Genomic DNA, 72,089 nt, shown 5'->3' on the forward strand with positions numbered 1-72,089 from the left:
ATATGACATTTTGGAAGGATTTAACCTATTTGAAAAAAGTTGAAAGGCAACGTGGATCTACTGCGGTGTAGTTCTTCCCAGCATTGCAACCAAATCAGATTTGTATTACATATTGCCTGGAGTGATTTAAAAAAGGAAAGAAAGCTCTAATCTTTACCCAAATGGTCTCAAATTATAGGCCTGATCACCCTGGACCAATGCCTGTTGGTAATTTCAGTAGAACCAAGCAACTCAAGTAGCTATTCAACCTCAAAACTACCTGGTTTTGCTATACATTCAAAACAGCAGTATAATGTGAATTTTTTTGTGGGCATTTAAAAATGACAGAAAATCTTTTCCAAAATGGTCTCAAATGAGCTGTACTCTCAGGCCCATGGGAGAAAGGGTTTTACTAGGCAGGGAGTGTAGAACAAGATGCATGGAGCTCCAGAGGTCACAAGGTCAATGTGGGCCTGCATGGATGTCAGCAGGGCATGAGGGAGAAGGCCCAAGTGAATAGGTGTGTCTGTGTGAGTGTGTGTGTGAGTGATGTATGTTGTTAAGCTATGGAATTAATTGTACAGCATTGGATTGGTGTTGGCATGGGGTAGAGGGAGTTTACATATACCAGTCATTTCCTTTTAAATCCATGAAGGGAAGTGGACAAGTTCACACTTAGAAAGGAGATAATAGTTCCACACCTCATGTGTCCTGATAACTACAGGAATGGAACCATATTGAGGTTGGCTGCTTTCTATACGGTTTGATGGGAGAGAGAGAGAGAGAGAGAGAGAGACAGAGACAGAGACAGAGACAGAGAGAGAGAGAGAGAGAGAGAGAGAGAGAGAGAGAGAGAGAGAGAGAGAGAGAGAGAGAGAGAGAGAGAGAGAGAGAGAGAGAGAAGAGAGAGCGCAGAGAGAGAGAGAGAGAGAGGCAGAGAGAGAGAGAGACAGAGACAGAAGAGAGAGAGAGAGAGAGAGAGAGAGAGAGAGACAGAGAGAGAGAGAGAGCGAGAGAGAGAGAGGACATCAGGTAAAGTTCTGGAGATGAGGGAATATGTGTGCAGAAAGAAACCCTCCAGTATGGTTAACCCCAGTTAGGCCCAGTATGGACTATCAATACAAGTGACCATTTAGAATGTGACCCAGTTCAATGGGTCTTAACAGAACTGGGGGATGTCAGCCATGAAGTTGTCTAAACACAACTGGAATATAATTTGTTTGTGATTCATTGTTAATGGATTTTCCATTAGGAACACAGGGGGAAAACCTAACACAACAACACACATAAAACACAACCAATAAAAACAAAGGGGGAGGACACCACTAAAGTCATTACCATATTGTCATTTTCTAACGACAGGGAGAAAACATGTAAAATCTAGAAGACTACTTTAGATCTGGTCAGAAGAAGCCTAGTGCACTACGTAGGGAACAGGGAGAGATTTGGGACAGAGACAGTAACTCCTGTATGGAAATCTTCATTCTAATGACAGTGAGCAAATCTCCACCCTATTCCCTATGTAGTGCACTACTTTAGATCTGATCAGAAGTAGCCTAGTGCACTACGTAGGGAACAGGGTGTCATTTGGGCCAGAGTCAGTAACTCCCCTGGGTAATGAATTGTCTCTCTATCTTATCTGTCTATGCTTGGTTGACCTAGCAACTGGGTCTGTTTTAATGTCCAGACAGCATGTACCCAACAGTGAGGTCAGTGGGATTGGAGAGAGTCCCCTCTCCCCTCTCTCTGTCTCCTCCCGAGTATCATTTCTTACTCGGCAGGATCCGTCCACGCACTAAACTCCAGGACTTGTCATTCTCTCCAAATCCACCATCTGTCCCTGTTCTGCTGATGTCTTTATATGAGACTGCTGTATAAACCCACACCCTACTCCACTCCACCTCCCAGTAACAGCGTCCAGACAGACCCTCTCTACACAGAACCTGCCAGTAGTTGGTGAATCTGTCTGGATGATCAGGAAATGGTTGTTCTTGGTCTGTATAGGTCACCTTTCTGTTCCCTTCAGACAGAGAGAGGAGTGTCTGTGCTGTGTTTGGGTCCAGTGTGAGCTGACAGGAATCTGGGAGAAGAGCAGAGCAGAGACCAATGAGGGAGTTAGAACAATAAGTGAAGTCAGATACTGTATCTACCCTGTCTTTGATTAGAGCACAGTAGAGATCAAATCAGAGAAATATGAGGAGTCAGATAGATGCCCAGTCTTTAATTAGATCTACTATTGCTATATATTTCTAGAGGGATTGTTAGGAGTGTCAGTAAAAGAGACTGTTAGTTACTTCAGAATAAAGAGACTCACATTGTAAGAACTGTTCTCTGGTCTTGGGCTCTGGAGGCAGTACAACATCCACTATATTCACTACAGACACACAAACACATTCACAGAGAGAGGGAATGTTATCATCATACCATATTCCACATGTATATGACTAGTAGGGAACTTTCAATGGTCTAAAGTTGATGTTCTTATTATTTTCAACACACCTGTAGTGGAGATCTTGGTCCATTCTCCTTTAAGGACGTCTTCTAGTTTCTGTCTCAGTTCAGACACAGTCTTACTCACATCTCCAAAGTACTGAAGAGGACGGCCAACGATGCTGGGTAAGTCTGAAGATACACTGGTACTGGAGAGAGACTGATAACTCTGGAGAGAGAGAGAGAGAGAGGGGAGAGAGAGAGAGAGAGAGAGAGAGAGAGAGAACAGAACCAAATGATTGAAAGTTTCACATTGAGTTTTAATTTCATATCACATGTATCAAGGCAGTTGAGTTACCTGGAGGAAATGGATGTGATCCTCTATGTATGAGAGCTGCTCCAGCTCAGTGCTTCTCTTACTCAGCTCAGCTATCTCCTGCTCCAGTTGCTCCAGGAGTCCTTCAGCTTGACTCACTTGAGCCTTCTCTTGGGCTCTGATCAGCTCCTTCACCTCAGAGCGCCTTCTCTCAATGGAGCGGATCAGCTCAGTAAAGATCTTATCACTGTCCTCCACTGCTGCCTGTGCAGAGCTCTGTTAAGAGAGAGAGAGAGAGACTGACTTGTCTTACTTTAATGAGCCATCCTCATTACACTAACACCCCCACCCCCTAAAAAACACATTGCGTGACACCACAACCTCTACACAATCACATTATCCAGTACCCAACACCACAGTACAATACACCATCCAGCACCACAATCAAACCGTCCATCCAACCCCTCCTCTCCAGCCGTACAGACAGCCCCCTGAGCCCCCATACCTCCTGAAACATCTCCACACTGTTGATCATTTTGTACAACTCAAACTCAACCCTAAGGCGTCAACAGTAATGGCATTACCCTGAATTGGAGAATGGCCAATTTAAGCCATAGAGAGGATGCCACCAAGTTGTTGATGATCAGCACCCTCCCTCTGTATGCCACTTGGGAGATGAGCCACCTCCACTTCGTCAGCCTCGACACCACCGCTTGTGACACTCCTTCCCAGTTCTTCCTATCCCAACCCTCCGAGCCCAGATACACCCCAAGCATCTTGAGCCACTCACAGCCCCACTGCAACCCCACTGAAAGCTGCGGAGGTGCCCTGTCCCTCCATGCCCCACATAACAGAGCCTCACTCTTGCCCCAGTTTCCCCTAAGCAGAAGACGCCCCCTCGTACACCCTCAAACTATTCTCCAGGGCCTGTAGGTTCTGCTCATCCCTAACCAACACAGACGTCATCAGCGTATGCTGACACTGCTATGCCTGTCCCCAACCCTATGCCTGGCTCCCACACTCCCTGTAGCCTCCTGCGTAGCAGGCCCAGAAAGGGCTCAATAACAAGAGTGTATAGCTGCCCTGACAGAGGGCATCCCTGGTGAATGCCCCTCCCTACCCAGACTGGCCTACTGAGCCCTCCCCACACCTTGACCAAACATGAAGCCCCAGCGTACAGCATTTGAACACAGGCCACAAAATTCTCCCCACAACCAAAACAACACATTGAACAGATATTCATGGTCCACCCTATCAAAGGCTTTCTCCTGATTATGAACAGATTGTCTGTGTTTGAGCGTCCTGGTACACAGTACGTTTGGTCCTTCTGTACAATAGAGTCCAGGTGGGACTTCAGTCTGTTAGCAAGGACCTTGGTAAAGACCTTATAGTCCAAACAGAGCAATGATACAGGCCTCCAGTTCTTTAAGTCGCTCAAATCTACATGTTTGGGCAGGAGAGTCAAAGCCTCCCGTCTACAGCTTAGCGACAGCTCCCCCACCCCTACGCACTCACGCAACACACGTCCTGTAAAATAATTCCCCAGAACTTTTTTATAAAAATCCACAGGCAGACCGTATGAGAGACAGCAGCTGAGAGTTTGTGAAAGGCCAGGGAAATGTCTATTTGATTTATCTGTGACAGAGAGAGTTTGGAAAGGTCTGTGAGCAGAACCTGAGAAAACCCAGGATAATAATAATGATAATAAGCCATTTAGCAGACGCTTTTATCAGCGACTTACAGTCATGTGCATACATTTTTACATATGGGTGGTCACGGGGATCGAACCCACTACCCTGGCATTACAAGCGCCATGCTCTACCAATTGAGCTACAGAGGACCACAGAGTTCTGCCCTCTATAAATCAGAGTACAACTCCACAGCCTCATCTCCCCACAACAGAAGTTACCCACCCATCAGGCTCCCTCATCTCCCCACAACAGAAGTTACCCACCCATCAGGCTCCCTCATCTCCCCCACAACAGAAGTTACCCACCCATCAGGCTCCCTCATCTCCCCAACAACAGAAGTTACCCACCCATCAGGCTCCCTCATCTCCCCAACAACAGAAGTTACCCACCCATCAGGCTCCCTCATCTCCCCCACAACAGAAGTTACCCACCCATCAGGCTCCCTCATCTCCCCCACAACAGAAGTTACCCACCCATCAGGCTCCCTCATCTCCCCCACAACAGAAGTTACCCACCCATCAGGCTCCTTATCTCCCCCCACAACAGAAGTTACCCGCCCATCAGGCTCCTCATCTCCCCACAACAGAAGTTACCCACCCATCAGGCTTCCTCCTCTCCCCCCACAACAGAAGTTACCCACCCATCAGGCTCCCTCATCTCCCCACAACAGAAGTTACCCACCCATCAGGCTCCCTCATCTCCCCACAACAGAAGTTACCCACCCATCAGGCTCCCTCCTCTCCCCCACAACAGAAGTTACCCACCCATCAGGCTCCCTCATCTCCCCACAACAGAAGTTACCCACCCATCAGGCTCCCTCATCTCCCCCACAACAGAAGTTACCCACCCATCAGGCTCCCTCATCTCCCCACAACAGAAGTTACCCACCCATCAGGCTCCCTCATCTCCCCACAACAGAAGTTACTCCCCCTTCTGCTGTCCCCACCTCTCCCAAAAGCCTTGGAAGCTTGAGCAAAAAGTGACATCTTGGAAGAGCTTTACATGGAATTTCCAATAGGACACCTGCCTGGGCCCTGGTGAAACAGAGAACTGAGCCCTGTACTAGGTGCAGACACATTTTGGAAAGCAAAGACAAGGTCATTGATTTTGGCTCTAACCACTAACAACCTACCCTTACACACCTCTTTTGCTACCCCTGCACTAAGATTTGTGCCATGGCTCAGCACCTGCGCCCCCTTCCACCAGACCCCAATACACTTCATTAATCACATCACTGTGTGAAAAATCACGTTTAAATGTTTTTGTTTGACTTATTCCCCCAGTCTTCTGCCGTTCATGTTAAGGAAGTCTAACCGTGAAATCTCCATAAGAGGTGGGAGGAAATCACCACAATCAGAAACCAGTAGAGAAGCCCATAAAGCCGCAATGCCAGAAAAAACCATCCATTTAAGCAGATTCTGAAGACATGCCCTTAAGAACCCATGACCCATTTTCTCAGCCTATACCGCTTCCTGGGTGAGAGGACACTAAACACCTCATTCTTCATCACGTGTTGTACTGACCTTACAAACCTTCCAGGATCAATCAAATAAGACTCCAGCAGAACCTTATTTTTCCCCTTTAGTCTCCATCAGGAACCTAGAAAGTTCTCTCACCGTATATACTGGGCCCTCAGCCTGACTGTCTGTCAGCTCTGGATCCAATGAGCCGTCTGAAAACGAGACCGCCTTGTCCTCCGCTCCCGCAGACTCACCTCCCCCCTCTTCCTCTTCCTCCTCCTCCATTGGCAAGGTACTGTCCTCCTCCTCCCCAGTCTCTGCCCCCTGCACTTCCCCCTGATCAGAGCCTCTTCCCCAATGACAGGCAATATTTCCTGGGATGAGCCCACCAAGCCTTCTGTTACTACAGAAACCTGCCTCAGCTCTGTAGCCCAGCTGCAACCCTCCCCACCACCGCTTTCTCCACGGCCTCGCACCACCACTTGACCCTGCACTACTCTCCTCCTTCCTGGTACCACCACCACTTGGCCATTGACTACTCTCCTCCCTCCTGGTACCACCACCACTTGACCCTGCTCTACTCTCCTCCTTCCTGGTACCACCACCACTTGACCCTGCTCTACTCTCCTCCTTCCTGGTACCACCACCACTTGACCCTGCTCTACTCTCCTCCCTCCTGGTACCACCACCACCACTTGACCCTGCTCTACTCTCCTCCCTCCTGGTACCACCACCACTTGACCCTGCTCTACTCTCCTCCCTCCTGGTACCACCACCACCACTTGACCCTGCTCTACTCTCCTCCCTCCTTGTACCACCACCACTTGACAACTTTCATGTTTTGAAATTATACTTCATTACTATAATGATTATCAATACGCCTGAACATTAATTCAGTCACCTTTGGTCGACAAAAACGTTTTTTCCTAGTACATTAATTGTAAAATTCATCAACCAGCATCGAGCACTCTGCCTTCTCAGGCAAGCGAGGGGCATGTTGAGGTAAATATGCTAACCGCAACGGTTGCATTATGTAATTTATTGGTGGGCTGGAAGATGCAGTGTTTTTTCTTTTCTATTCAGAGGCTATTTACTCCCAATATGAGATAATTTTATATAGAAGGTTTTTTATAATGCATGTTTACTAGGGGTTGAGGTTAGCGCATCTGAGTAGGGATTATTTGGGTTCAATACCTGTCCTACCTATCAATCATATTGCTGCTTGTAGCCTATAACTGATGATCCCCACACTAGAAACACCCAAAACTATCTGTGCTAGCAAACCCTGTGTTTACATTTACATTACATTTTAGTCATTTAGCAGACGCTCTTATCCAGAGCGACTTACAGGAGCAATTAGGTTAAGTGCCTTGCTCAAGGGCACATTAACGTCATTTAGCAGACGCTCTCACTCACAAATTGGTGCGTTCACCCTATAGCCAGTGGGATAACCACTTTACAATTGGGGGGGTAGAAGGATTCCCCTATCCCAGGTATTCCTTAAAGAGGGTGGGGTTACACCCTCCCCCTGTGTAACCTTGAAGTTTGTTAAGAAACAAACACTTGTCTATGAAAAGAGACATGTTTAACGGATTCCGCTTGGCACCCAGCCGAGAGCACGGAAACCACTTGAAAATTTACCAAAACTAACCAACTACTTGGGGTCTGTTCAGTAAGCAATAAACGGAGGCAGATTAGCCACCACAACTCTTATCGAAAGAGGCGACATCTGCACCAACACACCCCTCACAAAAATCCCACTCACAACAAGACAAACCTTTTTCATTAACACAACCACCGCCTTGTTCATTCTGGATGCAGAGAGAGCAGATGTTCCGGCTCCAACCTGTTCGCCGACCATGAGCAAAACTTCCTCCACACCTTTCTCCGGAACGGACCCGAAGCGACAGCGTTTCTTCTCCACTCGGTTGAGGCCATCACGCCGCCCTAACAAACTACCCCTACTCCCCCCTCAACTCTAAACGATAAACAGTGGAAACCAATAAACAAACCCTCCACCATGAGAAAATACATTCAGAAAAAACGCAAGAACCAAAAGAAAAAAGAATAGTAGCCCTCCTCACGAACCACAAATCTCTCACACAACCAACTTCTTCTTCTATGATATAATGGCGGTCCACAAACCAACGTTAAAGGTGCATGCCGCCACCTACTGTGCTGGAGTGTGTGGTCAATCACGGTTTCCAACATTTCTAAATCCTCCTACCTAACTCAGTACTTCTGAGAAAATAAAGAAGAGCCCTACTAACTTCTAATAGACCCTCCCCCATCCCCAAAATCCCTTCCAACCCCCCCCAACCCCGTCCAACCTCAATGACCCTACACTTCAATCTTTCCCTCTCTTCAACATACTTACAACAATATAACAACACATGCTCCACCGTCTTTGGAGGACATATAAATATCGGCCCTTGTGCTCAGAGTACCATCTCTTCTGCCACACATCTATCAAAACGGCTCTGATCTTACATTTGGCCTCAACTCTACCCAAGTGGAACATTAATATCAATGATATCTAGTTGCAACGCTCTTTTAGCTAACTGGTCTACAATTTCATTCCCTTCCACACCCGAATGTGCTGGGACCCAGCAGAATCTCACTACTAAACCCATTCTCTCAATTCTCCATAATAACATTAATACCTCCAATAGCAGGTCACTCCTATTAGATTTACCAGATGATAAACTATTCAATACAGACAGAGAATCTGACCATGCTATAATTCTAACAGGTTGTACGTCCTCCACCCACTGGAGGGCAACTATTATCACCAACAGTTCAACTGAGTATACTGACAGTTCATCTGTTAGTCTTCTACATATCTGCACATCAAATTCAGGAACGTAAACGCCTGCTCCTGTGAGCCCACTATCTGGGTCCTTGGATCCGTCTGTGAAAAGCATTAAAAAAGCAAACCAATGTAATTAAAAACTTCTACCAATGTAATTGTCAACCAGTTTCTCTATATCACTGACTTCTGACCAATCTTTCCTTTTCTCTACCAAGGTTAGATCAACAACAGGGTCTGGGAGTAACCATGGAGGAACATCCCCTATCACCACAGAAGGGCCAACCTCCAACTCCCTCAAACCACTCTCATCAGCAAGCTTTCCAACTGTCCAACCAAAACCACTGCCTTGTCTACTAGTATATTCCCAACAGTCATCTAGAACAGTAGCAGTGGGATGCTCAACCTCACAGCCTTTCAACCCAATAAGATAATGACCATTTTTACGCCGTACATACAAAGGCATCTCTCCTGCCTCCACCAGTAAGGCACATACAGATGTTGATTTAAATGCACCAATACATATCCTTAAAGTTATATACTGTATTCTGTCCAGCTTCGAAGCCAAGTTTTGCCTTGTTCGATAAACTATACACCCGTAATCAATTGTCGTCCTGATCAGAGCTCTATAAATATCCATCAACAATTGTCTGTCAGCACCCTATTCATAACCAGAGACCCACACAACCAACTACCATGAAAGTTAATGAATGAGAGAGACATGAACATCGTTACAATACTGTACATAGACATAATGTAACGGTTCTTCTTCTTTGGAGTTTAACGGCGGTTGGCATCCAATATGTTGCATTACCGCTCCAACTGGACTATAATATAAATCTATATACTTTGTGACACAAAATGGGAAAATGGGAAATTATAATAATACAAAAAACACCCTTCCAACTAACCCTACACTCATTAAATACCCACTACCCCATTCCACTACTTTGACCCTATCTGCTCCTGCACCATGCCAACGGCCTGGGAGGTCAGGGAAAACACAACTCAACACACCCTGAAACTCTTCCAAGTCTAATCTTGTATGCCCAAATAGTTCTCTGCAGCTGCCACCACAACATCTATTTTCTGTGATTTATGTTCCATTTCTGCTGTACAGTTGATAACCATTGCTATGAACTCTAAGAAGCTAACTTTACTAAAGCATATATCACTCGTTGGCCTATCCCTCTGTGCTGGCACAGATCTACTACTCACAGGGGATCCTCTCAGGATCTCTCACCCCTTGACCCATCTCCTCTACTTTCTTCACTGTCTCAGCATACGACACCTTCTGCACTACTCTGACTCTAGCCACCTCAACCTGCCTCTCTCGCACCGGACACTTCCGATCCCCAGCAACATGGGCATCCCAACAGTTGACACACACAACTTTATCCACCGAAGCTACACAATCCTCTATCCCATGCCCTCCTGCACACTTCCCACATCTTGGAATCTCCCTCCCACAAACTGCTGCAACATCAATCATAAACGTTGCACCTGAATCAGCACAGTGGATTCGCCACAAAAGCTCTAACAGTATAACTGATATATCCTACCATGACTTTGTCGGGTCAAAACTCAAAAGGACTGACAGTGACTCCTCTGTTTCACCACGCTCACCACCGGGTCTGTGTTGCACCAAACGGCGGGCATCACAAACACCAGGAATCTTCAACTTTAATTGCTCCACCTCCACGCTTAACGCTACCCCAGAAATCACTCCTTTCAATGGTGTCCTGTTCCTAAGAGAAAAGCAAGAAACAGATCTTGACCCAAGTTGCATGACACGGAGCGCCCACTCCCTCTGGTCAGAAGAAACAGAAACAAATATCACAAGTCCACTACAGGTAACCTTCACTCATTATATTGCACCCAACTCCATTCCCACCCACCCTGAAACCAAAAATGTAACTCCTACTGGGCCAGATTCTTCTTTATCATGTCCATTGATGCCAGGCTCTGGTTCTGAGCTCTTCACCACACCTTCTACCTCACTTAACTCTCCCTCATTCATTTCCATTTCACCTCCAGAACTCAGTCTGGCGAATGGCTCACTCTGTTTGCACTTGAATTATAACATTTGAAATGTCTATTCCTTTAAAACTTTTGTGAGTGAAATGATTGTTTATTTCACTTTTGTTTATTATCTATTTCACTTGCTTTGGCAATGTAAACATATGTTTCCCATGCCAATAAAGCCCTTTGAATTGAATTGAATTGAGAAAGAGAGCGAGAGAGTGCCTTGCAAAAGTATTCATCCCCCTTGGCGTTGTTCCTATTTTGTTGCATTACAACCTGTAACTTAAATTGTTTTTTATTTGGATTTCATGAAATGGACATACACAAAATAGTCCAAATTGGTGAAGTGAAATGACAAAAATAACTTGTTTCAAAAAAATTCAAAAACATTAATAACGGAAAAGTGGTGCGTGCATATGCATTCAACCCCTTTGCTATGAAGCCCCTAAATAAGATCTGGTGCAACCAATTACATTCAGAAGTCACATAATTAGTTAAATAAATTCATTAAAAATCCTACAATGTGATTTTCTGGATTTTTTCTCTCATTTTATCTGTCATAGTTGACGTGTACCTATGATGAAAATTACAGGCCTCTCTCATCTTTTTAAGTGGGAGAACTTTGCACAATTGGTGGCTGACTAAATACTTTTTTCCCCCACTGTACACCTGTTCTGAAAGGCCCAAGAGTCTGCAACACCACTAAGCAAGGGGCACCATCAAGCAAGTGGCACCATGAAGACCAAGGAGCTCTCCAAACAGGTCAGGGACAATGTTGTGGAGAAGTACAGATCAGGGTTGGGTTATAAAAAAAGATCAGAAACTTTCAACATCCCACGGAGCACCATTAAATCCATTATTAAAAATTGAAAGAATATGGCACCACAACAAACCCTGCCAAGAGAAGCCGCCACCAAAACTCATGGACCAGGCAAGGAGGGCATTAATCAGAGAGGCAACAAAGAGACCAAAGATAACCCTGAAGGAGCTGCAAAGCTCCACAGCGAGAGATTGGAGTATCTGTCCATAGGACCACTTTAAGCCATACACTCCACAGAGCTGGGCTTCATGGAAGAGTGGCCAGAAAAAAAGCCTTTGCTTAAAGAAATATAAGCAAACACGTTTGGTGTTTGCCAAAAGGCATGTTGGAGACTCCCCAAACATTTGGAAGAAGGTACTCTGGTCAGATGAGACTAAAATTGAGCTTTTTGGCCATCAAGGAAAACGCTCTGTCTGGCGCAAACCAAACACCTCTCATCACCCCGAGAACACCATCCCCACAGTGAAGCATGGTGGTGGCAGCATCATTCTGTGGGGATGTTTTTCATCGGCAGGGACTGGGAAACTGGTCAGAATTGAAGGAATGATGGATGGCGCTAAATACAGGGACATTCTGGAGGGAAACCTGTAAGTATTGACTTTGGGGGGGGGGGGGTGAATAGTTATGCACGCTCAAGTGTTGTGTTATTTTGTCTTATTTCTTGTTTGTTTCACAATAAAAAATATTTTGCATCTACAAAGTGGTAGGCATGTTGTGTAAATCAAATGATACAAACCCCCCCAAAAATCCATTTTAATTCCAGGTTGTAAGGCAAGAAAATAGGAAAAATGCCAAGGGGGAGAATACTTTCGCAAGCCGCTGTATGTATAGGGGACATGAGTCAGTCATGGTTACTTAAAGTTATGTGATGAGGTAGCCCTGCCTGCAACTTCAAAATCAGTGTCGGCCCACGGCCCAATGGGGAATGTCCTCTTGGTGTAATGATCAAGACCCAGGTTCATATCCCATCAGTTACATTAAGCAGTCTATTCTCTGAAAGGGTCCAGACATAGTGGGGTCAGTGGGATTGGAGAGGGTCCTATCTCTCTCTCTGACTGGAGGAGACAGGTAAAATCCGCTGGTCAACAATACTCACCTTGAGAGACTTCACAGCTTTTTGGAGCTTCTTCAGGTCCTTCTCTCTCTCCTGGAATCTCTGCTGGACCTTCTGCTGACTCATCCCCAGCTGCCTCTGTGGAGAATCACTCTTCAATGAGCTATCAAGCTTTATTTGTCCAGTAGATCAGTAGTATAGTAATGGGACATAGGGCCCATAGAGAGGAAGGTCTAAAATCTTGAGGTAGTCCCTTTACCATATGACATTTTCTATGTTGCTATGTTAATGATTATAGTTTTTATGGTAGGTGTACATGTATCAAGGGGTTGAAACTCAACTTTGGACTCATAACAGGGCATTCAGAATGATAATAGTGTTTGACTTTAGAAAAATTGTGATACATTTGGAGCAAACTCAATATACACCAAAGTTTGTGTTCATATTTCTTCTGCTGTGGATATATTTCATTTGAATTATCTCATATTCAAACAGCCTCAGATCCTACTGTATCTTTAATTCTTTGTTTATCAGACAGTCACCAACAAGTAGTTCTGGTCTTACCTGTTTCTCAGTCCTCTCTGCTGCAGCTGACACTGTATTATGGCCTTTATGTTCATCCATTGTACACAGATAACAGATACACTGCTGATCGGTAAGACAGTAAACCTCCAGCAGTTTGTCGTGATCAGAGCAGATCTTCTGCTGTAGTTGTGTGGTGGCTTTGACCAGCTTGTGCTTCTTGAAACCAGGAAATTCATAGTGAGGTTGGAGGTGAGTCTCACAGTAAGAGGCCAGACACACCAGACAGGACATGAGGGCTTTCTGCTTTCTGGTCCCAGTGCAGAAATCACACGCCACATCTCCAGGTCCAGCATAGCACAGAGCAGGAGGGGGAGCAGCCTGGAGTCCTGTCTTCTTCAGTTTCTCCACCATCTCAGCCAAAATGGTATTTTTCCTCAGATTAGGCCTTGGAGTGAAGGTCTCTCTGCACTGAGGACAGCTATAGACCCCTTTCAGAACATCCTGATCCCAGCAGCCCTCAATACAGCGCCTACAGTAACTGTGTCCACAGGCAGTAGTGACCGGCTCCTTCAGTAGATCCAGACAGACAGAACAACAGAACTGGTCCTGGTCCAGCAGATCTCCGTGCTGAGCCATTTTGGACGGTTGTTCACTCTCACACAGACAGACGACACAGAGACTCAGATCAGTTTCGTTTCTCACATAAGTTAGTTTTTGGGAGCGTGGACTTTCTGGATCTGCCAGATAGGTGAGGTTAGAGGGAGGGAGGGAGGGGGAGGGATAGAGAGAGAACTCGCGTTCAACATGGAGAGGGGAGACAAATATTTTAGTTTCTAGGTTAGGGCCCTTCATTTGGAATAAATCTAACAAATATGAGTTGTTAGAATATATAAAGGGTAACAGTTCCTATGAAGTACATATTATAATTATTTTAATAAGCTTCATAATGCCTTATAATACACTTATGTGTTATAACACTGATTATAAGTGTCTATAATAATTAATAAGTGGTTGTAATGGGGGGGCTTGATATTGATGCAATATACTGTAGTTTAAATGAATACTGTATGTATTGACTGATCATTGAGAATGAGGTAATACTTTACATTACAGTGTGGTTATTACTGTTAGGCTAGGGTCAGGGTTAGAGTTACTACATTCAGCAGTAACCCTAACCCTAGCCATATCTAGGACTAAAAAGAGAAGACGTTTTATAATTAGAGTTCTTTGTATCTCTTCTTAGTCAGACAGAAACCCCCCACATCTTATAGGTGGCCGGGGTTATGAACATATCCAATGAATTGTTTTCTGCAACCAGATGAAATGAAACTGCCTTTCAGCAGGAAAAGCTTCTCTAATAATCCTAACCATTGCTGGGTGTCTTCAGAGACTGGGGTATAGAGACACACTGTCAAGTCAAATCATCTGGCTGTGCTTTCATGTCAAAACATTTATTATTTTCTATTCATAGAATTATATTGTATTATATTCTTTGATAACATATTATATCCATAGGCTCCACTCTGTATAGTGTTAATGATGACTGTTTGTTCTGTACATTGATTGAATGGTTAGGACTATCTCACTGTATTCACTGTTTAAATCCCAAGAGACCAGGAGACCTAAAGGAAGCCTTCAACACTGTATCCCTTCATCCAGTCATAGTAAACAACCTCTGTCTGTCTGTCTGTACGTCTGTCTGTCTGTAAACACAGCCAACTTTTCTGCGGTGGTTGTTGTTGCTATCAGTGCTGCACAGCTATTTTCAGGTCTCTCCAGAGATGGTCGATCGGGTTCAACTCCAGGATCTGGCTGGACCACTCAAGGACATTCAGAGACTTGTCCCGAAGCCACTCCTGCGTCTTGGCTGTGTGCTTAGGGTTGTTGTCTTGTTGGAAGTTGAACCTTTGCCCCAGTCTGAGATCCTGAGCGCTCTGAAGCAGGTTTTCATCAAGGATCTCTCTGTACTTTGCTCTGTTCATTTTTCCCTCGATCCTGGCTATTCTCCCAGTCCGTGCCTCTGAAAAACATCCCCACAGCCTGATGCTGCCACCACCATGCTTCACCATAGGGATGGTGCCATGTTTTCTACAGACGTGACGCTTGGCATTCAGGCCAAAGAGTTCAATCTTGGTTTCATCAGACCAGAGAATCTTCTTTCTCATGGTCTGAGAGTACTTTAGGATCCTTTTGGCAAACTCCAAGCGGGCTGTCATGTGTCTTTTACTGAGGAGTGGCTTCCGTCTGGCCACTCTACCATAAAGGCCTAATTGGTGGAGTGCTGCAGAGGTGGTTTTCCTTCTGGAAGTTTCTCCCATCTCCACAGAGGAACTCTGGAGCTCTGTCAGAGTTACCATCGGGTTCTTGGTCACTTCCCTGACCAAGGCCCTTCTCCCCCGATGCTCAGTTTGGCCAGGCGGCCAGCTCTAGGAAGAGTCTTGGTGGTTACAAACTTCTTCCATTTAAGAATGATGGAGGCCATTGTGATCTTGGGGACCTTCAATGTTGCAGAATTGTTTTTGGGACCCTTCCCCAGATCTGTGCCTCAACACAATCCTGTCTCAGAGCTCTACGGACAATTCCTTCACCCTCATGGCTTGGTTTTTGCTCTGACATGCACTGTCAACTGTTGGACCTTATATAGACAGCTGTGTGCCTTTACAAATCATGTCCAATCAATTGAATTTACCACAGGTGGACTCCAATCAAGTTGAGAAACATCTCAAGGATGATCAATGGAAACAGGATGCACCTGAGCTCAATTTTGAGTCTCATAGCAAGGGTCTGAATACTTATGGTAATAAGGTATTTCTGTCTTGTATTTTCCAATAAGTGTGTAAAAATAAAAACCTGTTTTGCTTTGTCATTATGTGGTATTGTGGGTATCGTGATGAGGAAAATGTTTTATTTAATCAATTTTAGAATAAGGCTGTAACGTAATAAAATGTTGAAAAAGTCAAAGGGTGACCTAGCAACTGGGTCTGTTTTAATGTCATGCTCGGGTTGACCTAGCAACTGGGTCTGTTCTAATGTCATGCTTGGTTGACCTAGCAACTGGGTCTGTTCTAATGTCATGCTTGGTTGACCTAGCAACTGGGTCTGTTTTAATGTCATGCTTGGTTGACCTAGCAACTGGGTCTGTTTTTAATGTCATACTTGGTTGACCTAGCAACTGGGTCTGTTTTAATGTCATGCTTGGTTGACCTAGCAACTGGGTCTGTTTTAATGTCATGCTTGGTTGACCTAGCAACTGGGTCTGTTTTAATGTCATGCTTGGTTGCCCTAGCAACTGGGTCTGTTTAATGTCATGCTTGGTTGACCTAGCAACTGGGTCTGTTTTAATGTCATGCTTGGTTGACGTAGCAACTGGGTCTGTTTTAATGTCATGCTTGGTTGACCTAGCAACTGGGTCTGTTTTAATGTCATGCTTGGTTGACGTAGCAACTGGGTCTGTTTAATGTCATGCTTGGTTGCCCTAGCAACTGGGTCTGTTTAATGTCATGCTTGGTTGACCTAGCAACTGGGTCTGTTTTAATGTCATGCTTGGTTGACCTAGCAACTGGGTCTGTTTTTATGTCATGCTTGGTTGACCTAGCAACTGGGTCTGTTTTAATGTCAGCTTGGTTGCCCTAGCAACTGGGTCTGTTTTAATGTCATGCTTGGTTGACCTAGCAACTGGGTCTGTTTTAATGTCATGCTTGGTTGACCTAGCAACTGGGTCTGTTCTAATGTCATGCTTGGTTGACCTAGCAACTGGGTCTGTTCTAATGTCATGCTTGGTTGACCTAGCAACTGGGTCTGTTTTAATGTCATGCTTGGGTTGACCTAGCAACTGGGTCTGTTTTAATGTCATGCTTGGTTGCCCTAGCAACTGGGTGTGTTTTTAATGTCATCCTTAGTGTAGGTTATTTTATGGCGTTTACATACTGTAAACTCAATTTTTCCTTATTAAATTATTCTATAATATGTAGAGTATTTATTACATATTATATTATATGATTACATATCACTGTATTATAGCCCAACAATGAGACATACGTGGAGTATCATTTCTTACTCGGCAGGATCCGTCCACGTAGAGAGACAGAGAGAGAGAGAGAGAAAGAGAGAGAGAGAGAGAAAGAGAGAGAGAACTGTCCACAATGTTAATAGGAACAAAGATTTGTGTTTCTAGGTTAGGGCCCTTAATATGGAATACATTAAATAGAGTGGTTAGAATATATAAAGGGTAACAGTTTCTATGAAGTACATCCAGTCGTCTGAAAAAGTTTGGGCACCCCTCTGAGGCTGCATAATAATTTACTCTGTCGTCACAGAAAATGATCACAGTGGCATGCCATTCATTTTCTAATAAAAGCTGAGTAATGGGCTATTGTCCAGACAAAGATTTTTAGTGTAGCAATATTAAGTTGTATGAAATTAAATCAGATGTGAAAAATAGGCTATGCCTCAGCCCAATAGGGAATGTCCTCTTGGTGTACACGGTCAAGCTGTTGCTTTCTCCAGCGTGTAGACCTGGTTCATATCCCGTCGGTTACATTAAGCAGTCTATTCTCTGAAAATAGTCCAGACAGCATGTACCCAACAGTGAGGTCAGTGGGATTGGAGAGAGTCCCCTCTCCTCTCTCTGTCTCCTCCCGAGTATCATTTCTTACTCGGCAGGATCCGGTCCACGTTTTCGGAGGGCTCTGGCAGCGGGGAGTCGCCGACCCGCGTTCAATGTGCCGGTCCGCTTAGCGAAGTGCGTCCCAGACGCCCCCCATGTCTTCTTTTTTCATTTTTCATATTTTTGAAAAAATAATTTTTCATATTTTTTTTCTGCTTCAAAGTAGATTAAGTCAGCTTCTCCAACATTCCGTTTTTTCTCTGCTTCAAAGTAGATTAAGTGAAGCTTCACCTCCATTCAGAGCCTGCTGATCTTCACATATGTTGCTCTTTATATGCCCCCCAACCATAATCTGGAAATATATTAATTTCAGACTTCTGGACATAAAACTTACATATTGTGTAAAACCACACACAGACATGTGAAATCCCTTAGCTAGATGAGCCTCAAACATCAGAGCAATGGCCTAGGCGACAACACCTTGGGTGGGCAATTGTCTTCCAAATGAATGTTCATATATAACACGCCATTCTCCAAATCAATATTTCTATATAACATGCCATTCTCCTTGCATTATGCTGTTGGGTCAGGAGGAGGGAGGTTGCAATGCTGGGAAAAACACCTCCACAGCAGATCAACACAGCATTGCAACATTTTTCGAATGAAAGTAACAGCGCCCTTGGGCACCCCTGTAGTTTATTTTTAGTCATTTAGCAGACACTCTTATCCAGAGTGACTTAATATATTTTTGTCTAATCATTTTTTTCATACCTGCCCCCAGTGGGGAATCAAACCCTAAACCCTGGCATTGCAAATACCATGCTCTACAAACTGAGCCTCCTCATCCCTGCCACAATTCAGACTACTGGACATAATTATAATTCCTATCTAAACCTAACGGCTTGTGAAACCCCCCACACAGAGGTGTGAAATCCCTCAACTTGAGGAGCTTCAAACATCAGAACAATGGCCTGACAACACCTGGAGACATTTTTTAGGAAGATGGCATCATCTGGTTCTATTGCCAACATGATTAGCTAAGTTATAAAAAGTATATTACAGAGTTAGGCTTTCACAATAACATTCCTGGAAACAGATTGTAATTTTGATGCGCATAGGAATCATGAGTGCATTCAGGTGTCAGTAGTGCCACGGCTAAGTTTATTCACAGTAGACAAACAGGCTCATTCTGTTCAGAATAACCCAGGGTATGACGTCATGTCATCTTGTAACTATACATCAAATATAGTGATCATAAATGTTGACACTGTATTTGACATGAGTTTTATAATAAGAAAATTTGAAGTGCACATTTGGACTCATGGGTGTTTTGCTTGCTTGTATGACATCAAAGCGGTATTTATTATAGTCCTCAACGTCTCATCTTTCAAAATACATTTAGTCCTCTGAAGCGTAGAGCCTGTGGTCTGAAGTCATGTATAGCATGTTACTGTACAGCCACTGCGTACCAATTTAGGCGTTTATCAGTGCCATTTTCAACCTGTATACTTTAAAGGGCTACATACAAATTGTGCAACAATATTGCATTTTTAAAAGCCTGTTATATTAAATGAAGTGCCCTTTAATATAGACCACATGTAAAATTCAATAAATCAGATTTTTTTATATGAATAAAGACTTGCAAAAGTGCTAAAATTCTGCATTTTGGCATGTCCCTCTGTGCACCCTCTGTGACTTCTAGGACTATTTTAACCCACTTAACCCCAGAATTCCCCCAAGTTTTCAGGATCATTGTAAAGCCCTAGTTATTCTGTTGCTTTGACAAAGTCATTTCGGGGAGATTGTGATTTATTTAATGTGATTAGTGATTCATTTTAAAGGGGCAATCAGCAGATGCAACATCCATTGATTCTTGAAGAATATAACCTATAAATGCCTCATGAGCTTAGTTCAACTGTCGTACCCCATCAGAACCCAAAATATAAGCTTGGTCAGTCCTTGCTTCCATAGCTCTGTATTTGAATTTGAAAGGGATTACATTTCTCCAGCCCCCATCCCTCAGCTTTTACTAAAACAAGAGTTGGGAGTACGCTTTGTTATTGTTTCTACTGCTGATTGCTGCTTTAAGGTAAAACAAAGAAAAAATGTGTCCCTCATTTGAATAATGGTGAAACTATTCCTTTTTTTTTTTAAGAAACATTGAACATCTGAGAGAGAGAGAGAGAGAGAGAGAGAGAGAGAGAGAGAGAGAGAGGAGAGAGAGAGAGAGAGAGAGAGAGAGAGAGAGAGAGAAGTGAGGAGCGAGAAGAGTGAAAACAGTGGAGTGAGGCAGAGCGAGAAAGAAAGAGTGGAAACAGTGGAGTGAGGCAGAGCGAGAAAGAAAGAGTGAAAACAGTGGAGTGAGGCAGAGCGAGAAAGAAAGAGTGAAAACAGTGGAGTGAGACAGAGTGAGAGAGAGAGAGAATTGTGAGGAGAGAGAGTGAAAACAATGGAGTGCGACAGAGTGAGAGAGAGAGAGAATTGTGAGGAGAGAGAGAGTGAAAACAGTGGAGTGAGAGAGAGAAGAAGAGAGAGAGAGAGAGAAAGAAAGAAAGAGAGAGAGGGAGTTGTCAGGAGAGAGAAAGAGTGAAAACAGTGGAGTGAGACAGCAGAGAGAGAGAGTTGTGAGGAGAGAGAGAGTGAAACAGTGGAGTAAGAGAGAGAGAGAGAGAGAGAGAGAGAGAGAGAGAGAGAGAGAGAAAGAGAGAGAGAACTGTCCACAATGTTAATAGGAACAAAGATGTGTGTTCCTAGGTTAGGGCCCTTAATATGGAATACATTAAATAGAGTGGTTAGAATATATAAAGGGTAACAGTTTCTATGAAGTACATCCAGTCGTCTGAAAAAGTTTGGGCACCCCTCTGAGGCTGCTATAATAATTTACTCTGTCGTCACAGAAAATGATCACAGTGGCATGCCATTCATTTTCTAATAAAAGCTGAGTAATGGGCTATTGTCCAGACAAAGATTTTTAGTGTAGCAATATTAAGTTGTATGAAATTAAATCAGATGTGAAAAAATAGGCTATGCCTCAGCCCAATAGGGAATGTCCTCTTGGTGTAACGGTCAAGCTGTTGCTTTCTCCCATGGTAGACCTGGTTCATATCCCGTCGGTTACATTAAGCAGTCTATTCTCTGAAAATAGTCCAGACAGCATGTACCCAACAGTGAGGTCAGTGGGATTGGAGAGAGTCCCCTCTCCCTCTCTCTGTCTCCTCCCGAGTATCATTTCTTACCGGCAGGATCCGTCCACGTTTTCGGAGGGCTCCTGGCAAGCGGGGGAGTCGCCGACCCGCGTTCAATGTGCCGGTCCGCTTAGCGAAAGTCGTCCCTTACGCCCCATGTCTTCTTTTTTTCATTTTCATATTTTTTGAAAAAATAATTTTTCATATTTTTTTTCTGCTTCAAAGTAGATTAAGTCAGCTTCTCCAACATTACATCAACTACTAATGACTTATGGGAGGAAGTGAGCATTTCACATATTAAGATATAATACAAGGATACTTCCTTTGTGTGTTGTACTTAGTCAATTGAAAATGTGCTTAAAGTTTTGAAAAAACAGCCTTTTTGATGATCTGTTTTGAGTTTTATATTAAGAGTTGTGAAATTCTACCACATACTTGTGAAAATAGTACAAAAGTTATTGTAAAATCTATAATACATGGATTCTTCCTTAAAATGTACTTATTTTGTGTTATGCAGTTATGTTATTGAAACAGAATAAGTCTAATGAGAGAATAAATAAGTCAAGTCCAACCATTACCTCTCTCCTCTTTCACATCTCTCTGTCATCACTCCATGGGTGTGTCCCAATAATCTCTCCTTCCTCCTGAAGTGTATCATTCCTTCACTACTCCTCTCAAATGTCAAAGCATTGGATTGGTGTTGGCATGGGGTAGAGGAGTTTACATATACCAGTCATTTCCTTTTAAATCCATGAAGGGAAGTGGACAAGTTCACACTTAGAAAGGAGATAATAGTTCCACACCTCATGTGTCCTGATAACTACAGGAATGGAACCATATTGAGGTTGTCTGCTTTCTATACGGTTTGATATAGAGAGAGAGAGAGAGAGAGAGAGAGAGAGAGAGAGAGAGAGAGAGAGAGAGAGAGAGAGAGAGAGAGAGACAAAGAGACAGAGAGACAGAGAGACAGAGAGAGAGAGACAGAGAGAGAGACAGAGAGAGAGAGAGAGAGAGAGAGACAGAGAGACAGAGAGAGAGAGAGAGAGGACATCAGGTAAAGTTCTGGAGATGAGGAAATATGTGTGCAGAAAGAAACCCTCCAGTATAGTTAACCCCAGTTAGGCCCAGTATGGACTATCAATACAAGTGACCATTTAGAATGTGACCCAGTTCAATGGGTCTTAACAGAACTGGGGGATGTCAGCCATGAAGTTGTTTAAACACAACTGGAATATAATTTGTTTGTGATTCATTGTTAATGGATTTTCCATTAGGAACACAGGGGAAAACCTAACACAACAACACACATAACACACAACCAATAAAAACAAAGGGGAGGGAAACCACTAAAGTCATTACCATATTGTCATTTTCTAACAACAGGGAGAAAACATGTAAAATCTAGAAGACTACTTTAGATCTGGTCAGAAGAAGCCTAGTGCACTACGTAGGGAACAGGAGAGATTTGGAACAGAGACAGTAACTCCTGTATGGAAATCTTCATTCTAATGACAGTGAGCAAATCTCCAATCTCCACCCTATTCCCTATGTAGTGCACTACTTTAGATCTGATCAGAAGTAGCCTAGTGCACTACGTAGGGAACAGGGTGTCATTTGGGCCAGAGTCAGTAACTCCCCTGGGTATGAATTGTCTCTCTATCTTATCTGTCTTCTATATGATGTTCTCCTCTCCTCCTCTCTTCTCTCCTCTATTCACTCTATTCTATCATCCACACCACATGCCAGCTTCAACACAATCCATTTACAAGTTAAAGACACACCTTGGAATAAATAGCAAAGGAAAACTACTACTAGATGTATTTTTTATTTCCCATCACCATGAATCATATTTAATAACTGAACAGTAGCAAACCTAACTTCATCTGTTCCTGACTCTGGGTAGTGGATTAAAAAAGATCATCAATCTCCAATGATATTAATGTACAATTCTGAACATTACTGATGTACTGAGTGGCAAGTCAAGATATCTGCTGTTTTTATTGTTTGGTTAATACCACCACCTGCTGGACAGGTTTAATGTTGCTTGACTGAGCAGTACGGGAGAATAAAAGATGCCAAACTTAGGGCGGTTTCCCGGACATCTCCATTAAACATGCTTTTTAGTCTAGGACTAGGCTTCATCTGTGTCCGGGAAACCGCCCATATAGTTCAATTAGCAAGTAAGTAACACTACCTGTTCCATGATACTGAGGAAAATTACATTGAGACAGAGAACCAATTGAGAAAACATTTCAATGGTTCTGAATGACAACCAACATACATTAACAGCATACATCATGATTAATGTAAATGTAGCCAATTAAAACATTGCATTTGATAAAAATATGTTATTACGTTTTAATTACACTCTGAAGATTAAATCAGTCAGACAAAAATAATTGTACAGAAAAAATCAGCATTTTTATCTGAGGACCATCACCACCAGCATAACTAGTATCTATGTGGACCCTACTACAGTTTAACCAGCTCAGCTATAGACTACACCAGCATGACTAGTATCTATGTGGACCCTACTACAGTTTAACCAGCTCAGCTATAGACTACACCAGCATGACTAGTATCTATGTGGACCCTACTACAGTTTAACCAGCTCAGCTATAGACTACACCAGCATGACTAGTATCTATGTGGACCCTACTACAGTTTAACCAGCTCAGCAGTACCATTATTGAGATTAAACCCAGGATAGAGGGGCTGAGTGAATGTGGTCTGGACTCTGTGGAGGAGGGTCATTGTGTCAGAGACACTGTAGAAGGACAGAGTACCTGCCTTGTGATCTAGATCCACTCCTACTCTGGAGGACTGAGGGTCTGATACTTTAGTCTCAACATTATTGTGTCTGAACAAATAACTATCAATAAAACCATCTATTAAGCCACCTCTATAACACTGTAAACTCCAGGACTTGTCATTCTCTCCAAATCCACCATCTGTCCCTGTTCTGCTGATGTCTTTATATGGAGACTGCTGTAACAACACGCCGCCCACTCCACTCCACCTCCCAGTAACAGCGTCCAGACAGACCCTCTCTACACAGAACCTGGTAGTGGTTTGTGAATCTGTCTGGATGATCAGGATATGGTTGGACTTGGCCTGTATAGGTCACCTTTCTGTTCCCTTCAGACAGAGAGAGGTGTGTGTGTGCTGTGTTTGGGTCCAGTGTGAGCTGACAGGAATCTGGGAGAAGAGCAGAGCAGAGACCAATGAGGGGAGTTAGAACAATAAGTGAAGTCAGATACTGTATCTACCCTGTCTTTGATTAGAGCACAGCAGAGATCGAATCAGAGAAATATGAGGAGTCAGATAGATACCCAGTCTTTGATTAGATCTACTATTGCTATATATTTCTAGAGGGATTGTTAGGAGTGTCAGTAAAAAGAGACTGTTAGTTACTTCAAAATAAAGAGACTCACATTGTAAGAACTGTTCTCTGGTCTTGGGCTCTGGAGGCAGTACAACATCCACTATATTCACTACAGACACACAAACACATTCACAGAGAGAGGGAATGTTATCATCACACCATATTCCACATGTATATGACTAGTAGGGAACTTTCAATGGTCTAAAGTTGATGTTCTTATTATTTTCAACACACCTGTAGTGGAGATCTTGGTCCATTCTCCTTTAAGGACGTCTTCTAGTTTCTCTCTCAGTTCAGACACAGTCTTACTCACATCTCCAAAGTACTGAAGAGGACGGACAACGATGCTGGGTAAGTCTGAAGATACACTGGTACTGGAGAGAGACTGATAACTCTGGAGAGAGAGAGAGAGAGAGAGAGAGAGAGAGAGAGAGAGAGAGAGAGAGAGAGAGAGAGAGAGAGAGAGAGAGAGAGAGAGAGAACAGAACCAAATGATTGAGAGTTTCACATTGAGTTTTAATTTTCATATCACATGTATCAAGGCAGTTTAGTTACCTGGAGGAAATGGATGTGATCCTCTGTGTGTGAGAGCTGCTCCAGCTCAGTGCTTCTCTTCCTCAGCTCAGCTATCTCCTGCTCCAGTTGCTCCAGGAGTCCTTCAGCTTGACTCACTTGAGCCTTCTCTTGGGCTCTGATCAGCTCCTTCACCTCAGAGCGCCTTCTCTTAATGGAGCGGATCAGCTCGGTAAAGATCTTATCACTGTCCTTCACTGCTGCCTGTGCAGAGCTCTGTTAAGAGAGAGAGAGAGACTGACTTGTCTTACTTTAATGTGCCATCCTCATTACACTAACACCCCCTCCTAAAAACACATTGCGTGCCACCACAACCTCCACACAATCACATTATCCAGTACCCAACACCACAGTACAATACACCATCCAGCACCACATTCCAACCGTCCATCCAACCCCTCCTCTCCAACCGTACAGACAGCCCCCTGAGCCCCCCCATACCTCCTGAAACATCTCCACACTGTTGATCATTTTGTACAACTCAAACTCAACCCTAAGGCGTCAACAGTAATGGCATTAACCTGGCAACACAGAAAAAACATGATGAACAGTCTGTCATTGCAGAAAACGGACACCCCTCCCCAACTCCCAGGTCAACCCGAGCCAACCAGCTATTGGTGTCCAGGGCTCCATGTAATACCCTCCACTGGAGGACCACTGACCTTTCCAGCACTGGGAGCTTATAGAGCCCCTCCACCTATGCCCTGCCATGCTCTCAGCCCCCACAACCCCCTGCCACTGATGCCCCTTCACTCCCGCTAAGCTCAGAGTGTTAAAAGTCAGTAAGTCCTCCGGACTCTCCTGCCAGTCCCCAGTCTCTGCTGTCACTTGCAGTGGTGGAAACGGTGGTGGCCCCTCCTCAGGCTGCTCCAGCCCTCAGTACTGCAGTAATGCTTTTTTTGTTGTTGTTGTTTTTGTTGTTTGTATGTTGTTTTTATTGCACTACTTTGCTTTATCTTGGCCAGGTCGCAGTTGTAAATGAGAACCTGTTCTCAACTGGCTTACCTGGTTAAATAAAGGTGAAATAAAAAAAATAAAAAATGAAGCCCCAGTGTACAACATTTGAACACAGGCCACAAAATTCTCCCCACAACCAAAACAACACATTGAACAGATATTCATGGTCCACCCCTATCAAAGGCTTTCTCCTGATTATGAACAGATTGTCTGTGATTGAGCGTCCTGGTACACAGTACATTTGGTCCTTGTGTACAATAGAGTCCAGGTGGGACTTGAGTCTGTTAACGAGGACCTTGGCAAAGACCTTATAGTCCAAACAGAGCAATGCCACAGGCCTCCAGTTCTTTAAGTCGCTCAAATCCCTATTTTGGGCAGGAGAGTCAAAGCCTCCCGTCTACAGCTTAGCGACAGCTCCCCCACCCCGACGCACTCACACAACACACGTCCTGTAAAATAATTCCCCAGAACTTTTTATAAAAATCCACAGGCAGACCGTCTGAGAGACGGCAGCTGAGAGTTTGTGTAAGGCCAGGGAAATGTCTATTTGATTTCTCTGTGAAAGAGAGAGTTTGGAAAGGTCTGTGAGCAGAACCTGAGAAAACCCAGGATAATAATAATAATAAGCCATTTAGCAGATGCTTTTATCCAAAGCGACTTAAAGTCATGTGCATACATTTTTACATATGGGTGGTCCCGGGGATCGAACCCACTACCCTGGCATTACAAGCTGCATGCTCTACCAATTGAGCTACAGATGACCACAGAGTTCTGCCCTCTATAAATCAGAGTACAACTCCACAGCCTCATATCCTCACAACAGAAGTTACCCACCCATCAGGCTCCCTCATCTCCCCCACAACAGAAGTTACCCACCCATCAGGCTCCCTCATCTCCCCCACAACAGAAGTTACCCACCCATCAGGCTCCCTCATCTCCCCACAACAGAAGTTACCCACCCATCAGGCTCCCTCATCTCCCCCACAACAGAAGTTACCCACCCATCAGGCTCCCTCATCTCCCCAAAACAGAAGTTACCCACCCATCAGGCTCCCTCATCTCCCCACAACAGAAGTTACCCGCCCATCAGACAAACGTAAAACAAGGGATTTTCTTGGTTTCCCCACTCTGTTTTTCCAACCCCTCTGGTGAAACAGAGAACTGAGCCCTGTACTATAATATAATATAATGTGCCATTTTGCAGACGCTTTTATCCAAAGCGACTTACAGTCATGCGTGCATATATATATATATATATATATATATATTTTTTTTGTGTATGGGTAGTCCCGGGGATCGAACCCACTACCCTGACGTTACAAGCGCCGTGCTCTACTAGCTGAGCTACAGAGGACCAGGTGCAGACACATTTATGAAAGCAAAGAAAAGGTCATTATTTGGGCTCTAAACACTAACAATCTACCCTTACACACCTATTTTGCTACCCCTGCACTAAGATTTCTGCCATGGCATTTAAATGTTTTTGGTTTACATATTCCCCCAGTCTTTGCCGCCGTTCATGTTAAGGATGTCTAACTCGTGAAATCACCATAAGAGGTGGGAGGGAAATCACCACAATCAGAAACCAGTAGAGAAGCCCATAAAGCCGCCATGCCAGAAAAAAACATAAATTTAAGCAGATTCTGAAGACATGCCCTTAAGAACCCATGACCCATTTTCTCAGCCTATACCGCTTCCTGGGTGAGAGGACACTAAACCCCTCATTCTTCATCACGTGTTGTACTGACCTTACAAACCTTCCAGGATCAATCAAATAAGACTCCAGCAGAACCTTCTTTTTCCCCTTTAGTCTCCATCAGGAACCTAGAAAGTTCTCTCACCGTATATACTGGGCCCTCAGCCTGACTGGCTGTCAGCTCTGGATCCAATGAGCCGTCTGAAAACGAGACCGCCTTGTCCTCCGCTCCCGCAGACTCACCTCCCCCTCTTCCCCCTCTTCCATTGGCACGGTACCGTCCTCCTCCTCCCCAGTCTCTGCCCCCCTGCACTTCCCCCCTGATCAGAGCCTCTTCCCCAATGACAGGCAATATTTCCTGGGATGAGCCCACCAAGCCTTCGCCCACCGGAGTCTCTGTTACTACAGAAACCTGCCTCAGCTCATGTAGCCCAGCTGCAACCCTCCCCACCACCGCTTTCTCCACGGCCTGCGCACCACCACTTGGCCATGCACTACTACCGTAGCTCAGTTGGTAGAGCATGGCGCTTGCAACACCAGGGTTGTGGGTTCGTTTCCCATGGGGGGACAGTATGAAAATGTATGCACTCACTAACTGTAAGTCGCTCTGGATAAGAGCATCTGCTAAATGACTAAAATGTAAAAAATGTACTCTCCTCCCTCCTGGTACCCCTGCCATTTTTTTGCAATTCTGAGTAATCACTATTTTAGTACGGATTAGTAAGGAAAAACACTTTATTCAGTACTACTGCAGTTGCTTAGTAATTCCAATAGATGGCAGCATAAGACCATGAATGACATTTCAGAAGATTAGTTTAGTTCTCTCCCTGGATACACCACCACTCCACCTCACAGGAAAACTCCTCCTGCCTGAGCTTTTTACTGTCCCTTTCCACACTGCTAACGCAAGAGGAAGGACTGAAAACACATTACTGTGAAGTAATATAATGATGAGTCATGTTTATTATTACCTGTTTTTATGGTCATGTTTTGAAATTATACTTCATTACTATAATGATTATCAATATGCCTGAACATTAATTCAGTCACCTCTGGTCGACAAAAACGTATTTTCCTAGTACATTAACTGTCAAATTCATCAACCAGCATCGAGCACTCTGCCTTCTCATGCAAGCGAGGGGCATGTTGAGGTAAATATGCTAACTCGCGACGGTTGCATTATGTAATTTATTGGTGGGCTGGAAGATGCAGTGTTTTTTATTTTCTATTCAGAGGTTATTTACTCCCAATATGAGATAATTATATATAGAAGGTTTTTATAATGCATGTTTACTAGGGTTGAGGTTAGCGCATCTGAGTAGGGATTATTTGGGTTCAATAGCTGTCCTACCTATCAATCATATTGCTGCTTGTAGCCTATAACTGATGATCCCCACACTAGAAACACAGAAAACTATATGTGCTAGCAAACCCTGTGTTCCACCCTCCCTGTGTAACCTTGAGGTTTGTTAAGAAACAAACTCTTGTCTATGAAAACAGACATGTTTAACGGATTCCGCTTGGCACCCAGCCGAGAGCACACGAAAACCACTTGCAAATTTACCAAAACTAACCAACTACTTGGGGTCTGTTCGGAAGCAATAAACGGAGGCAGATTAGCCACAACAACTCTTATCGAAAGAGCGACATCTGCACCAACACACCCCTCACAACAAGACAAACCTTTTTCATTAACACAACCACCGCCTTGTTCATTCTGGATGCAGAGTGCAGATGTTCCGCTCCAACCTGTTCGCCGACCATGAGCAAAACTTCCTCCACACCTTTCTCCGGAACGGACCCGAGCGACAGCGTTTCTTCTCCCACTCGGTTGAGGCCATCACGCCGCCCTAACAAACTACCCCTACTCCCCCCTCAACTCTAAACGATAAACAGTGGAAACCAATAAACAAACCCTCCACCATCAGAAAATAAATTCAGAAAATACGCAAGATCCACAAGAAAAAATAACAGTAGCCCTCCTCACGAACCACAAATCTCTCACACAACCAACTTCTTCTTCTATGATATAATGGCGGTCCACAAACCAACGTTAAAGGTGCATGCCGCCACCTACTGTGCTGGAGTGTGTGGTCAATCATGGTTTCCAACATTTCTAAATCCTCCTACCTAACTCAGTACTTCTGAGAAAATAAAGAAGAGCCCTACTAACTTCTAATAGACCCTCCCCCATCCCCAAAATCCCTTCCAAAACCCCCAACCCCGTCCAACCTCAATGACCCTACACTTCAATCTTTCCCGCTCTTCAACATACTTACAACAATATAACAACACATGCTCCACCGTTTCATCGACCATACCCTCCAGACACAAACCATTCACATGCTTGCCAACCAGATGTAATGACGAGTTCAATGTACAATGTCCTAAGCGCAATCGAGTAAACACCACCTCTTCCTTCCTAATCTGACCTTTGAATCTTGGTCCATCAACCTTTCTGTAAAACTGTAAACTATTCATATAAATGCCGGCCCTTGTGCTCAGAGTACCATCTCTTCTTCCACACATCTATCAAAATGGCTCTGATCTTACATTTGGCCTCACCTCTACCCAGTGGAACATTAATATAAATTATATCTCGTTTCAAAGCTCTTTTAGCTAACTGGTCTACAATTTCAGCAGAATCTCACTACTACACCCATTCTCTCAATTCTCCATAATAACATTAATACCTCCAATAGCAGGTCACTCCTTTTAGATTTATCAGATGATAAACTATTCAATACAGACAGAGAATCTGAGCATACTATAATTCTAACAGGTTGTACGTCCTCCACCCACTGGAGGGCAACTATTATCGCCAACAGTTCAACTGAGTATACTGACAGTTCATCTGTTAGTCTTCTACATATCTGCACATCAAATTCAGGAACGTAAACGCCTGCTCCTGTGAGCCCACTATCTGGGTTCTTGGATCCGTCAGTGAAAGCATTAAAAAAGCATAAAAACTTCTACCAATGTAATTGTCAACCAGTTTCACTATATCACTGACTTCTGACCAATCTTTCCTTTTCTCTACCAAGGTTAGATCAACAACAGGGTCTGGGAGTAACCATGGAGGAACATCCCCTATCACCACAGAAGGGCCAACCTCCAACTCCCTCAAACCACTCTCATCAGCAAGCTTTCCAACTGTCCAACCAAAACCACTGCCTTGTCTACTAGTATATTCCAACATTCATCTAGAACAGTAGCAGTGGGATGCTCAACCTCACAGCCTTTCAACCTAACCCAATAAGATAATGACAATTTTTTACGCCGTACATACAAAGGCATCTCACCTGCCTCCATCAGTAAGGGACATACAGATGTTGATTTAAATGCACCAATACATATCCTTAAAGCTATATACTGGATTCTGTCCAGCTTCTGAAGCCAAGTCTTTACCTCTGTTCCATAAACTGTACACCAGTAATCAATTGGCGTCCTGATCAGAGCTCTATAAATATCCATCAACAATTGTCTGTCAGCACCCTATTCATAACCAGAGACCCACACAACCAACTACCGCGAAAGTTAATGAATGAGAGAGACAGAGACATCGTTACAACACTGTACATAGACATAATATAACGGTTCTTCTTCTTTGGAGTTTAACGGCGGTTGGCATCCAATATGTTGCATTACCACCCCCAACTGGACTATAATATGAATCCATTATACTTTGTGAAACAAAATGGGAAAAGGGGAAATTATAATAATTAAAAAAAACACCCTTCCAACTAACCCTAACTGCTGCAACATGACCATAAACGTTGCACCTGAATCAGTGCAGTGGATTCACCACAAAAGCTCTAGCAGGATAACTGATATATCCTACCATGACTTTGTTGGGTAAAGACTCAAAACTCAAAAGGACTGACAGTGACTCCTCTGTTTCACCACACTCACCACCAGGTCTGTGTTGCACCAAACGGAGGGCATCACAAACACCAGGAATCTTCAACTTTAATTGCTCCACCTCTACACTTAACGCTACCCCAGAAATCACTCCTTTCAATGGTGTCCTGTTCCTAAGAGAAAGCAAGAAACAGATAATACAAAAACACCCTTCCAACTAACCCTACACTCATTAAATACCCACTACCCGATTCCACTACTTTGACCCTATCTGCTCCTGCACCATGCCAACGGCCTGGGAGGACGGGACACCACCACTCAACACACCCTGGAACTCTTCTGAAGTCAAATCTTATATGGCCAAATATGTCTCTGCAGCTGCCACCAAAACATCTATTTTCTGTGATTTACATTCCATTTCTGCGGTACAGTTGATAACCATTGCTATGAACTCTAAGAAGCTAACTTTACTGAAGCATATATCACTCGTTGGCCTATCCCTCTGTGCTGGCACAGATCTACTACTCACAGGGATCCTCTCAGGATCTCTCACCCTTGACCCATCCTCCTCTACTTTCTTCACTGCCTCAGCATACGACACCTTCTGTACTACTCTGACTCTAGCCACCTCAACCTGCCTCTCTCGCACCGGACACTTCCAATCCCCAGCAACATGGGCATCCCAACAGTTGACACACACAACTTTATCCACCGAAACTACACAATCCTCTATCCCATGCCCTCCTGCACACTTCCCACATCTTGGAATCACCCTCCTACAAACTGCTGCAACATGACCATAAACGTTGCACCTGAATCAGCACAGTGGATTCGCCACAAAAGCTCTAACAGGATAACTGATATATCCTACCATGACTTTGTTGGGTAAAGACTCAAAACTCAAAAGGACTGACAGTGACTCCTATGTTTCACCACGCTCAACACCGGGTCTGCACCAAACGGAGGGCATCACAAACACCAGGAATCTTCATCTTCAATTGCTCCACCTCCACACTTAACATTACCCCAGAAATCACTCCTTTCAATGGTGCCCTGTTCCTAAGAGCAAAGCAAGAAACAGATCTTGACCCAAGTTGCGTGACACGGAGCGCCCACTCCCTCTGGTCAGAAGAAACACAAACAATTATCACAAGTCCACTACAGGTTACCTTCACTGATTCAACTGCACCCAACTCCTTTCCCACCCACCCTGAAACCACAAATGGATCTGCCAAAAGGTATGGATCCACTTTCTCCAACAATGTAACTCCTACTGCACCAGATTCTTCTTTATCATGTCCATTGATGCCAGGCTCTGGTTCTGAGCTCTTCACCACACCTTCTACCTCACTTAACTCTCCCTCATTCATTTCCATTTCACCTCCAGAACTCAGTCTGGCGAATGGCTCACTCTGTTTGCACTTGAATTATAACATTTGAAACGTCTCTATTACTTCGAAACGTTTGTGAGTGTAACGTTTACTGTTCATTTCTGATCATTGATTTCACTTTTGTTTATTATTTATTTAACCTGCTTTGGTAATGTAACATGTTTCCCATGTCAATAAAGCCCATTTAATTGAATTGAGAGAGAGTGAGAGAGAGAGCTCTGTTAATGTATAGCGGACATGAGTCACTCATGGTTACTCATGGTTATGTGATGAGGTAGCCCACTTGTGACTTTAAAATCAGTGTCGGCCCAGTAGGGAATCTCCTCTTGGTGTAACATAATTATATATAATATGCCATTTAGCAGACGCTTTTATCCAAAGCGACTTACAGTCATGTGTGCACACATTTTTACGTATGGGTGGTGCCGGGGATCGAACCCCCAAGATGTTGGTTTCTCTCCTCAGTAGACCCGGGTTCATATCCCGTCAGTTACATTAAGCCGTGTGTTCTCTGAAAGGGGTCCAGACAGCCTGTTTCCAACAGTGGGGTCAGTGGGATTGGATAGGGGCCTCTCTCTCTCTCTGACTGGAGGAGAGAAGTGAAATGGTGTGTCTCCTCTGGTCAACAATACTCACCTTGAGAGACTCCACAGCCTGTTTGAGCTCCTTCAGCTCCTTCTCTCTCTCCTGGAATCTCTCCTGGACCTTCTGCTGACTCATCCCCAGCTGCCTCTGTGGAGAATCACCCTTCAATGAGCTATCAAGCTTTATTTGTCCAGTAGATCAATAGTATAGTAATGGGACATAGGGCACATAGAAGTTAGGGACTAAAATGTAGAGGAACTGTCTGAATGAATGAATGATAATGATGTTTGATAACAAATTACAATGGTGTTTGATAATGGTGTTTGACTTTAGAAAATGGTGATACATTTGGAGAATCTGGGTTAACATATCTATATAATCAAGGTTTGTGTTCATATTTGTTCTGCCGTGGATCGATTTCATTTGAATGATCTCATATTCAAAAAGCCGTAGTTCCTACTGTAATTATTATTTGTTTATCAGACAGTCACCAACAAGTAGTTCTGGTCTTACCTGTTTCTCAGTCTTCTCTGCTGCAGCTGACACTGTATCATGGCCTTTATGTTCATCCATTGTACACTGATAACAGATACACTGCTGATCGGTACGACAGAAAACCTCCAGCAGTTTGTCATGATGAGAGCAGATCTTCTCCTGTAGTTGTGCAGTGGCTTTGACCAGCTTGTGCTTCTTCAAAGCAGGAGATTCATAGTGAGATTGAGGTGAGTCTCACAGTAAGAGGCCAGACACACCAGACAGGACATGAGGGCTTTCTGCTTTCTGGTCCCAGTGCAGACATCACACGCCACATCTCCAGGTCCAGCATAGCACAGAGCAGGAGGGGGAGCAGTCTGGAGTCCTGTCTTCTTCAGTTTCTCCACCATCTCAGCCAACATGGTATTTTTCCTCAGATTAGGCCTTGGAGTGAAGGTCTCTCTGCACTGAGGACAGCTATAGACCCCCTTTCAGAACATCCTGATCCCAGCAGCCCTCAATACAGCGCCTACAGTAACTGTGTCCACAGGCAGTAGTGACCGGCTCCTTCAGTAGATCCAGACAGACAGAACAACAGAACTGGTCCTGGTCCAGCAGAACTCCCTGCTGAGCCATTTGGATGGTTGTTCACTCTCACACAGACAGACGACACAGAGACTCAGATCAGTTTCGTTTCCACATAAGAGAGTTTGTGGGAGGGGGAGGGACTTCCTGGATCTGCCAGATAGGTGAGGTTAGAGGGAGGAGGGAGGGAGGGATAAGAGAGAGAACTGCGTTCAACGTGGAGAGGGAGACAAATATTTTAGTTTCTAGGTTAGGGCCCTTCATTTGGAATAAATCTAACAAATATGAGTTGTTAGAATATATAAAGGGTAACAGTTCCTATGAAGTACATATTATAATTATTATAATAAGCTTCATAATGCCTTATAATACACTTATGTGTTATAACACTGATTATAAGTGTCTATAATAATTCATAAGTGGTTGTAATGGGGGGTGATATTGATACAATATACTGTAGTTTAAAATGAATACTGTATGTATTGACTGATCATTGAGAATGAGGTAATACTTTACATTACAGTGTGGGTATTACTGTTAGGGCCTAGGGTCAGGGTTAGAGTTACTACATTCAGCAGTAACCCTAACCCTAGCCATATCTAGGACTAAAAAAGAGAAGACGTTTTATAATCAGAGTTCTTTGTATCTCTTCTTAGTCAGACAGAAACCCCCCACATCTTATAGGTGGACGGGGTTATGAACATATCCAATGAATTGTTTTCTGCAACCAGATGAAATGAAACTGCCTTTCAGCAGGAAAAGCTTCTCTAATAATCCTAACCATTGCTGGGTGTCTTCAGAGACTGGGGTATAGAGACACACTGTCAAGTCAAATCATCTGGCTGTGCTTTCATGTCAAAACATTTATTATTTTCTATTCATAAAATTCTATTGTATTATATTCTTTGATAACATATTCTATCCATAGACTCTACTCTGTATATTGTTAATGATGACTGTTTGTTCTGTACATTGATTGAATGGTTAGGACTATCTCACTGTATTCACAGATTAAATCCCAAGAGACCAGGAGACCTAAAGGAAGCCTTCAACACTGTATCCCTTCATCCAGTCATAGTAAACAACCTCTGTCTGTCTGTCTGTACGTCTGTCTGTCTGTAAACACAGCCAACTTTTCTGCGGTGGTTGTTGTTGCTATCAGTGCTGCACAGCTATTTTCAGGTCTCTCCAGAGATGGTCGATCGGGTTCAACTCCAGGATCTGGCTGGACCACTCAAGGACATTCAGAGACTTGTCCCGAAGCCACTCCTGCGTTGTCTTGGCTGTGTGCTTAGGGTTGTTGTCTTGTTGGAAGTTGAACCTTCGCCCCCAGTCTGAGATCCTGAGCGCTCTGAAGCAGGTTTTCATCAAGGATCTCTCTGTACTTTGCTCTGTTCATTTTTCCCTCGATCCTGGCTATTCTCCCAGTCCGTGCCTCTGAAAAACATCCCCACAGCCTGATGCTGCCACCACCATGCTTCAGCATAGGGATGGTGCCATGTTTTCTACAGACGTGACGCTTGGCATTCAGGCCAAAGAGTTCAATCTTGGTTTCATCAGACCAGAGAATCTTCTTTCTCATGGTCTGAGAGTACTTTAGGATCCTTTTGGCAAACTCCAAGGGGGCTGTCATGTGTCTTTTACTGAGGAGTGGCTTCCGTCTGGCCACTCTACCATAAAGGCCTGATTGGTGGAGTGCTGCAGAGGTGGTTGTCCTTCTGGAAGTTTCTCCCATCTCCACAGAGGAACTCTGGAGCTCTGTCAGAGTTACCATCGGGTTCTTGGTCACTTCCCTGACCAAGGCCCTTCTCCCGATGCTCAGTTTGGCCAGGCGGCCAGCTCTAGGAAGAGTCTTGGTGGTTACAAACTTCTTCCATTTAAGAATGATGGAGGCCATTGTGATCTTGGGGGACCTTCAATGTTGCAGAAATGTTTTGGGACCCTTCCCCAGATCTGTGCCTCAACACAATCCTGTCTCAGGGCTCTACGGACAATTCCTTCACCCTCATGGCTTGGTTTTTGCTCTGACATGCACTGTCAACTGTGGGACCTTATATAGACAGCTGTGTGCCTTTACAAATCATGTCCAATCAATTGAATTTACCACAGGTGGACTCCAATCAAGTTGTAGAAACATCTCAAGGATGATCAATGGAAACAGGATGCACCTGAGCTCAATTTTGAGTCTCATAGCAAAGGGTCTGAATAATTATGTAAATAAGGTATTTCTGTCTTGTATTTTCAATAAGTGTGTACAAATAAAAAACTGTTTTCGCTTTGTCATTATGTGGTGAGTGATGAGGAAAATGTTTTATTTAATAAATTTTAGAATAAGGCTGTAACGTAATAAAATGTTGAAAAAGTCAAAGGGTCTGAATACTTTCCGAATGCACTGTATGGCAGCTAGAAATCAAAACTGGATGGTCTTCAGAGATAGATGGGAGGGGCTAAGGGTAGCTGAAGGCGGGGACTAAAAACAAACAAAAGATAACTAATGTAAAATGTAGTGTCTGTGAAATGTATGTAGTATGTACATTTATAAGCTGGAAGTGGAAGCCTAAGTATTGTTTGTCCATTAGTTTAGGAGGGGTGGTAGGGTTAGGGGAAAATAATAAAGAAGGAAAATATATTTAAAATAATATTTACAAACCATATATATGGGGGATTGGAAATGATGCAGACAATTCCACAGATAGAAGCCCCAATATATCTGCAATGTTAAAGCTGGTCCTATAGCTGTACGATGGCTTTGACCAGCTGGTGCTTCTTCAAAGCAGGAGATTCATAGTGAGGTTGGAGGTGAGTCTCACAGTAAGAGGCCAGACACACCAGACAGGACATGAGGGCTTTCTGCTTTCTGGTCCCAATGCAGAAATCACACGCCACATCTCCAGGTCCAGCATAGCACAGAGCAGGAGGAGCAGCTTGGAGTCCTGTCTTCAGTTTCTCCACCACTTCAGCCAACATGTTATTTATCCTCAGATTAGGCCTTGGAGTGAAGGTCTGTCTGCACTGAGGATGTCACACCCCACATCTAAAGGTCCAGCATGACAGTGAGCAGGAGGAGCAGCTTGGAGTCCTGTCTTCTTCAGTTTCTCCACCACAGAACAGCGCCGGAAGAAGATGGCTGCCGTTTTACAGCCCTCTAACCAATTGTACTATTATGTGTGTTTTTCCGCGTTATTTGTAATTTATTTTGTACATAATGTTTCTGCCATCGTCTCTTATAACCAAAGAGAGCTTCTGGATATCAGGACAGCGATTACTCACCCTCGCGTTGACGAAGACTCTTTCTTCAACGAGCGTTCGCGAAGGATATTCTACAGACACCCAACAAGGCCCAGATCCCCGTCATTCGCGTGAGGAAGAGACGGAGATATCGTGGACGCAGATCCGGGTGCCTTGTAGGATCCGACGAGCGACGGTAAACTGCCTCTCCCATCAATCCTGTTAGCCAACGTTCAATCTTTTTGAGAATAAAATTGACGATTTAAGATTACGGTTATCCTACCAACGGGACATTAAAAAACTGTAATATCTTATGTTTCACGGAGTCGTGGCTGAACGACAACAATGACAACATTCAGCTAGCAGGCTATACGCTACATCGGCAGGACAGAACGGCAGACTCCGGTAAGACGAGGGGTGGCGGTCTCTGTATATTTGTAAACAACAGCTGGTGCACAAAATCAAATACTAAGGAAGTCTCGAGGTTTTGCTCGCCTGAGGTAGAGTATCTTATGATAAGCTGTAGACCACACTATTTACCAAGAGAGTTTTCATCTATATTTTTCATAGCTGTCTATTTACCACCACAAACCAATGCTGGCATTAAGATTGCACTGAATGAGTTGTACAAGGCCATTAATCAACAGGAAAACGCTCATCCAGATGCAGCGCTCCTAGTAGCCGGGGACTTTAATGCAGGGAAACTTAAATCCGTTCTACCTCATTTCTACCAGCATGTTAAATGTGCAACCAGAGGGGAAAAAACACTAGACCACCTTTACTCCACACACAGAGACGCATACAAAGCTCTCCCCTCGCCCTCCATTTGGCAAATCTGACCATAACTCTATCCTCCTGATTCCTGCTTATAAGCAAAAACTGAAGCAGGAAGCACCAGTGATTCGGCTAATAAAAAAGTGGTCAGATGACGCAGATGCTAAGCTACAGGACTGTTTTGCTAGCACAGACTGGAACATGTTCGGGATTCTACAGACAGCATTGAGAGTACACCACATCAGTCACTGGCTTCATCAATAAGTGCATCGATGATGTCGTCCCCACAGTGACCGTACGTACATACCCCAACCAGAAGCCATGGATTACAGGAAACATCCGCACTGAGCTAAAGGGTAGAGCTGCCGCTTTCAAGGAACGGGACTCTAACCCGGACGCTTATAAGAAATCCCGCTATGACCTCCGACGAACCATCAAACAGGCAAAGAGTCAATACAGGTCTAAGATTGAATCATACTACACTGGCTCTGACGCTCGTCGGATGTGGCAGGGGTTGAAAAACTATTACAGACTACAAAGGGAAGCACAGCCGCGAGCTGCCCAGTGACACAAGCCTACCAGACGAGCTAAACCACTTCTATGCTTCGCTTGAGGCAAGCAACACTGAAGCATGCATGAGAGCACCAGCTGTTCCGGACGACTATGTGATCACGCTCTCCGTAGCCGATGTGAGTAAGACTTTTAAGCAGGTCAACATTCACAAGGCCGCAGGGCCAGACGGATTACCAGGACGTGTACTCCGAGCATGTGCTGACCAACTGGCAAGTGTCTTCACTGACATTTTCAACATGTCCCTGACTGAGTCTGTAATACCAACATGTTTCAAGCAGACCACCATAGTCCCGTGCCCAAGAACTCTAAGATAACTTCCTAAATGACTACCGACCCGTAGCACTGACGTCTGTAGCCATGAAGTGCTTTGAAAGACTGGTCATGGCTCACATCAACAGCATAATCCCAGAAACCCTAGACCCACTCCAATTTGCATACCACCCCAACAGATCCACAGATGATGCAATCTCTATCGCACTCCACACTGCCCTTTCCCACCTGGACAAGAGGAACACCTACGTGAGAATGCTATTCATTGACTACAGCTCAGCATTCAACACCATAGTGCCCTCTAAGCTCATCACTAAGCTAAGGATCCTGGGACTAAACACCTCCCTCTGCAACTGGATCCTGGACTTCCTGACGGGCCGCCCCAGGTGGTAAGGGTAGGTAACAACACATCTGCCACACTGATCCTCAACACGGGGGCCCCCTCAGGGTGCGTGCTCAGTCCCCTCCTGTACTCTCTGTTCACCCATGACTGCATGGCCAGGCACGACTCAACACCATCATTAAGTTTGCCGACGACACAACAGTGGTAGGCCTGATCACCGACAACAATGAGACAGCCTATAGGGAGGAGGTCAGAGATCTGGCCGCGTGGTGCCAGGACAACAACCTCTCCCTCAACGTGACCAAGACAAAGGGAGATGATTGTGGACTACAGGAAAAAAAGAGGACTGAGCACGCCCCCATTCTCATCGACGGGGCTGTAGTGGAACAGGTTGAGAGCTTCAAGTTCCTTGGTGTCCACATCACCCAACGAACTATCATGGTCCAAACACACCAAGACAGTCGTGAAGAGGGCACGACAAAGCCTATCCCCCCTCAGGAGACTAAAAAGATTTGGCATGGGTCCTCAGATCCTCAAAAAATTATACAGCTGCACCATCGAGAGCATCCTGACTGGTTGCATCACCGCCTGGTATGGCAACTGCTTGGCCTCTGACCGCAAGGCACTACAGAGGGTAGTGCGTACGGCCCAGTACATCACTGGGGCAAAGCTCCTGCCATCCAGGACCTCTATACCAGGCGGTGTCAGAGGAAGGCCCTCAAAATTGTCAAAGACTCCAGCCACCCTAGTCATAGACTGTTCTCTCTCTGCTACCGCACGGCAAGCGGTACCGGAGTGCCAAGTCTAGGTCCAAAAGACTTCTCAACAGCTTCTACCCCCAAGCCATAAGACTCCTGAACAGCTAATCATGGCTACCCGGATTATTTGCACTGCCCCCCACCCCATCCCTTTTACGCTGCTGCTACTCTGTTAAGTATTTATGCATAGTCACTTTAACTCTACCCACATGTACATATTACCTCAACTACCTCAACTAGCCGGTGCCCCGCACATTGACTATCTAGCAACGTACCCCCTGTATATATAGCCTCCCTACTGTCACTTTATTTTACTGTATATATAGCCTCCCTACTGTCACTTTATTTTACTTCTGCTCTTTTTTCTCAACACTTTTTTGTTGTTGTTTTATTCTTACTTTTTTGTTTAAAATAAATGCACTGTTGGTTAAGGGCTGTAAGTAAGCATTTCACTGTAATGTCTGCACCTGTTGTATTCGGCGCATGTGACCAATAAAATTTGATTTGATTTGATTTGACTTAGGCGAGCACAGCACTCCTGTTCAGAATAGGCCTTGGGGTGAAGGTATGTCTGCACTGCACTCAATCTGGTTTATTTAGTACCCCAGCGCAGGTTAAGTAGTGGAAAGAACATGTTGGGTTATTTTGACCCAGACAGTTTGGTTATCGGAATAACCCAATATGTTGGGTTGTTAGTATTAACAGAATACGGGTTAATTTAACCATCAGTTGGGTATTTTTTACTCTCATGCTTGGTTGACCTAGCAACTGGGTCTGTTTTAATGTCATGCTTGGTTGACCTAGTACCTGGGTCTGTTTTAATGTCATGCTTGGTTGACCTAGCAACTGGGTCTGTTTTAATGTCATGCTTGGTTGACCTAGTAACTGGGTCTGTTCTAATGTCATGCTTGGTTGACCTAGCAACTGGGTCTGTTTTAATGTCATGCTCGGTTGACCTGGCAACTGGGTCTGTTTTAATGTCATGCTTGGTTGACCTAGCAACTGGGTCTGTTTTAATGTCATCCTTACTGCATATTATTTTTAAGGCGTTTACATACTGTAAACTCAATGTTTCCTTATTAAATTATTCTATAATATGTAGAGTATTTATTACATATTATAATAAGGTATACCACTGTATCATAGCCCAACAATGAGACATACGTTGTGATGTCACGAGAGGCTGTGTCCTGGAGGGACGGTACATCCCCCTGAGGTGGCTGCAAACCCAGACAGCTATGGCTCCATCTGCTGGTATGGTCGGGAACTCCACCCCTCTATGGCCAATCTTCCCACGCAGCTGAAACAAATGAGGAGCTGATGAGCGGAAGGGTTGGGGAAGGGAAGAGACACAGTCTCCAACCTGGGCTCTCTGGAGGACAAGAGGGCTGCAAGTCCACTTCCATGAGGAATATAAGGATTTGGAGATACTTACCTTTGGGAAATACTCACCCTTGGATATATGCACCTGTGGAAATACATGAGAGACATTTGGAAGGACTTTTTGCTGGGTTGGCCACTAGCTGCAACGTGGACTACAGTAAGGCTGGGGGAAAAGTTATCTGAGCGAGTGAGAATTATGATTTTGGATGTGGAAGAGACATCCCTGAACTGTTAACCCTTAAAGAGCCACAAGAGAACAGAATTTTGTTATATTTTCGTTAATTTCCCAAGACCTATAATAAAATCCTTGTTTGTTTTGAACCTTGTCTCCTTGCACTACTTGAGCAATCCCGCTGAAAGCGGAGCCTTTCGTGACGTCACAGATGGGGGAGAATACGGGCACGCTCAAGCGTTAATAGTGCATGTCAGAGGAGGATATCAAGGTTTGATCACCCAGTTTTCCAAGTTGGCCGTGAGGCTCCCGCCGACTGAAATGGAGGACATATTGAAAGCCCTTGTTGCTGGCCAGCAAGCCCAGATGCAAGCAAACGTGGCTCTCTTGGAGGAGCAAAAGAAAGCCAACCTTCTGAAGGCAGAGGAATTGCAGTTGCAGAGACAGAGGGTGGTCCAAAATACCCGCCCAATAAAGGCAAGTGACTTTATATCTAAGATGGGAGCTACCGATGACATTGAGGCATACCTGCATGCATTTGAGGCCACGGCCACTAGGGAAGCCTGGCCCAAGCAACAGTGGGTTGGTCTGTTAGCCCCCTTTCTAACCGGGGAATCGCTGAATGCTGTCCGGGACCTGGGCCCTGACCAGGTTACTGACTATGATGCCCTGAAGTCTGAGATCCTCAGCAGATGTGGACTCACAAAGTTTGGTATGGCGCCCAGCGCTTTTCACAGCTGGACCTTCCAACCAGACCAACCTCCTCGGGCGCAGATGCATGAACTTGTCCGAATCGCAAGGAAATGGCTGGATCCGCAGAGGAATACAGCAGCGGCGGTAGTGGAGGCGTTGTGGTGGATCGTTACCTATGCGCCCCTGCCTTATGAGGCAAAACGGTTCATCAGTCAACAGGCCTTGACCACGGCTGATCTGACCGTGGAAGCTGTGGAAAAGTACCAGGCCACAGCGGAGATGCTGAATGCTTCCCGAAAAGACCCCAGGAGTGCGGCCCCACCACAAATGGGAAGAACCCGTCCAAAGGACCCCAAGGTCTCGAACCCAGCCACGTCAGGACTTATCCCGGCTCCAGGGGGAGCCAGAAACCAGGCGGGTCCAAGAAGAGTACACCAGGAGGGGGAAACTCGACAGTGTTACCGGTGTGGGGAGATGGGACATATCTCCTGGCAGTGTGGGAAACCAGCCGATGAACCTATGCCCACTGCGAGTCCTCCAGCTCAGCACCCACACACCGTTTTGCCTCCGCTCTTGGGAGTCGTAGATGGCGGCCAGATCGACCCCCACCTGCCCGGTAACTGTGAATCACCATGATGTGGAGGCCTTACTGGATTCTGGTAGCCGGGCCACCCTGGTGCGTAAGGATTTGTGGGCCCAACGTGTCTGACCCCCGGGAAAGTCCTCCCAGTTTCCTGTGTCCATGGGGACACCAGAGAATACCCCATTACTGAACTTACAATGACCAGCACACGGGGAACCATACACACGACGGCGGGTGGTTGATTCCTCCCCGTCCCTGTCCTAATTGGACGAGACTGCCCAGCCTTTTACCCACTCTGGAGAGAGTCTCAGGAGAGGATAACCCGAGTACCTCGGAAACGGAGAGGCAAGACTCATCCTGGGAAGGCTCCGTGCAATCCTCCGAGTTACTCACTCCCGCCCGGGCTCTGATAGGGATGGCAGGTGCCCAGACCGACACCGGAGACTGGTCCGGATACGGGAGAAGAGAACGCAGCCCAGGAAAGTGCTCCGTTCTCCAGTGAAGAAGACGTCCCAGGCACCCAAGAGCTTCCCCCCTCTCACAGGCCAGTATGGTACGGCTCAATTACAAGATCCTACTCTTGCAAATGCCTTAAGAAATGTGCAGGTATTAGAAGGTGTAGTGTTAGGTGATAAGACAAACCCTACCTACCCCCATTTCGCAGTAAACCGGGGTTAGTATATCAGATAGTCAAGAAAAATGATGAAGTGCATGAACAGCTCCTCGTGCCACAGCCCTATCGGGCCACAGTACTCAACCTAGCACACACACACCCGCTAGGGCCCACTTGGGGGTAGAGAAGACTAAGGAAAGAATCATGCAACGTTTCTTTGGCCAGGAGTACACAAAGAGATAGAGAACTACTGCCGTGAATGTGCCCTGAGTGTCAGCAGGTTGCGCTAAAGCCCACATATAGAAACCCGCTCATTCCCTTGCCCATTATCGAAACTCCTTTTGAGAGGATTGGATTAGACATAGTCGGGCCCTTACCGAAAAGTTCCAGGGGACATCAATACATTCTGGTCATTCTGGACTATGCATCCCGGAACCGGAGGCCATTCCGCTGAGGAAAGGCTACATCCAGACAAATCGCACAAGGAGCTGTTCCGCCTCTCAACTAGTCTGGGAATCCCAAAGAGATATTGACGGACCAAGGGACTCCATTCATGTCCAGGGTGATGAAAGAACTCTGTGCTTTACTGAAAATCAAACAGCTGAGAACCTCGGTCTACCACCCCAGACAGATGGCCCTAGTCGAACGTTTTAACAAAACACTGAAATCCATGCTGCGAAAGCGGTAGGGGAAGATGGGCGCAACTGGGATCAGCTGTTACCCTACCGCATATTATTTGCGGTGAGAGAGGTACCTCAGTCTTCTACTGGTTTTTCACCCTTTGAGCTCTTGCTTTCACTACAGACCCCAGAGGACTGCTCGACATCGCCAGGAGGCCTGGGGAGGAGCAGCCATGCTCAACAGCGGACACTGATCGACCATGTCGGGGCTAGTGAGGGGAGAGAATGAAGGCCATCTATCCCATGATGCGGGAACACCTGGAGGCCAGTCAGGCGGCAAACAGCAAGCCTCCTACAACAGATCTGCTCAACCCAGGGAGTTTAAGCCGGGGGACAGAGTGCTGGTCCTGGTGCCAACCGTTGAGTGTAAATTCCTGGCAACCTGGCAAGGACCATATGAGGTCATTGAACCGCATGGGAGAAGTAACTACAAGGTGAGGCAACCAGATAAAAGAAAAACTGAGCAGATTTATCATGTTAACCTTTAAAGAAGTGGCACGCCAGAGAGGCGCTGTTCAGTTGTCTCCCACAGAGACCAAGGAACCGGCGCGAGAAGAGGTTCAGCTGGGTCCAAATCTGTCCCCACATCAGCGACAGATGGCCCTGGAACTCGTGGAGCAGAAACCAGGATGTCTTCTCCTCCCTTCCCGGTCACACAGAGGTGGTCCAACATGAGCGCGCATCACGCGTGACAGAGGCTCGTAAAAGTGGTTATACAGAAGGAGGTAAGGAAGATGCGGGAGTTGGGAGTAATCGAAGAGTCCACACAGTGCCTGGGCAAGTCCCATCGTACTAGTTCCCAAGCCAGACGGTTCAGTACGCATTTTGTAATGACTACTCGGAAAGTTGAATGAAGTGTCTGAATTTGATGCACACCCAATGCCTCGTGTCGATGATTTAATAGACTCTTGGGGGCATGATCAGTTTCTAACCACTCTTGATCTCACATGGGCTACTGGCAGGTGCCCCTGACCCCGGCGCTCAAGGAGAAGACAGCCTTGCCACCCCGGAGGGGCTCTCACCAGTATACCCGACTTCCCGTTTGGTCTCCACCGGGCACCTGCCACGTTCCAACGCCTGATGGATCGAGTCCTTGCGCCCCACAAGAGGCACGTGAGTGGCTTATTTGGATGATGTTGTTAACAAAGTCCGGATTGGGCCAGCCACATACCCCGGGTACAAGCGGTGCTGGATTCGGTCAGGGAAGCAGGGCTCACGGCAAACCCGAAGAAGTGCAAGCTGGCCTTCAGTGAGACAAACTACCTGGGGTACACCATTGGGCGGGGGTTGGTCAAACCACAGGAAGCCAAACTCGAGGCCATACAGGATCACGCAGCCCATCACCAAGAAGCAAGTAAGGTCATTTTGGGCCTCGCTTTGGCTACTATAGACGCTGACTTGCAGATTTTGCTACCATAGCTGCACCGTTGACGGAGCTGACGACCAAACGCCACTCACGAATGGTGAAGTTCGGGAACCCTGCGGCGGAGGCGGCTTTCCTCAACCTGAAGCGAGCACTCTGCTCCAGTCCGATCCTGGTGGCACCAGACTTCAAGAAGGAATTCATTGTCCAAGCGGATGCTTCGAGGTGGGTCTGGGTGCTGTCCTCACCCAGGCACATGACGGTGAAGAACATCCCATTCTCCTACCCTAAGCAGAAAGTTACTTCCAAGAGAGAAGAACTATTCAACGGTGGAGAAAGAATGTCTGGCTGTAGTCTGGGCCCTGGAGTCCCACTTCGGGTTCTATCTCCTGGGCCGACGTTTCATGGTGGTATCTGATCACGCCCCTCTGCAGTGGATGGCCAAGAACAAGGAATCAAACAGTAGAGTAACCAGATGGTTTTTGAGCTTGCAACCGTTTAACTTTTCTGTTGTCCACAGGGCTGGCAAGCTCCACGGCAATCGCGGACGCCCTCTCCGGCGTGATGCCTTCTCCGCTGCCTTTACCCGACGAGGACGTCGGTCCGAGGAGGGGGATGTGATGTCACGAGAGGCTGTGTCCTGGAGGGATCGGTACATCCCCCTGAGGTGGCTGCAAACCCAGACAGCTATGGCTCCATCTGCTGGTATGGTCGGGAACTCCACCCTCTATGGCCAATCTTCCCACGCAGCTGAAACAAATGAGGAGCTGATGAGCGGAAGGGTTAAGGGAAGGAAGAGACACAGTCTCCAACCTGGGCTCTCTGGAGGACAAGAGGGCTGCACGTCCACTTCCGCTGAGGAATATAAGGATTTGGAGATACTTACCTTTGGGAAATACTCACCCCTTGGATATATGCACCTGTGGAAATACGTGAGAGACATTTGGAAAGGACTTTTGCTGGGTTGGCCACTAGCTGCAACGTGGACTACAGTAAGGCTGGGGAAAAGTTATCTGAGCGAGTGAGAATTATGATTTTGGATGTGGAAGAGACATCCCTGAACTGTTAACCCTTAAAGAGCCACAAGAGAACAGAATTTTGTTATATTTTCGTTAATTTCCCAAGACCTATAATAAAATCCTTGTTTTGTTTGAACCTTGTCTCCTTGCACTACTTGAGCAATCCCGCTGAAAGCGGTGTAGCCTCTCGTGACGTCACAACGTGGACTTTTAGGAAACTCTATAAGCATAATTGAAGCTACAAAAATGTCAATGTTCAACCTTAACATGTTCTAACTACGCAACAGACCAGATGAACAGGAATTATATTTACTCTCATGGGTGGCTAAAAATAACTTTATCTGAAAGCCACACCCCTACTAAACTATGCCTACAGTCTTCTGATCTGACCTGCTGGGTCTATATCTCAATAACCAAGCAACAATAACCCAACACCCAGCATCCATAACCCAGCAGTTTTTAAAGAAAACAACCCAACTAAGTGACCCAACGCCTGCAACCCAACATTTGGGTCAACCAAACAACCCAGTATTGTTTAGAGTGTGGGGACAGGGTGTACACACCTTTCAGATCATCCTGATCCCAGCTTTCTTTAATACAGCCCATACAGTAGCTGTGTCCACAGGCAGTAGTCACCGGATCCTTCAGTGGATCCAGACAGACGGAGCAACAGAACAGTTCTAGATTGTCAGCCATTTTAGTGCTTTCACCTGAAGGTTGAGCAACAGGGTGTCAAAAATGACTTTCTGTTTCATGGAACTCTACACCAGAGGACAGGGAGTGGCTTCCTCTTGACTGTGTACTCTGTATCTACAGGTTTTTGGGGGATGGAAGTCAAGCTAAGAAGATGACTTTGCATACAGCTGTGTCCACAGGGAATAATAACTGGATCATTTGGTAGATCCAGACAGCAGAGTGGATATTTTAAAAGGGCCTCTGCAATGTCCATACAACAAACTGCACAGCAGAGTATCAGAGATAACTTTAATTTCTTTGAAAGTCTGAGTGGTTGGGGAGGCCTTTTAGATCTGTTTGGAGACGTTAGTCCTGGATGGATGCACTGAGGTATATAGGGATGGAAGCCATAGTGACGTGTGACCAAATATAAGGTTGTGGTAAAACATTACAACGTTTTAAAGGTTCCATTAATGTACAGTGACCTATTCAGAAGCCACAGTCAAAAGTTCTCTTTCATTTTCAGTCATGTAAAATGATCATAAATTGTAAAGAAACATGTGGATGCAGTGGGGTGCAAATACCTCTGTAGAATTAATTAAGCGAGAAATGGCGGTGGAAATGGCTTTATGCACAAATATTGATATAATAACCATCATATTGAAGTAAACTTGGAGTCACACGATGATATGTGGTGTGGTCCTCCCACTACGACTCGGGAAACCATGCAGTTTATTAAGCTACAGATGAAATAAGTTATGCTGAACTTCATAGGGTGGTGAAAGTTCACAGTGAAGAGCTTGATTCTCCTTTCCAATAAATATCGAGGGTCTTTTTGTCCATAATAATGTCATCATGTAGGTAGCCTGTCCAGAGTGGGCACGTTCACTATATAATGCACAACCAAATCTGACAAAACCATCGGTAGAGTTGAAAATGTGATGGAAACCCATTTAACAGAATGTTTTTAACCGGTACATGGGAATTTAACTGCAAAAATATATTAGTATTTTCTAAAATATATATTTGTATGTTCATTACATCATCACGTGGTCCTCTGTAGCTCAGCTGGTAGAGCACGGCGCTTGTAACGCCAAGGTGGTGGGTTCGATCCCCGGGACCACCCATACACAAAAAAAATGTATGCACGCATGACTGTAAGTCGCTTTGGATAAAAGCGTCTGCTAAATGGCATATTATATTTTATTATCACGCACAGCCATTTATCTTCAACACGTCAATTTGATGGAAACATCTCTGCTGGTAAAATGCATATGTTTTTATGAAGATTTTACAATATTCACATCTGACGCCAGTCAAATCGAAACAGATTTTCATGCGAATATTCAAAAATCTGCATAAAAAACAATATCCTCATCTATAAACAATATCCCAATAGAATTGAATGGTAAATTACGTTTTGAATCATTTTGGAGTCACTTGTATTGTAAATAAGAACATAATATGTTTAAGTGGCTCCAAAATGACACAATACTTTATTTACCATTCAATTCTATTGGGCACAACATCATCTGAAACCGAAACACACTGCAAATGCATCCAACAAGAGTCCCAAGCTTGATGTAGTCATAGCCTGCTAGGAATATGGGACCAAATACTAAACTTTTGACGAAGTGTAATACACTATAAGTGAATTTGTCCAAATACTTATGACACCTACAAATGGAGGGCCTAGATAAATACAGTATATTTATTTCTAAACAGTAAAACAGACATGAATGAAAATACCCTCAAATAAAAGGTGATATTCTGTACTGTCGCCTCATATAAAACATTTAATATCAAACCTAAAATGCTGGAGTATAGAGCCACATTCATAGTTGAATAAATTCAAACACCAAGGGTGGGTCAAAATTATTCAATAAAACAAATTTGGCCATGAAGAAGTTTCAGTAGATTAGGAACTGCTTCCTATAAAGCTATGTGGAGTATAATGTAGCTGGACATTGTTAAAGTCTGCTTCCTATAAAGCTATGTGGAGTATAATGTAGCTGGACATTGTAAAGTCTGCTTCCTATAAAGCTATGTGGAGTATAATGTAGCTGGACATTGTAAAGTCTGCTTCCTATAAAGCTATGTGGAGTATAATGTAGCTGGACATTGTAAAGTCTGCTTCCTATAAAGCTATGTGGAGTATAATGTAGCTGGACATTGTAAAGTCTGCTTCCTATAAAGCTATGTGGTGTATAATGTAGCTGGACATTGTAAAGTATGCGTCCTATAAAGCTATGTGGAGTATAATGTAGCTGGACATTGTCAAGTCTGCTTCCTATAAAGCTATGTGGAGTATAATGTAGCTGGACATTGTAAAGTCATACACACAATTATATTACTTCTTATTGACATTCAACCTGGGAATGAAAATTTAAGAAATTAATGTACAAACATGTCTAAAACAAATCCTGCAACAAAGGACCAGGTGTGAATGTTCTGGGGGGTCTAAGTCTACCCCTAACCAGTTTGAATACACTGTTTGATTTCACCCCCAGACCCCAAAACACACCCCATTCAAAACAGTTTCAACAGCCCCCCACCCGATGCAACTCAATATTAAGAAGGCATACAGTCAGTGTACAGCCCAATGCACTACCCCCAGGATCACAACAAGCCCCTCACACCTGGGACCACACACACACAATGTGAATGGAAATATATGATTATATTTTCTATATATTACAATCACAAGAAAGGGTGTTGGTTATTTTAGTTTTACAAGTAACCTTTCTTGCACATGTCCTTACTTTAAAAATAAGCATGTTTGGTCTTGTTTGAATCAGCCCATTCTCTAGTTATAAATAAAATAACCATGATTTGCGGATTTTTTTATTCACATCTCTTGCTATTAATAGATTGTGGAACTTTGAAAAATAGGGAATAATGTTCCCAACACACCCACCTCACAGTTCCTACACAGACCCTGAGGCACCATGCAGGTCTGACACCAGAGGAGGCTGGTGGGAGGAGCTATAGGGGACGGGCTCATTGTAATGGCTGGAATGGAATCAATGGAACGTATCAAACACAAACACATGAAACCACATGTTTGACTGAGTTCCATTTATTCCATTCCAGACATCACAATGAGCCTGTCCTGCTATAGCTCCTCCCACCAGACTCCACTGCCTGACAACCATTCTATTGTCTTGAGGACTTTACAACCATTTGGTCTGATCAAAGACCAGGACACCCTTTCAAATAGATACATCCTCTCAGCCTTGATGACTAAACTAATCAAAGACTAACACACACACACACACACCACAGTAATCTGATCATGGTGACTCCACAGTAATAACATTTATAACTCATAAGTCACCAGGTGTGATTTACCTTTTGACAGATGAAACCCTACATCAACTACTAATGACTTATGGGAGGAAGTGTGCATTTCACATATTAAGATATAATACAAGGATACTTCCTTTGTGTGTTGCACTTAGTCAATTGAAAATGTGCTAAAGTTTTGAAAAAACAGCCTTTTTGATTATCTGTTTTGAGTTTTGTATTAAGAGTTGTGAAATTTTACCACATACTTGTGAAAATAGTACAAAAGTGATTATAAAATCTATAATACATGGATACTTCCTTAAATGTACTTATTTTGTGTTATACGGTTATGTTATTGAAACAGAATAAGTCTAATGAGAGAATAAATAAGTCAAGTCCAACCATTACCTCTCTCCTCTTTCACATCCCTCTATCATCACTCCATGGGTGTGTCCCAATAATCTCTCCTTCCTCCTGAAGTGTAGCATTCCTTCACTACTCCTCTCAAATGTAAAAGCATTGGATTGGTGTTGGCATGGGGTAGAGGGAGTTTACATATACCAGTCATTTCCTTTTAAATCCATGAAGGGAAGTGGACAAGTTCACACTTAGAAAGGAGATAATAGTTCCACACCTTATGTGTCCTGATAACTACAGGAATGGAACCATATTGAGGTTGTCTGCTTTCTATACAGTTTGATGGGAGAGAGAGAGAGAGAGAGAGAGAGAGAGAGAGAGAGAGAGAGAGACAGAGAGACAGAGAGACAGAGACAGAGACAGAGACAGAGACAGAGACAGAGACAGAGACAGAGACAGAGACAGAGACAGAGACAGAGACAGAGAGAGAGAGAGAGAGAGAGAGAGAGAGAGAGAGAGAGAGAGAGAGAGAGAGAGAGAGAGAGAGAGAGAGAGAGAGAGAGAGAGAGAGAGAGAGAGAGAGAGAGAGAGAGAGAGAGAGAGAGAGAGAGAGACAGAGACAGAGACAGAGACAGAGACAGAGACAGAGACAGAGACAGAGAGAGAGACAGAGAGAGAGAGGGAGAGACACAGAGAGAGAGAGAGACAGAGAGAGAGAGAGAGGGAGAGAGAGAGAGAGAGGACATCAGGTAAAGTTCTGGAGATGAGGGAATATGTGTGCAGAAAGAAACCCTCCAGTATGGTTAACCCCAGTTAGGCCCAGTATGGACTATCAATACAAGTGACCATTTAGAATGTGACCCAGTTAAATGGGTCTTAACAGAACTGGGGGATGTCAGCCATGAAGTTGTCTAAACACAACTGGAATATAATTTGTTTGTGATTCATTGTTAATGGATTTTCCATTAGGAACCTAACACAACAACACACATAACACACAACCAATAAACACAAAGGGGGAGGAAACCACTAAAGTCATTACCATATTGTCATTTTCTAATGACAGGGAGAAAACATGTAAAATCTAGAAGACTACTTTAGATCTGGTAAGAAGAAGCCTAGTGCACTACGTAGGGAACAGGGAGAGATTTGGGACAGAGACAGTAACTCCTGTATGGAAATCTTCATTCTAATGACAGTGAGCAAATTTCCACCCTATTCCCTATGTAGTGCACTACTTTAGATTTGGTCAGAAGTAGCCTAGTGCACTACGTAGGGAACAGGGAGAGATTTGGGACAGAGACAGTAACTCCTGTATGGAAATCTTCATTCTAATGACAGTGAGCAAATCTCCAATCTCCACCCTATTCCTATGTAGTGCACTACTTTAGATCTGGTCAGAAGTAGCCTCAGTGCACTACGTAGGGAACAGGGTGTCATTTGGGCCAGAGTCAGTAACTCCCCTGGGTATGAATTGTCTCTCTATCTTATCTGTCTTCTATATGATGTTCTCCTCTCCTCCTCTCTTCTCTCCTCTATTCACTCTATTCTATCATCCACACCACATGCCAGCTTCAACACAATCCATTTACAAGTTAAAGACACACCTTGGAATAAATAGCAAAGGAAAACTACTACTAGATGTATTTTTTATTTCCCATCACCATGAATCATATTTAATAACTGAACAGTAGCAGACCTAACTTCATCTGTTCCTGACTCTGGGTAGTGGATTAAAAAGACCATCAATCTCCAATGATATTAAAGTACAATTCTGAACATTACTGATATACTGAGTGACAAGTCAAGATAGCTGATGTTTTTATTGTTTGGTTAATAACACCACCTGCTGGACAGGTTTAATGTTGCTTGACTGAGCAGTATGGGAGAATAAAAGATGCCAAATTTAGGGCCGGTTTCCCGGACATCTCCATTGAACATGCTTTTAGTCTAGGACTAGGCTTCATCTGTGTCCGGGAAACCGCCCATATAGTTCAATTAGCAAGTAAGTAACACTACCTGTTCCATGATACTGAGGAAAATTACATTGAGACAGAGAACCAATTGGGAAAACATTTCAATGGTTCTGAATGACAACCAACATACATTATCAGCATACATCATGATTAATGTAAATGTATAAGATTAAAACATTGCACTTAAAAAAAAAATATGAATGCATTGAATTGTAATTCATAACATCTCCTGAAGATCAAATCAATCAAATCATTGTACATAAAAACAGAGCAGAATGAATCATCACATCTGGGGACCATCACCACCAGCATGACTAGTATCTATGTGGACCCTACTACAGTTTAACCAGCTCAGCTATAGACTACACCAGCATGACTAGTATCTATGTGGACCCTACTACAGTTTAACCAGCTCAGCTATAGACTACACCAGCATGACTAGTATCTATGTGGACCCTACTACAGTTTAACCAGCTCAGCTATAGACTACACCAGCATGACTAGTATCTATGTGGATCCTACTACAGTTTAACCAGCTCAGCTATAGACTACACCAGCATGACTAGTATCTATGTGGACCCTACTACAGTTTAACCAGCTCAGCTATAGACTACACCAGCATGACTAGTATCTATGTGGATCCTACTACAGTTTAACCAGCTCAGCTATAGACTACACCAGCATGACTAGTATCTATGTGGACCCTACTACAGTTTAACCAGCTCAGCTATAGACTACACCAGCATGACTAGTATCTATGTGGACCCTACTACAGTTTAACCAGCTCAGCTATAGACTACACCAGTATGACTAGTATCTATGTGGACCCTACTACAGTTTAACCAGCTCAGCTATAGACTACACCAGCATGACTAGTATCTATGTGGACCCTACTACAGTTTAACCAGCTCAGCTATAGACTACACCAGCATGACTAGTATCTATGTGGACCCTACTACAGTTTAACCAGCTCAGCTATAGACTACACCAACATGACTAGTATCTATGTGGACCCTACTACAGTTTAACCAGCTCAGCTATAGACTACACCAGCATGACTAGTATCTATGTGGACCCTACTACAGTTTAACCAGCTCAGCTATAGACTACACCAGCATGACTAGTATCTATGTGGACCCTACTACAGTTTAACCAGCTCAGCAGTACCATTGAGCCTAAACCCAGGATAGAGGGGCTGAGTGAATGTGGTCTGGACTCTGTGGAGGAGGGTCATTGTGTCAGAGACACTGTAGAAGGACAGAGTACCTGCCTTGTGATCCAGGTCCACTCCTACTCTGGAGGACTGAGGGCCTGATACTTTAGTCACAACACTATTGTGTCTGAACCAATAACCACCACTATAGCACTCTAAACTCCAGGACTTGTTATTGTATCCAAATGCACCATCTGTCCCTGTTCTGCTGATGTCTTTATATGAGACTGCTGTAACAACACACCCCCCACTCCACTCCACCTCCCAGTAACAGCGTCCAGACAGACCCTCTCTACACAGAACCTGCCAGTATTTGGTGAATCTGTCTGGATGATCAGGATATGGTTGGACTTGGTCTGTATAGGTCACCTTTCTGTTCCCTTTAGACAGAGAGAGGAGTGTGTCTGCTGTGTTTGGGTCCAGTGTGAGCTGACAGGAATCTGGGAGAAGGGCAGAGCAGAGACCAATGAGGGGAGTTAGAACAATAAGTGAAGTCAGATACTGTATCTACCCTGTCTTTGATTAGAGCACAGCAGAGATCAAATCAGAGAAATATGAGGAGTCAGATAGATACCCAGTCTTTGATTAGATCTACTATTGCTATATATTTCTAGAGGGATTGTTAGGAGTGTCAGTAAAAAGAGACTGTTAGTTACTTCAGAATAAAGAGACTCACATTGTAAGAACTGTTCTCTGGTCTTGGGCTCTGGAGGCAGTACAACATCCACTATATTCACTACAGACACACAAACACATTCACAGAGAGAGGGAATGTTATCATCATACCATATTCCACATGTATATGACTAGTAGGGAACTTTCAATGGTCTAAAGTTGATGTTCTTATTATTTTCAACACACCTGTAGTGGAGATCTTGGTCCATTCTCCTTTAAGGACGTCTTCTAGTTTCTCTCTCAGTTCAGACACAGTCTTACTCACATCTCCAAAGTACTGAAGAGGACGGACAACGATGCTGGGTAAGTCTGAAGATACACTGGTACTGGAGAGAGACTGATAACTCTGGAGAGAGAGAGAGAGAGAGTGAGAGAGAGCAGAACCAAATGATTGAGAGTTTTAATTTCATATCACATGTAACAAGGCAGTGGAGTTACCTGGAGGAAATGGATGTGATCCTCTGTGTGTGAGAGCTGCTCCAGCTCAGTGCTTCTCTTCCTCAGCTCAGCTATCTCCTGCTCCAGTTGCTCCAGGAGTCCTTCAGCTTGACTCACTTGAGCCTTTTCTTGGGCTCTGATCAGCTCCTTCACCTCAGAGCGTCTTCTCTCAATGGAGCGGATCAGCTCAGTAAAGATCTTATCACTGTCCTCCACTGCTGCCTGTGCAGAGCGCTGTTAAGAGAGAGAGAGAGAGAGAGAGAGAGAAGAGAGAGAGAGAGAGAGAGAGAGAGAGACAGAGAGAGAGAGAGAGAGAGAGAGAGAGACAAGAGAGAGAGAGAGAGAGAGAGAGAGAGAGAGAGAGAGAGAGAGAGAGAGAGAGAGACAGAAGAGAGAGAGAGACTGACTTGTCTTAATTTAATGAGCCATCCTCATTACACTAACACCCCCCACCCCTAAAAGCACATTGCGTGACACCACAACCTCCACACAATCACATTATCCAGTACCCAACACCACAGTACAATACACCAACCAGCACCACATTCCAACCGTCCATCCAACCCCTCCTCTCCAGCCGTACAGACAGCCCCCTGAGCCCCCATACCTCCTGAAACATCTCCACACTGTTGATCATTTTGTACAACTCAAACTCAACCCTAAAGGCGTCAACAGTAATGGCATTACCCTGGCAACACAGAAAAAAACATGATGAACAGTCTGTCATTGCAGAAAACGGACACCCCTCCCCAACTCCCAGGTCAACCCGAGCCAACCAGCTATTGGTGTCCAGGGCTCCATGTAATACCCTCCACTGGACGACCCCTGACCTTTCCAGCACTGGGAGCTTATAGAGCCCCTCCACCTATACCCTGCCATGCTCTCAGCCCCCACAACCCCCTGCCACTGATGCCCCTTCACTCCCACTAAGCTCAGAGTGTTGGAAGTCAGTAAGTCCTCCGGACTCTCCTGCCAGTCCCCAGTCTCTGCTGTCACTTGCAGTGGTGGAAACGGTGGTGGCCCCTCCTCAGGCTGCTCCAGCCCTCAGTACTGCAGCATAGAAATCAGAGACCCCTGCTGTATTGAGTCTCTCCTGCCGCATGATGAAGAGCTGCTGATCCAGCCCCAAACCACCAGCCCTCCTCAACAGAGCACATGCTGGTTCCCTCCAGCCCACCTCCGTACGGTACAGTAGCCTCTGCACCGCTTTGAGTCAGAACGATGGAACTGTCCCTGGTGAATGCCCCTCCCTACCCAGACTGGCCTACTGAGCCCTCCCCACACCTTGACCATACATGAAGCCCCAGCGTACAGCATTTGAACACAGGCCATAAAATTCTCCCCACAACCAAAACTACACATTGAACAGATATTCATGGTCCACCCTATCAAAGGCTTTCTCCTGATTATGAACAGATTGTCTGTGATTAGGTGTCCTGATACACAGTTACCCGTCCATCTTATATAATCTCCCCACAACAGAAGTTACCCACCCATCAGGCTCCCTCATCTCCCCACAACAGAAGTTACCCACCCATCAGGCTCCCTCATCTCCCCACAACAGAAGTTACCCGCCCATCAGACAAACGTAAAACAAGGGATTTTCTTGGTTTCCCCACTCTGTTTTTCCAACCCCTCTGGTGAAACAGAGAACTGAGCCCTGTACTATAATATAATATAATGTGCCATTTTGCAGACGCTTTTATTCAAAGCGACTTACAGTCATGCGTGCATATATATATATATATATATATATATATATATTTTGTGTATGGGTGGTCGCGGGGATCGAACCCACTACCCTGGCGTTACAAGCGCCGTGCTCTACCAGCTGAGCTACAGAGGACCAGGTGCAGACACATTGATGAAAGCAAAGACAAGGTCATTATTTGGGCTCTAAACACTAACAACCTACCCTTACACACCTCTTTTGCTACCCCTGCACTAAGATTCCTGCCATGGCATTTAAATGTTTTTGGTTTACATATTCCCCCAGTCTTTGCCGGCGTTCATGTTAAGGAAGTCTAACCGTGAAATCTCCATAAGAGGTGGGAGGGAAATCACCACAATCAGAAACCAGTAGAGAAGCCCATAAAGCCACCATGCCAGAAAAAAACATCCATTTAAGCAGATTCTGAAGACATGCCCTTAAGAACCCATGACCCATTTTCTCAGCCTATACCGCTTCCTGGGTGAGAGGACACTAAACCCCTCATTCTTCATCACGTGTTGTACTGACCTTACAAACCTTCCAGAATCAATCAAATAAGACTCCAGCAGAACCTTCTTTTTCCCCTTTAGTCTCCATCAGGAACCTAGAAAGTTCTCTCACCATATATACTGGGCCCTCAGCCTGACTGGCTGTCAGCTCTGGATCCAATGAGCCGTCTGAAACGAGACGCCTTGTCCTCCGCCTCCCGCAGACTCACCTCCCCCCTCTTCCTCTTCCTCCTCCTCCATTGGCACGGTACCGTCCTCCTCCTCCCCAGTCTCTGCCCCCCTGCACTTCCCCCCTGATCAGAGCCTCTTCCCCAATGACAGGCAATATTTCCTGGGATGAGCCCACCAAGCCTTTGCCCACCGGAGTCTCTGTTACTACAGAAACCTGCCTCAGCTCATGTAGCCCAGCTGCAACCCTCCCCACCACCGCTTTCTCCACGGCCTGCGCACCACCACTTGACCCTGCTCTACTCTCCTCCCTCCTGGTACCCCCTCCGTATATTCTGCAATTCTGAGTAATTACTACTTTAGTAAGGATATACACTTTATTCAGTACTACTGCAGTTGAACTGGACTGAAAAAGCATTTAACACATTACTGTGAAGTAATATAATGATGAGTCATGTTTATTATTACCTGTTTTTATGGTCATGTTTTGAAATTATACTTCATTACTATAATGATTATCAATAAGCCTAAACATTAATTCAGTCACCTCTGGTCGACAAAAACGTATTTTCCTAGTACATTCATTGTCAAATTCATCAACCAGCATCGAGCACTCTGCCTTCTCAGGCAAGCGAGGGGCATGTTGAGGTAAATATGCTAACCACGATGGTTGCATTATGTCATTTATTGGTGGGGCTGGAAGATGCAGTGTTTTTTCTTTTCTATTCAGAGGCTATTTACTCCCAATATGAGATCATTTTATATAGAAGGTTTTTATAATGCATGTTTACTAGGGTTGAGGTTAGCGCATCTGAGTAGGGATAATTTGGGTTCAATACCTGTCCTACCTATCAATCATATTGCTGCTTGTAGCCTATAACTGATGATCCCCACACTAGAAACACCCAAAACTATCTGTGCTAGCAAACCCTGTGTTCCACCCTCCCCTGTGTAACCTTGAGGTTTGTTAAGAAACAAACACTTGTCTATGAAAAGAGACATGTTTAACGGATTCCGCTTGGCACCCAGCCGAGAGCACACGAAAACCACTTGCAAATTTACCAAAACTAACCAACTACTTGCGGTCTGTTCGGAAGTAATAAACGGAGGCAGATTAGCCACCACAACTCTTATCGAAAGAGGCGACATCTGCACCAACACACCCCTCACAAAAATCCCACTCGCAACAAGACAAACCTTTTTCATTAACACAACCACCGCCTTGTTCATTCTGGATGCAGAGTGCAGATGTTCCGCTCCAACCTGTTCGCCGACCAGGAGCAAAACTTCCTCCACACCTTTCTCCGGAACGGACCCGAAGCGACAGCGTTTCTTCTCCACTCGGTTGAGGCCATCACGCCGCCCTAACAAACTACCCCTACTCCCCCTCAACTCTAAACGATAAACAGTGGAAACCAATAAACAAACCCTCCACCATGAGAAAATAAATTCAGAAAATACGCAAGAACCAAAAGAAAAAAGAATAGTAGCCCTCCTCACGAACCACAATCTCTCACACAACCAACTTCTTCTTCTATGATATAATGGCGGTCCACAAACCAACGTTAAAGGTGCATGCCGCCACCTACTGTGCTGGAGTGTGTGGTCAATCACGGTTTCCAACATTTCTAAATCCTCCTACCTAACTCAGTACTTCTGAGAAAATAAAGAAGAGCCCTACTAACTTCTAATAGACCCTCCCCCATCCCCAAAATCCCTTCCAACCCCCAACCCCGTCCAACCTCAATGACCCTACACATCTTTCCCTCTCTTCAACATACTTACAACAATATAACAACACATGCTCCACCGTTTCATCGACCGTACCTTCCAGACACAAATCATTCCCATGCTTGCCAACCAGATGTAATGACGAGTTCAATGTACAATGTCCTAAGCGCAATCGAGTAAACACCACCTCTTCCTTCCTAATCTGACTTTTGAATCTTGGTCCATCGACCTTTCTGTAAAACTGTAAACTATTCATATAAATGCCGGCCCTTGTGCTCAGAGTACCATCTCTTCTGCCACACATCTATCAAAATGGCTCTGATCTTACATTTGGCCTCACATCTACCCAGTGGAACATTAATATCAATTATATCTTGTTTCAAAGCTCTTTTAGCTAACTGGTCTACAATTTCATTCCCTTTCACACCCGAATGTGCTGGGACCCAGCAGAATCTCACTACTACCCCCATTCTCTCAATTCTCCATAATAACATTAATACCTCCAATAGTAGGTCACTCCTATTAGATTTACCAGATGATAAACTATTCAATACAGACAGAGAATCTGACCATACTATAATTCTAACAGGTTGTCGTCCCTCCACCCACTGGAGGGCAACTATTATCACCAACAGTTCAACTGAGTATACTGACAGTTCATCTGTTAGTCTTCTACATATCTGCACATCAAATTCAGGAACGTAAACGCCTGCTCCTGTGAGCCCACTATCTGGGTCCTTGGATCCATCTGTGAAAAGCGGTAAAAAGCATAAAAACTTTTACCAATGTAATTGTCAACCAGTTTCTCTATATCACTGACTTCTGACCAATCTTTCCTTTTCTCTACCAAGGTTAGATCAACAACAGGGTCTGGGAGTAACCATGGAGGAACATCCCTATCACCACAGAAGGGCCAACCTCCAACTCCCTCAAACCACTCTCATCAGCAAGCTTTCCAACTGTCCAACCAAAACCACTGCCTTGTCTACTAGTATATTCCCAACAGTCATCTAGAACAGTAGCAGTGGGATGCTCAACCTCACAGCCTTTCAACCCAATAAGATAATGACCATTTTTTACGCTGTATATCCAAAGGCATCTCTCCTGCCTCCACCAGTAAGGCACATACAGATGTTGATTTAAATGCACCAATACATATCCTTAAAGCTATATACTGGATTCTGTCCAGCTTCTGAAGCCAAGTTTTGCCTTGTTCGATAAACTATACACCCGTAATCAATTGTCGTCCTGATCAGAGCTCTATAAATATCCATCAACGATTGGTTATGAATGGGGTGCTGACAGACAGAGACCCATACAACCAACTACTGCAAAAGTGATGGAATGAGAGAGGCAGAGACACTGTACATTGCCATAATATAAAGTTTCTTCTTCTTTGGAGTTTAACGGTGGTTGGCATCCAATATGTTGCATTACCGCCCCCAACTGGACTATAATATAAATCTATTTTACTTTGTGATACAAAATGGGAAAAGGGGAAAGGAACATTTAATTAAAAACCTTCCAACTAACCCTACACTCATTAAATACCCACTACCCCATTCCACTACTTTGACCCTATCTGCTCCTGCACCATGCCAACGGCCTGGGAGGACGGGACACCACCACTCAACACACCCTGTAACTCTTCTGAAGTCTAATCGTGTATGCCCAAATACTTCTCTGCAGCTGCCACCACAACATCTATTTTCTGTGATTTACATTCCATTTCTGCTGTACAATTGATAACCATTGCTATGAACTCTAAGAAACTAACTTTACTAAAGCATATATCACTCGTTGGCCTATCCCTCTGTGCTGGCACAGATCTACTACTCACAGGGATCCTCTCAGGATCTCTCACCCTTGACCCATCCTCCTCTACTTTCTTCACTGCCTCAGCATACGACACCTTCTGCACTACTCTGACTCTAGCCACCTCAACCTGCCTCTCTCGCACCGGACACTTCCGATCCCCAGCAACATGGGCATCCCAACAGTTGACACACACAACTTTATCCACCAAAACTACACAATCCTCTATCCCATGCCCTCCTGCACACTTCCCACATCTTGGAATCTCCCTCCTACAAACTGCTGCAACATGATCATAAACGTTGCACCTGAATCAGTGCAGTGGATTCGGCACAAAAAGCTCTAACAGGATAATTGATATATCCTACCATTACTTTATTGGAAAGACTCAAACTCAAAAGGACTGACAGTGACTCCTCTGTTTCACCACGCTCACCACCGGGTCTGTGTTGCACCAAACGGCGGGAATCACAAACACCAGCAGTCTTCAACCTTAATTTCTCCACCTCCACACTTAACGCTACCCCAGAAATCACTCCTTTCAATGGTGCCCTGTTCCTAAGAGCAAAGCAAGAAACAGATCTTGACCCAAGTTGCGTGACACGGAGCGCCCACTCCATCTGGTCACACATATCACAAGTCCACTACAGGTTACTGTAATTATGATTTGTAATGCAACATTCATTAATGTATGCGCAACTCATAAGCTGTATGTGGACACAGGACAAGGACACACCATGTGTTAGTGGTGTCACGAGTGAGGAATAGAAGGTCAGTTTGGGGGCCACTGGTGCTAATATTAGGATGGGTACGTGATGGAATGGCCTGGCTAGGGTGTCACACGACACCAAGGAGAGGAATGATATGTAGGAAGTGAGTGGCAGTTAGTAATAGTTAGCAACTGGGTACGATAAAAGCAGGTTGGAAGGGCATTATATAAGTTGAAAGATGTGGTAAGGAAGTCAGTCATATGATAAGAGGCAAAGCACGTTTGTCTTATTATATGATCCATTACTGAAATAAACGTAAATCAAACTTCCAGCTGAGTGTCGACTGCTCTCTCTTACATCCTGAACTTCTCCATACCAGAAACTCATCATAAAGAGTTACCTTCACTGATTAAACTGCACCCAACTCCTTTCCCACACACCCTGAAACCACAAATGGATCTGCCAAAAGGTATGGATCCACTTTCTACAACAATGTAACTCCTACTGCACCAGATTCTTCTTTATCATGTCCATTGATGCCAGGCTCTGGTTCTGAGCTCTTCACCACACCTTCTACCTCACTTAACTCTCCCTCATTCATTTCCATTTCACCTCCTGAACTCAGTCTGGCGAATGGCTCACTCTGTTTGCACTTGAGTTATAACATGTGAAATGTCTCTATTCCTTTGAACATTTTGTGAGTGCAATGTTTACTGTTCATTTCTGATTGTTTATTTCACTTTTGTTTATTATCTATTTCACTTGCTTTGGCAATGTAAACATATGTTTCCCATGCCAATAAAGCCCTTTCAATTAAATTGAGAGAGAGAGCGAGTGCTTCATGTTAATGTATACGTAACCGGTGTGAAATGGCTAGCTAGTTAGCGGTGCGCGCTAGTAGCATTTCAATCGGTGACGTCACTCGCTCTGAGACCTAGAAGTAGTTGTTTCCCTTGCTCTGCAAGGGCCGTGGCTTTGTGGAGCGACGGGTAACGGTGCTTCGAGGGTGACTGTTGTCGATGTGTGCAGAGAGTCCCTTGTTCAAGCCCAGGTAGGAGCGAGGAGAGGGACGGAAGCAACACTGTTACATATAGGGGACATGAGTCAGTCATGGTTACGTGATGAGGTAGCCCCGCCTGCGACTTCAAAGTCAGTGTCGGCCCTCAGCCCAATAGGGAATGTCCTCTTGGTGTAACGGTCAAGATGTTGGTTTCTCCAGTGGTAGACCCGGGTTCATATTCCATCAGTTACATTAAGCAGACTATTCTCTGAAAGGGGTCCAGACAGCCGGTTCCCAACAGCGGGGTCAGTCGGATTGGATGGGGGCCCCTCTCCTCTTCTCTCTCTCTCTCTCTCTGACTGGAGGAGAGATGTGAAATGGTGTGTCTCCTCTGGTCAACAATACTCACCTTGAGAGACTCCACAGCCTGTTGGAGCTCCTTCAGCTCCTTCTCTCTCTCCTGGAATCTCTGCTGGACCTTCTGCTGACTCATCCCCAGCTGCCTCTGTGGAGAATCACTCTTCAATGAGCTATCAAGCTTTATTTGTCCAGTAGATCAATAGTATAGTAATGTGACATAGGGCCCATAGAGAGGAAGGTCTAAAAAATTGATGGTCCATTTACAATATGATATTTATATGTTGCTATGTGAATGATTATAGTTTTTATGGTAGATGTACATGTATCAAGGGGTTGAGACTGAACTTTGAACTCCTAAAAGGACATTCGGAATAGTGTTTGACTTCAGAAAATTGTGATACATTTGGAGCAAACTCAATATACTCCAGGTTTGTGTTCATATTTGTTCTGATGAGGATTGATTTCATTTGAATGATCTCATATTCAAACAGCCTTAGTTCCTACTGTATCTTTAATTCTTTGTTTATCAGACAGTCACCAACGAGTTGTTCTGGTCTTACCTGTTTCTCAGTCCTCTCTGCTGCAGCTGACACTGTATCATGGCCTTTATGTTCATCCATTGTACACAACATACAGATACACTGCTGATCGGTACGACAGTAAACCTCCAGCAGTTTGTCATGATGAGAGCAGATCTTCTCCTGTAGTTGTGCGGTGGCTTTGGCCAGCTTGTGCTTCTTCAAAGCAGGAGATTCATAGTGAGGTTGGAGGTGAGTCTCACAGTAAGAGGCCAGACACACCAGACAGGACATGAGGGCTTTCTGCTTTCCAGTCCCAGTGCAGAAATCACACGCCACATCTCCAGGTCCAGCATTGCACAGAGCAGGAGGGGGAGCAGTCTGAAGTCCTGTTTTCTTCAGTTTCTCCACCACTTCAGCCAACATGTTATTTTTCCTCAGATTAGGCCTTGGAGTGAATCTCTCTCTGCACTGAGGACAGCTATAGACCCCTTTCAGAACATCCTGATCCCAGCAGCCCTCAATACAGCTCCTACAATAACTGTGTCCACAGGGGATGGTGACTGGCTCCTTCAGTAGATCCAGACAGACAGAACAACAGAACTGGTCCTGGTCCAGTAGAACTCCCTGCTGAGCCATTTGGACGGTTGTTCACTCTCACACAGACAGACGACACAGAGACTCAGATCAGTTTCGTTTCCTCAGAAGAGAGTTTGTGGGAGGGGGATGGAATTCCTGGTTCTGCCAGAGGGGTGGGGTTAGAAGGAGGGAGGGAGAGGTTAGAGCAGGGGTGTCAAACTCATTTTAGCTCAGGGGCCACATAGAAGAAAATCTATTCCCAAGTGGGCCGGACCGGAAAAAATCATGGTATATATAACTTAAAAAACAACAACTTCAGATTGTTTTCTTTGTTTTAATACGATCAACATACAACATAAAGCTGGAGCCTGAGGACAGTGTGTCCAAAATAGTACAAGCACAACATCACTATTAATCATAAAACACGTCAAGTTTATTTGAAAATTCTAAAGAAAAAGAACACACAAACACACAATGCCTCAGTGATTAACAGATCTGTTACACAGATCACAGAACTATATCAGGGTGTCATTTCTCAGGCAGAAATGTAGATAAAAATAATGAAATCCTGTTCCCCAAACAAGTGCAAGAACCACAAAGTCAAGAATAGGTTAAATATACAAATAAAATAAAATCAATTAAAAACAATAGCACATCAACATAAAAACATATAAACATAAATCTGAAAGCGTTGCACAAACTCCCGTAACAGTCCCGTTATTTTATCTTTGAAACGCTTCATGTCTGCCACATGTTGGGTCGCGCACACATTTTTCAGACAGGGAAGTGAGCTGCATCACCACCGGCAAGTTGCGTCTCCCCACAATGACAGCTTCAACTTGAAAGAACGTATGCTGTCATAATACTGCGTGACAACTTTGTTGCGCCCTTGCAGCTGTTTGTTCAAGTTATTCAGGTGCTCTGTAACATCCACCATAAATGCAAGGTCCTGCATCCATTCTGCGGAATGAAATTCTAACACTGGTTTGCCCTTTTCTTCCATGAACTGTTCAATTTCTTCTCATAAATCAAAGAAACGCCTCAGCACAGCACCTCGGCTTAACCATCTTACCTCAGTGTGGTATGGCAGGCCATAGATGTGGTCTTTCTCTCTGAGAAGGCTGTCAAACTGACGGTGATTCAGGCTTCTGGATCGGATGAAATTAACAGTTTGGATGACCACCTTCATGATGTTATCCATCTTTAATGACTTGCAACACAAAGCCTCCTGGTGCAAAATACAGTGAAAAGTCAAAAATCACGTCCTCCATTTGCAGATTGCACTTTCTCTCTGAACTTTGTCACAACGCCTGCTTTTTTCCCCGATCATTGAGGGCGCACCATCTGTAGCCAGGCTGACAGCGCGGGACCAGTCCACTCCGACCCTGTCCAGCGCGCCGACGAGTGCGGTAAAAATATCAGCTGCTGTCGTTGTATCTGTCATCGGCACCAACTCCACGAACTCCTCGGTGACGGTCAATGTGTCATCAACTCCGCGGATGAAAATGGCCAGTTGTGCAACATCTGTAATGTCCGTGCTTTCATCAATTGCAACCGAAAACGCAATAAATGACTTTACTTTTTGCTTCAACTGGCTGTCCAAATCCACTGAAAGATCGGAAATCCTGTCTGCAACTGTGTTTCTTGTCAGGCTGATATTTGCAAAAGCCTGCCGCTTTTCAGGGCACACAATCTCCGCTGCCTTCATCATGCATGTTTTTACAAATTCACCCTCACTAAATGGTTTTGAAGCCACTGCGATTTCATTAGCAATGAGGTAGCTAGCTTTCACTGCAGCGTCACTGATGTCTCGGCTGTGAGTAAACACAGACTGCTGTTTCTTCAGACCCGCCAACAGTTCATTCACCTTCTCTCATCTCCGCTGTCCTTGAAAGTTGTCATATTTGTCGGCATGAAGACTCACATAGTGGCGATGAAGGTTATATTCTTTCAGCACTGCAACATGCTCTGAACACACCAAACATACAGCTTTCCCATTCAATTCCGGTGAATAAATAGGATGACCATTTTTCTTGGAACACTCTGCATTCTGCGTCCACTTTTCTCTTTTTGACAGAGACATATTGGGGCAATGAGGGTGCCAAAGCACATAATGTTAAAAGATGAAGCCGTAATAAATATCGCGGGCAAAACAAAGTAGCTAATTGGCTGCACGTGCTTGAACTACTTGCTCTGCCCCGGTATAAACAGTTTGCTTGCTTAACACAATTGCTATTGCGCCATCCAGTGGACGCAATTGGAACAGCAGTTTATTTTATTGAAAAATTGCAGCGCATTTTTATACTTTAAAAAAAAAAAAAAAATCTCTTTTCTTTTTTTCTTTCTTTCAAAAATCATCTTGCGGGCCGGATTAAACCCGTTTTGCGGGCCTGATCCGGCCCGCTGGGCGGACGTTTGACACCCCTGGGTTAGAGGAATGGAGGAAGAGAGAGAGGCCTTATAATACACTTAAGGGTTCTAATTCAGCAATAAGGCCTGAGGAGGTGTGGTATATGGCCAATATACAATACCACAGCTAAGGGCTGTTCTTAGGCACAACGCAACATGGATTGAGAATTATGGAACACTTTCAAAAATCAAATCAAATACAATTTTATTGGTCACATACACATATTTAGCAGATGTTATTGCGGGTGTAGCGAAATGCTTGTGTTCCTGGCTCCAACAGTGCATTAATAAGTTACAATACACAACAATACACACTAATCTAAAAAGTAAAGGAATGGAATTTAAAATATAAAAAGATTAGGACGAGCAATGTTGGAGTCCGGAGTATAAATCTATATTTATACACAGTATACATACAATGAGGGAAAAAAAGTATTTGATCCCCTGCTGATTTTGTACGTTTGCCCACTGACAAAGACATGGTCAGTCTATAATTTTAATGGTAGGTTTATTTGAACAGTGAGAGACAGAATAACAACAAAAAAATCCAGAAAAACGCATGTCAAAAATTTTATAAATTGATTTGCATTTTAATGAGGGAAATAAGTATTTGACCCCTCTGCAAAACATGACTTAGTACTTGGTGGCAAAACCCTTGTTGGCAATCACAGAGGTCAGACTTTTCTTGTAGTTAGCCACCAGGTTTGCACACATCTCAGGAGGGATTTTGTTCCACTCCTCTTTGCAGATCTTCTCCAAATCATTAAGGTTTCGAGGCTGACGTTTGGCAACTCCGGAACCTTCAGCTCCCTCCACAGATTTTCTATGGGATTAAGGTCTGGAGACTGGCTAGGCCACTCCAGGACCTCAATGTGCTTATTCTTGAGCCACTCCTTTGTTGCCTTGGCCGTGTGTTTTGGGTCATTGTCATTGCTGAAGGTTCGAGTTGCCAAACGTCACCCTCGAAACCTTAATGACTTGGAGAAGATCTGCAAAGAGGAGTGGGACAAAATCCCTCCTGAGATGTGTCCAAACCTGGTCTCTCACTGTTCAAATAAACCTACCATTAAAATTATAGACCGATCATGTCTTTGTCAGTGGGAAAACGTACAAAATCAGCAGGGGATCAAATACTTTTTTCCCTCACTGTACATATCTACCAGTCTCAACGTCAACAGTGAAGAGGCGATTCTGGGATGCTGACCTAGGCAGTTGCAAAGAAAAAGTCCAGTGTCTGTGTTCTTTTGCCCATCTTAATCTTTTATTTTTATTGGCCAGTCTGAGATATGGCTTTTTCTTTGCAGCTCTGTCTAGGTCAGCATCCCAGAGTCGCCTTTTCACTGTTGACGTTGAGACTGGTGTTTTGCGGGTACTATTTAATGAAGCTGCCAGTTGAGGACCTGTGAGGCGTTCTGTTTCTCAAACTAGACACTCTAATGTATTTGTCCTCTTGCTCAGTTGTGCACCAGGGGCACTGTATCTGAAGAATAGTATATGTACAGCAATAGTTAAATAGGATGGGCCTTGACCAGAATAGAGTTTACAGTAAACATTAAAGTGACCAGTGATTCCATGTCTATGTACATAGGGCAGCAGACTCTAAGGTGCAGGGTAGAGTAACCGGATGGTAGCCATCTAGTGACAGTGTTTTTCAGTCTCTCGGTCCCAGCTTTGATGCACCTGTACTGACCTTGCCTTCTGGATGGTAGCGGGGTGAACAGGCCGTGGCTCGGGTGGCTGAGGTCCTTGATGATTTGCTCACACTCAGGTACATGTAACAAGTGTCTCCTGTTTCTCCTGTATGTAACTCCCTCAGGTGTCGTTAGATCACATGACCTGGTTGCCACTGTTCTCACCACACGGGCCTCAGCGCTCCATGTTTTCCCATCATGCATTTTCACCCTATCATTTGGACTGAGTGCACTGAGCACCTTGGACCACCTTGTCATAGTACCTTTTCTGTTCAGTCTTTTCTCTCCGTTGGTTAAGAATCACCTTGTCATGCTTCTCTGTTTCTAGGAATACTGGCAACCTAGTTTTGGAGTTCCCTGTTGAACAACAGCTCTGCAGAGACATACATTTTTTTTTGTGGAATAGCCCTGTAGTTTAACAAAGCTAGATTCGGATCTGTCTGAGTTGAGAGCTTTCTCAAGCAGTAGTTTCACTGTTTTGGCACCGTTCTCGACTAACCCATTAGACTGTGGGTACAGTGGGCTGGATGTGACATGCTTGAACCCGTACAGTTTAGCAAAATCACTGAAAGCTGAACTGTGAGGCGTTGTCCGTACGGACTACCTCTGCGACCCCATGACGAGCAAAGAATGACTTAATTGAGTTATCACCTGACTAGCAGTAGTGTCCTTCAGCAAAGCTCTCTGGGTAATGAGAGCAATAGTCCATCATTATACAACGGGTGGGTCTAATCCTGAATGCTGATTGGTTAAAACCGCATTCCAGCCAGTGTCTATTCCTACTTTGCCCCATGGTCTCAATACCTTTTTTTCCTCAACCCACATTGGCTCTTTGCTCTGTTTTGACCTGTATTTCTGGCATGTTTCACTGGCTGTAAGTGTCTGCTCTATATCAGCATTCATCTTGGGCCAGAATAACACTGCTTTAGCACCTCGTTTTGACTTTTCCATCCCTAGATGGTCCTTGTGTATTTTGATCAGAATGTTTTTCTGTAACACACTTGGTATCACAATTCTTGAACCCTTAAACAGAATTCCATCAAGTCCAGATAGCTCATCCCTGTATTGACCATAAGGGTATGGTATAGCTTGTACAGACTACCTGCATGTTATGGCTTGAATCACCTTTTGCAAACACTCATCTTCTGCAGTAGCACGTGAAATAACTGTCCACATTTCATCTGAGACTGGGCAACTCTCTCTGATAAGGTTTACATGTATGGTCTCGTCCTGCTCTATATCTGGTTTGGTTCTGAGCTGTCAAAAGCTCTGGACAAGTGTCTGCCACTACCAATTCTTTCCCTGGCCTGTACTCGAGTTGCAAGTCATATTTCTGAAGTTTTAGAAACAGTCCCTGTTCTCTTGGTGGTGTGTGTGTTAGACCCTTCCTTGCAATAGTAACTTAAGGTTGATGATCTGTTTCAGCCCACACTGTTTTACCACAGATAAACACACTGAATTTCTCACATGCACATGACAGTGCCAATGCCTCTTTCTCAATCTGAGCATAGTTACACTCAGAAGTTGCCAGAGCCCTGGAGGCATATGCAACTGGGCGCCATCTAGTGCCATACTGCTGTAACAACACTGCACCTTAACCCGCTTTAGAGGCATCTGCTGATATTTAGGTTTTGCGCTTTTTATCATAGAACCTCAGTAGTGGAGCATGCATGATGTAGTGGACATTATAATCAATAATGAGGAGAGACAGGGTCAATCACCAATCAGGATATTACTTTATTCAAAACGTATCAATAAGGTAATAAGTTGAGGCTGGTCAACCCAACAGTCTTGACACAAAGAATACTAAAGATATTTCATAGCAAAGATACACCCTCTTAGTCTACATGACAAATAACAGATGTATGGAATGAGTCAAAAGGTGAGACTTGATATATGAGAAAGGAGTATCCCCCAGCCAGAAAGCATTTGCTATGAAGACTGTTCTTACTGTATGGAAATCAGAGTTTAGCCTCCAAAACAAGCTTCCTCTCATCATTATCCATAGCCCAGCCATCTCTCCCTGGTACCTCATTACACCAACTCATTCTATGGAATGCGTTCTGTAGGTTTTATTACCAAAGGCATCGTAAATCTACTGTCAGTGTTAACACAGACACATGAGAGTTCTAAGAACCCTTTTCTACTGCAGAAAACAACCATTTGATGCAATAACAGTATTTGAACATCATCTAGTCATTGTTGTCCTCACAATGATCAATGCCTTGAGCTCCTCAAAACTCTTTCTGATGATTACTGTTCCAACACCAATCTGTAGTTTTACACAGTAGACTTCTCATCTGACTAGTGTGAGTTGCCAGATTAGGTACACATTAGCCCACATAGTTAACCATCCCTAAGAACCTTTGTACGTCCTCTTGATCGGTAGGCAGTGGCATGTTCTTGATGGCTGTCACTTTGCTCTGCTCTATCTGAACACCTTCACATGTTAGTTTTTCACCCAAGAAGGTTATTTCTGTCTTTCTGAATTCCCATTTGTCTACATTTAGCTTTAGCCCATTATCTCTGGCTAGATCAAGTCCTGCTTTCAACCTGGTGTTGTGCTCTTCAAGAGTCTGAGCCCATATTAGCACATCATCAATGGACACTGTGGTGCCTGACACACTCTCAGATATCTGTTGGACTGTCCTGTGAAAGACTTCTGGTGCTGAAGTGAGACCAAACGGGAGCCTTTTAAATGACTAGCTACCAAAAGGAGTATTGAAAGTACAAAGCCTTGTACTCTCCTTGTCTAGCCTGATCTGCCAAAACCCTGATGAGGCGTCTAGCTTTGAGAAGTATTTAGCCCCTGCTATGTCCCTGAATATCTCCCCTCTGGTAGGCAGCTGAAAGTGTTCCCTTTTTACATGCTTGTTTAGCTCTTTTGGATCCATACACAGTCTGAGCGAGCCGTCTTCCTTCTCAACTATTACTAGTGAGTGGACCCATTCAGTAGGCTCTTCTACTTTGTCTAGGATATCTAAGGACTCTAGCCTCAGCAGCTCTGCTTTTAGCTAGTCTCTTGGTGATAATGGTACCTTTCTAGGTGCATGGATCACTGGTCTATTTGGCTGATCTAACTCCATTTTGTACTGCAGCTTGAGTTTTCCTATTCCCTGAAAAACATCAGAATATGCATCCTCAACATTAGTCATTTCACCATATGAACCCATTTCACTAGACCCAGTAAGTTACATGACTTTAACCCAATGATGGGTGTTGTTTCTCCCTTTACTATGACAAACGGAACCTTGTGAGATTCATCATCTACCTCCAGCACCAACGTGCATGTCCCTGAAGACCACTGGTTTTACCTGTAACCGTAACAATTCAGTCTCTGGAATGATGTTGACCTGTGCTCCAGTGTCAAGTTTGAACACAATATCAGTTCCATTAGTCTTGTAGGT

The 72,089-nt window shown here is 44.5% G+C and overlaps 1 long non-coding RNA gene across 1 annotated transcript; it reads right to left on the bottom strand.

Moving 5' to 3' along the window:
• Positions 1–2,964: 2,964 nt before the first annotated feature.
• On the bottom strand, positions 2,965–13,169 carry LOC123484790. The gene is made up of 3 exons (XR_006658700.1): positions 13,149–13,169; positions 12,627–12,722; positions 2,965–3,001 (listed from the first exon to the last, which is right to left on the bottom strand). It is a non-coding gene; the product is annotated as an uncharacterized LOC123484790 (long non-coding RNA).
• Positions 13,170–72,089: the final 58,920 nt, after the last annotated feature.

The sequence above is a fragment of the Coregonus clupeaformis genome, unplaced genomic scaffold (assembly GCF_020615455.1).
Source record: "Coregonus clupeaformis isolate EN_2021a unplaced genomic scaffold, ASM2061545v1 scaf0462, whole genome shotgun sequence".
Lineage (NCBI taxonomy): Eukaryota > Metazoa > Chordata > Actinopteri > Salmoniformes > Salmonidae > Coregonus > Coregonus clupeaformis.